The sequence below is a fragment of the Chiloscyllium punctatum genome, chromosome 21 (genome assembly GCF_047496795.1).
Source record: "Chiloscyllium punctatum isolate Juve2018m chromosome 21, sChiPun1.3, whole genome shotgun sequence".
NCBI classification, from domain to species: Eukaryota; Metazoa; Chordata; class Chondrichthyes; order Orectolobiformes; family Hemiscylliidae; genus Chiloscyllium; species Chiloscyllium punctatum.
In genome coordinates, this window is record NC_092759.1 from 7,387,690 (window position 1) to 7,459,778 (window position 72,089).

The following is a 72,089-nucleotide window of genomic DNA, read 5'->3' on the forward strand; positions in this document are numbered from 1 at the left end:
TTTAGTCAAAGGACTGGTGATTGGACGGTAGATAAACCAAACTTTTCCTTGGATGAGGTCATCCCCTGCTCGAAGCATTGGAACAAATCCTGATCGGAGCCACAAGAGGAAAAGGAAACAAGTCATCAGAACCTGCGCCAGATTTCAAGCAAGAGTATTCCATGTGCCTTACACAAGCACAGCATAACAGAGGGCATGCAAAGTCTCAGTGGCAACGTGTGAATGTTAGGCCTGCTGTGATATTTGCACTGTAAAGTGTACATGAGAAATGTCACGATGTGCAGTAATCAGGAGGACAAGCTGTCAAGGTTTGAATTGCCTGACCAGAGAAGGTGAGAAGAAGAGAATTTGTGGAAGGGTTGTGAGTTAGATGAAGCTTTACAAGTCAAAACAGGGCTCATATTCTTCAAATCCTTTACTGAATAAAAAATAAACTATCTCATTTAAACTCACCAACTGATCCAGTAACCACTGCCATTCATATAACAGAGTTCCAAGACTCGAAATGCTTCCAAACAGCTCTCCTGAATGCCCTGGCACTAATTCTCAGGCTATGCTCCCACATTCTAGAATCTCCAACCAATGGAAATGGTTTGATTTTTCCTGTTAATATCTTGTAGGACTTCACTCAGATCATCCCTTAACCTTCAAAAATTCTCAGACAAATAGGCTTCATTTGGATATCAAACAGAGAAATAGCTCAGCAGAACTGGCAGCATCTGTGGGAGAGAAAGCAGGGCTAATATATCAGCCCAGTAACCCTTCTTCAGAACTAACTAGCCTGATCTCTCCTCATACCCTCACACTGTATGAAACCAGAACAGATGACAGAACACTGAGGTCAGATAATGCTGCAGCAGCAGTAAAGTTGGGAGTCTCTATCCCTGGAAAATTGTACCGAGAACGCTGCTCAGTGAATTGCTGTCACGGTTCAGGTATCTGGATAAGGCTGACCAGTCAGTGAGCTGGAGACATTATTATTTAAAAGTTAAACCAGAGAGCAGGTTAAACATGTTCATTTGATGTAATGCCATACCAGGAATGCCAATAACAGCAAGGATGGTGTAGAACACCTTCTCCACGTGTTGAATTGGTCGATGCATTTTTCTGTGCGAGATGATCTGTCCCTTCAGGCAGCTGACGAGCTCCTTGTTTGAAACTCTGAGCTGATGCATTCCCAGAGACGCTGCCTTATACTGTGTGGAAGCTCCTTGGGGGGATTGAGGTTACAGCATTACTCAGCTTTGTTGCTGGTTTTCAAATTTCTGCCAATGAGCAAACTTACTACAATAACAAGTTTAATCCTGATTACGAAGGAGTGTTGCTGCTCAGTATGTCATAACGAAATAACAAAAAAAGAATCTGGAATCTTTCAGCAATAACACTGAGAACCCTACCCTGAGATCACAAAATATTTCAACTGATGCTGCATTGAGACAGACTGCACTCTAGGGTAGGAGCTGCCCTCTTTAAACCAGAACATTTCATTCACTGATTGAAATGGGAATCTTCTCACACACTGAATGTGTGCATTGCTGCCGAGGTCAGAATTTCTCTCCTGTTCCCTATTGCCCAGGATCCAGAGTTACATGAAGGACCAAGTGAGGAGAACATACTGCTTTTGCTGAGGGAAGGGGACTCCCTCACCAAAATGGAGACATCACTGACCTCACTCTTATTGTTAGTCTCCAACCTTCTCAAGGGGCAACTAGGGACGGGCATTAAATCCTGATCTAGATTAAAGTGGTGCTGGAAAAGCACAGCAGGTCAGGCAGCATCCAAGGAACAGGAAAATTAACATTTCAGGCAAAAGCCCTTCATCAGGAATGGAGGCAGAGAGCCTCCAGGGTGAAAGAATAAATGGGAGGGGGTGGGGGTGGGGAGACGGTAGCAAAGAGTACAGTAGGTGGAGGGGAAGGTTGGGGATGAAGGTCAGAGAGGAGAGTGGAGCGGATTGGTGGGAAGGAAGAATGGCAGGTGGGACAGGTCCTGAGGCTAGTGCTGAGCTGGAAGTTTGGAACGGGTGTAAGGTGGGAGGAAGGGAAATGGGGAAACCGGTGAAGTCCACATTGATGCCCTGGGGTTGAAGTGTTCCGAAGGGGAAGATGAGGCGTCCTTCCTCCAGGTGGTGAGGGCGTGGTGATGGATGAGGCCCAGGACCTGCATGTCCTCGGCAGAGTGGGAGGGGGAGTTGGAATGTTGGGCTGCAGGGCGGTGATGTTGATTGGTACGGGTGCCCCGGAGATGACCCCTAAGGCGCTCTGCGAGAAGGCGTCTCCCCAATGTAGAGGAGACCGCATCGAGAGCAACAGGTACAATAAAAGACACTTCTGTTGGGATCACATTCTTCTGTTGGGATATTTACTTTTCCAACCTTGAAAACCATAACCATCAGTAACCCGAGATTTATCAAGGTGAGTGCAGTTAGAACCACAGCTTGATGTGAGAGGAGCTGAATTCAGGGATGACGCACTATGGGCATGTGATGGTATGGTCTGTTTGTACACATTTTCTTAAGGGTGGTCCCTGTCAATGTCCCCTGTCTCTCCACAGCATGTGGGAGAGTGTCATGGTAACCCAACCACATACCTTTTTTATATAATTCCAATAAAAAACAAAGAAGAAAGAACAAAGAAAATTTACAGCCCAGGAACAGCCTGAGCCGATCCAAATCTGCTGTCTAAACCTGTCACCCAATTCCTAAGCATCTGTATCCCTCTGCTCCCCACCTCCTCATGCATCTGCCCCGACCCACCTTAAATGAATCTACCGTGCCTGCCTCTACTGCCTCTGCTGGCAACACGTTCCAGGCACCTACCACCCTCTGTGTAAAGAACTTTCTGTGTGTATCCCCCTTAAACATTTCACCCCTCACCTTGAGCGTATGACCTCTCTCTATTGAATCCCTCACCCTGGGAAAAAGCTTATCTCTATCCATCCTGTCTATACCCTTCATGATTTTGTAGACCTCAATAGGTTCCACCCTCAATCTCCCTTTTCCAAATGAAAACTATCCTAACCTACTCAACCTCCCTTCATTGCAATACTTTCGACTTCAAAGATCCTCATCCTAACTTTGTCCCTTGGGATAAATGGAATCCCTGGCACCAAGCCCAGTGCCTCACTGAGAGGGTTCATTTAGCTGGCATTAAGTCAGACCTTGGTGAGCTGCTGTCACTGACAGTGAGGGAGATGTTCATGTGGGTCTTCTCCTGGAACAAATGGTCACGCTGTTTGTTCCTAATCTGGGACAGGCCTTTCCCTTGGCCAGCCTGCCTGAGGCCCACCCTCAGCTGTTCCATCAGTCCACCCCCCCCACACCCTCCCCTCCCGTCACCGAAGAGACTGCACAGGGCTAACCGCCATCCCTGATTGGGCCCTGGATGCTCTGGTTAATCGTCTTGGAGTGACTCTCCAGTGTGGTCACTAGCTGGTGGCCAGCCTGATTCTCCACTGGCTGCCCCATGGTCTCCTGCTGACTGTCTGTATTCAGTCCTTCTCAGGCTCTTTAGAGTTGTTGGGTCAAGATCCTGAGTATATTCTCCAAATTAGCCAAACCAACAGTATTAACCTGTGACACTCCCGCCCTGTACGCTGTGGCTAGATCATTAAGGAGTCCTCTTCTCTGTTATCTAATAAGTGCTGGGTTGGGGTTTCCCTCATCTTTCACTATCCATCGTCCCATTATTCTGTGGGTGAGGTTGGAATATTATCATTTTAATGGGGAAGGACTACATTCCGGTAACTGTCCCTCACACATCTGTTATGATTGGTATTAGTTTGTGGTGAATGTTCTTGAACAGGGTTTTCTCTGGGAGTTTAATGACTAGTCCATTGTGAGGGCCCGGTGTGTGTGGGACAATCTGGGGGAGATGCCTTCACTCCTGGCCTCAGCCCTTTTTTAATTTTGTTCCTGAGGAATTCTCCCTGGTGGGGCTTCCTGGGACATCGCTGTCTGAACTCTGACCCTTGGCCTGGGCTGTGTGCTAGCCATCCCACTGCCATGTAGCCATTCTCAGAGAAACCCTACCAATTGCCTGTGATCCCTGTGCTCCTGTTACACAATGTGGGAATCCCATGATGTTTTCTGCACACCACAAGCTGATGGTTACACCTGAATCCCACTGATTCCGCAGGGGGGACTCAGAGAGTCCCATCTACACACACTGCAGTGCCTGGTGGGTCATACCACCAGGATCTTGGGTACATCCTTCTCCCGTGGGCCTGTGCTACAGTTTATACACAAAACACAATACACTCTCCAGAAAGGTCACATGGAGTGTGTTTCCTGAAAAGAGAACAAAAGTAATTTCTTTAAATATCTTGTGCGAATTTCTGACACTGTATTAGAACATAGAACAGTACAGCACAGAACAGGCCCTTCAGCCCACAATGTTGTGCCAACCACTGATCCTCATGTATGCACCCTATAGAACATAGAACAGTACAACAGTGTTCTACTTGACATCATAAAATTCTATGCTATCCAATTTTTGCAAACTTCTGTTCCCCCAGCCCTGGAATAAATGTGCCCCACGTGCAGGGTGTGGGCAGGAGGGACGGCTGGTGCCCAATGGCTGCAGCTGCTCCTGATTGGCTGCCAAGTGAAAGCTTGTGGACTCATGGGGCTAGGGAGCCTTCAATTTATTACCATTACAGGGTTGCCCCTGTCATCCTCAATGTATAAAGCGCAGCCTGTTTACACTCCAACTGCTGCCACAAGGATGGTACTCTGGGTGTGGGCATCCTGTTCCAGACATCCCATTGCCAGGTGGGAATCTGAGCAGCCCAGGAGCCCCGAATAAAAGTGCAGGTTTGGTCACAGCTGGAGCACAAATTGCGTTTGGTGATTAGTTAGGGGAGTTCCCTTCTTCTGGGGGCAGGGAGACTTAGCTGGTGGGGGTCTTTGCCTGGGTTCTTTGCTGTATTCCTGCCCCTCCTTTTTCATCTCCAGGTTGTGGAGGGGGGGATCTATAAGAAGTCTGGACTGTGCTTATGTGGACTGTTTTCAGGATGACTCACTTTGCCAAACAGCGATTAAATTGCAAAGGATCTAAGTCTCATTATAAATGGTGTCTGTGGGGTTGAAATCCAGAAACATGTCTCTCCCTCTTTTTAAGGCATGGGAGACAAGTGATCAGACCAAACCTCTCATCGCAAAGAGAGGTGAGTCCCTGAAAACCTGAATGAATTGGACCCAGAGCTTCTGGGCAAAGTTGATTGGTGTGTTCACTTTGTTGTTGACTGCAGTTATGTAGCAGCTCAATGGGGTCAGCTGTATCTCGCCCGATGGGCTTTGTCTCATCAAAGGTCCCCCACCCTGGCTGAATGGCCTGCTGGACTAAGGTACAAGGTGTTTAATTCAGTTTGTTCCTCAGTGTCCAATCTGGGAATGACAGACTGTCGGACATTTCCATCCAAAAAAGGTATCTGGGTCTGAGGGGGAAATGAAAAAGAATCCTCTTTCTGGTGCTTTCCACCAGCTGGGTGACTGCACTGGGTGTTCTGTACGTCATGTGACCATCAGCTGTTTGACACTGGGTAACCGCAGGAATCATGGGATCTGATTTGGGCTGTGGGTCAGGGATGGAGGCAAAAGGTGCAGTTACCTGGGAGAAAGGGACTGAGTCCCCATCTGTGGGTGGGTGTGGATGTGTCAATGTGGGGCTTCTTGCTATCTCCCTGGGGAGGTAGGACCCCCAAAGACCCACATGATGCCATTCTGGGCAGACCTAGTTCCCTATGGATTGTATTTGGTGCTGACCCTTCCTATGAGGCCCTGTTGTACTTTGCTCAGTGTTGCAGGCAGACAGGGAGGGCACGTGCAGCTGCTTGGAGCTCCCTATACTCTCCTTCCAGCTTGTCACTGTATCCTGAGGCTGTTTCTCAGTCCCCAATGGCCTTCCTCTGACTGGAATGGGCTCTTTCCAATTGGAACTTGAGCTGTCCCATGTGAGGGAGGTCTTCCTGCAACGTTCTGTCCTGTTCCTTGTGGAAGAGCTCTCGCTCCATCATAGTCTATAGATTTTCCTGGATTGACCAGATCCCAGCAACCTTATCCTGATCAGAGGCCCTCCAGGCTGCAGGCAGCTGCAGCAATTGCTAGGCAAGCTTTCCAGCTTTCATGCCCCATTCTTTCTGGGCTTCTCACCATAGTTCCTGTGCTAGGGATCCTTCACCTCAAGGCCAGGCTGGCTTCCTGCACAAGGCCCCAGGACTGTTTTCCTTTTGTGCTGGCTTGTGCTCAAAACAATTTGCCAGTTTCTGTATTTTGGGACATAGAGTCGTAGAGTCATAGAGACGTACAGCAAGGAAACAGACCCTTCAGTCCAACCCATCCATGCTGACCAGATATTCCAACCCAATCTAGTCCCACCTGCCAGCACACGGCCCATATCCCTCCAAACCCTCCCTATTCATATACCCATCCAGATGCCTTTTAAATGTGGCAATTGTACCAGCCTCCACCACATCCTCTAGAAGCTCTTCCACACATGTACCACCCACTGCGTGAAAAAGTTGCCCCTCAGGTCTCTTTTATATCTTTCCCCTCTCACCCTAAACCTATTATCTCTAGTTCTGGACTCCCCCACCCCGGGAAAATACTTTGTCTATTTATCCTATCCATGTCCGTCATAATTTTGTAAACCTCAGCCTCTGACGCTCCAGGGAAAACAGCCCCAGCCTCTTCAGCCTCTCCCTATCGCTCAAATCCTCCAACCCTCACAACATCCTTTTCTGAACCCTTTCAAGTTTCACAACTATTCAGAGAGTCATAGATTCCTGCAGCATGGAATGATGTTTTTTGGCCCAAGCTGGTCCACACCGACCAATATGTTCATCCATAATAGCCCCATTTCCCTGCACTTGGCCAATATTCTTTCCTATCCATGTATTTGTCCAAATGCCTTTTCAATGTTGTCATCCTCAACCACATCCTCTGGCACCTCATTCCATATGCATTCCTCCCTTTGTGTACAAGCGTTGCCACTCAGATTCCCTTTTATTTTTTCCCCTCGAACTTTAAACTAATGGACTCAATTTCCAACCCTGGGAAAAAGACTGAGTGCATTCACCCTATCCATGCCTCTCATGATCTTATACATTTATATAAGAACCCCCTCAGTTTCCTAGGCTCTGAAGAAAGAATGGGCCTCACTTGACCAACCTCTCCTTCTAATCTAGACCATTGAGTCCAGGCAGCATCCTTCTAAATTTCTTCTGCACTCTTTCAAGTCTAATAACATCCTTCCTGTAGCACGATGATCAAACCTGAACACAATACACCATATGCGGCCTTGCCAACGTCCTGTATAACTGCAACATAACTTCCCAACTTCTATACTCAGTGCCCTGACTGATGAAGGCCAGTGGGCCAAAAGCCTCCTTCCTTGCCCTGTCTACCTGGGACTCCACTTCCAGAGAACTGTGAGCCTGAACTCCAAGATCCCTCTGTCCCCCTACACTCCTTAAGGCCCTACCATTCACCATGAAACTCCTACCTTGATTTGTTTTGCCATTTCTTGGCCTATTTCCTCAAGGTCCTGCTGCAAATTTGGATAAACTTCCTCACTGTCCATGATTCCGCTGATTTTCGTGTCATCAGCAAATTTACTCACCTTGTACATTCTCATTCAAATCATTGTTATAGATTACAAACAGCAATGGGCCCAGCACTGATCGCTGAGGCACTCCCCTAGTCACAGGACTCCAGTCTGACATGCATCTTTCCATTATTACCCTCTGCGTCCTACCATCAAGCCAATTGCGTATCCATTTTGCCAGCTCTCCCTGGATTCCATGCAATCTAACCATCCAGAGCAGCTTACCATGTGGAACCTTATCAGAGGCCTTACTGAAATCCATACAGCCTACATCTACTGCCCTGACCTCGTCAACCTTCCTGGTCCTTTCATCAAAGAACTCCAACATATTTGTGAGGCATGATCACCTACATACAAAGCCAGGTGACTACTCCTAATCAAACCCTGTCTTTCCAAATGCTTGTATATCTTATCTCAGAATCTTCTCAAGTAACTTCTCAACCACAGATGTTGCGCTATTAGGCCTATAATTCCCAGGTTTTTCTATGCTGCCCTTCTTGAATAACAGCACAACATTATCTACTCTCCAGTCTCCTGGCACCTCACCCATGGCTAATGATGACACAAAATGGCAGCCAGGGCCCCACATTTTCTCCTCCAGCCCCTTGTAGAGATCTTGGATATATCTGGTCAGGACCAGGTGATTTATCCACCTACGTATATTCCAAAAAATGCAACACCTCCTCTACTGTGATATGGTTTGTCACTAACATATCATTGCTAACTTCCCCAAGTTCCCAAGTCTTCATGTCTTTCTCCACAGTAAACACCAAGGAGAAATATTCATTGAGGACCTCACCCATCTCCTGCTGCTCTACACATACATGTCCACTTTGGCCCTTGAGGGAACCTATTCTATCTCTCATTATTAATTTTCCTTTAATATACTTAAAGAACCTCTTTTGATTTACCATAGTCTTCAAGCCAAAGCTATCTCGTCCCCCCTTTCCATCCTCCTGATTCCCTCATCTACCTCCAGGGATTCCCTTGATCCCAGCTACCTGTACCTGACCCATACTATCTTCTCCTTTCTGGTCAAAGCCTCAATATCTCTTGACATCCAGGGTTACCTATTCCCGCGAAGCTTGCCCTTCACCCTTACTGGAGCAGATAGACCTTGAACTCTAGCTATCTCACTTTTAAAGGCCTCCCACATGCCAGAGGTCTCCTTGCCTGCAAACAAACTTCTCCAATCAATCCCTGCATGATCCTGTCTAATTCCATCAGAATTCACCCTGCCCCAATTTAGAACTTGAACCTATGAACAGCTTTATCCCTCTCCATAATTACTTTAAAATTAATAGAACTATGGTCACTGGTCCCAAAGTGCTCCCCCACCGTCACCTCATTCATAACTTTTTGGTTGGAATTGTTTAACTTGTTTTAAGAAGGAACTAGACAACACCATCAGCGTCTCAATGCTCAGTTGTGAGACTTTGTCTCTTCCGCATGAAGGAATGGGACCCAGAAATCTCTATTTACTCTGTCTCCCTTCAAAACCATTAGGAACAGTATTGCATATGTTGTCAGTGTCCCCAGCTAATTACACCAAGGAACATAAGTGAGCCTTCACCTAAACTGTCCTCATCTAAATATCAAAGAGCAGTTTGAGACTGGTGTGGCAGATAGAACAAAGGTTCCTCGAAGTGTCCACTCCCAGGACAACACGGGGTGATCTCTCAATAACGGCTCAGGAAAATATGCAAAGGAAAACCATAAATACTAACATGGCCATCTCTCTGCACTGATATGAGAGCGATCAATCAAGAGGGGGCTGATTACAGTGTTGAGTAGGGATCAGACAGGGAGGGGGTGACTGCAGTGTTGGGTAGGGATCAGTCAGGGAGGGGGTGACTGCAGTGTTGGGTAGGGATCAGTCAGGGAGGGGGTGACTGCAGTGTTGGGTAGGGATCAGTCGATGGGGGCATTGCAGTATTAGGTAGGGATAAGTCGGGGAAGGTGTGATTGTAGTGTTATGTCAGGGTCCCTCAGGGAGGGGAGAATTGCAGAGCTGGGTCATGTTCAGTTAGGGAGGGGGAGAATGTAGTGTTGGGTCTCGGTCCCTCAGGGAGGGGGAGATTGCAGTGTTCTGTAGGGGTATCTTAGGGAGGGGGATTTACAATGTTAGCGTGTTGAGTTTTTGATACATACAGATACATACATATTGTGCCCTTCAACTCTATCGTGTCATGAAGTCAAAGTCACTTTAAGATAGAAATTGTTTTTTGAATTAAAAGTACAGTAGCAGCTGCCAGCTCAGAGATGGGCTGTTCCAAAACAGATCCATGTCAGAATTGGTCGTAAAGTGGATACCTGAGTTTTGCTTCTGCTTTGGCAACAATTCAAATTGAACCATTTAGCTTAAATTATGCCCTAGGATACTAAAACCCAATTGACTTTGAATTTGATGCATTGACAACATTGAACCAATGAGCAGGACCGTTATTGTGGGGATAACAAATGTGATCTTTTTGAGAACTGGTCAGAGCAACTGGCATCGAACCGGAGAGCTAACTGCCTCTCAAACATGAAAGGCTCTCAAAGAAATCCCAGAAGGCACTAGCTGTCAAAAGGTACCTTTTCCTGTTAAAGCAGGGAAAAGTAAGAAGATGACCCCCAGTAGAATCAGAAGCCCAGAAGGAAGACGGCACAAAGAGTCTATATAGACTTTGAGAAATTAAGTTAATATAATGTTTAATAATCGTGTTATTGGAATAGAATATTAATAGAATTATGTTCATCTAAGGGATAATGATTAAATAGGGGAAAGAATGTTTGGTTTGTTAATAGTTTTGCTTAGTTCGGGTTCACTGTTAGGGTTAATAAATTGTTGTTTATGCAGTGGAAGCTAGGGTTCTTTTTTCATTCATACAACTTTTAACAGCTTATGAGGCAATGTGAGATGAGCTTTCCTGGGTGTTTGGTTTTAATGAACAGAGGGATACATCCTCCACAGTGTAACAGTTTATCTCTTTATCCAGGATTTGGACAGATTTGGATGGATTCAGTCGAGGATTTGTACGGATTTCGATAGATCCAATTGGCGATGTGGACAGATTTGGATAGATCCAATCGGGGATGTGGACAGATTTGGATAGTTTCCAGTCAGGGATTCGGACAGATTTGGACAGATCCAATTGAGGATTTGGACAGATTTGGATAGATCCAGTCGGGAATGTGGACAGATTTGGATAGTTTCCAGTCAGGGATTCGGACAGATTTGGACAGATCCAATTGAGGATTTGGACAGATTTGGATAGTTTCCAGTCAGGGATTTGGACAGATTTGGATGGATCCAGTCAGGGATTTGGACACATTCGGATAGATCCAGTTGGGGATTTGGACAGGTTTGGATAGATCCAGTTGGGGATTTGGACAGATTTGGATTGATCCAATCAGGGATTTGGACAGATTTGGATAGATCCAGTCAGGAATTTGGACAGATTTGGATAGATCCAGTCAGGGAATTGGACAGATTTGGGTGAATCTAATTTGGGATTTGGACAGGGTTGGATAGATTTGAACAGATTTGTGGTATGAAAGGACCAGGCAGGTTTAAACAGACTTGGTTTTGTATCCTAGATCTTTAAATCAAACTTCGGTGAGAAAAGTCTGTTTAATGTTGGTGACTTGTACTGGGAGAAATTGCACTTTCAGTTATTAAATATTTTCGGAGGTGGAAGAGATGACTATAGAAGTGTTACAAAGAGTGAGAGCGGAAAAGCTGTTACAAGCTGTAGGTGCAGTTGCCTGTGTCACAGAAAAAAAGATGAGGTTCTGACTGAAATAGCTCAACATTTAAATGTCCTGGAAAGGCCATGAGAATCTTTGGAATATTTGCAGATGAAGCAGCTGGAGTTCGACGATAAAGAAAGGGAGAGATCATTCTTAGCTACACAAGAAGAAAAAGAGAGGGAAAGAGAGAGGGAGATGGATAGAGAGACAGAGAGAGCAGATAGTTTAAACTTCGAAAGTTGCACTTGAACAGGAAAGTCAGTTTAAAAGGATGAAGTTAGAAGATAGGCTCACGGGGAAGAGGATGATGGTGAGCAAACCCATCGCAGCCAAAGACATGGTGGGGACATATATAAATATGTTCAAACACTGCCACATTTCGATGAGAAAGTTGTTGAAGCTTTCTTTATTTCATTTGAAAAATTGGCTGGGCAGATGGACTAGTTGTGGATGTTGCTAGTTCAGACTAAGCTGGTAGGCAGAGCTAGTGAGGTATTTGCAGCGCTGTCAGATGAGGGGTCAAGAGATGATACAGATTCAAACAGGTTATTTTAAATACTTATGAGTTGGTTCCAGAAGCGTATAGACAGCGGTTCCGAAACTCAAAGAAGAAACCAGGCCAGACTTACATCAAGTATGAAAGAATGAAACATAGCAATTTTGATAGATGGGTGTGGACCTTAAAAAATAGGCAAGACCAATAAGTCTCAATGAGAGATTATTCTGCTGGAGGAGTTTAAAATCTCACTTCCAGAAATGATGAGAACTTATGTAGATGAACAGGAAGTTCAAGAAGTAAGAAATGCAGCAGAGATGGCAGGTGAATTTAGCTACAGGTGGGCATTTGGATTTTGGATAGATTTGGACAGATCCAGTCTGGGATTTGGACAGGGTTGGGCAGATCTAGTGTGGGATTTAGACAGGGTTGAACAGATTTGAACAGATTTGAACAGATTTGGGGTACGAAAAGTTCCAGCAGATTTAAACAGACTTGATTGACAGATGTCAGTTCCAGGAATACAATTTGTTCTTTGGAAAGATTTAGCAGTATCCAAGGTGGGAGTGACACCCCTTGTTATGGAGAAGCCAAAGGGAAACCAGGGAACTGAGGAGTTCAAAGAAAAATGCCCTGGAAAGTTTGCAGACTATGTAGTAACAAGATCTTCCTGTCATGAGTTACAGCAGGAAGGGAAAACTACAGACAAAGACAGAAGAGTGGAGTTTCAGTTAGCTGACACGCTGTTTGCTGTTTTGGTCGAGGTAAGACCCAAAGAGGTAGATAGTCAGGCAGAGATGTTTAGTCCTTAACGCTAATGGACTTACAACAGGGAGATGAGATGATAAAAGACCTATATCATGATACATACTCAGAAAAGGAGTCAGAATGTATTCACGGGGATTATCTTAAGGATAGAATCCTAAGGCGAAAATGGAGACCTTGGCAGATTAGTGCAAAGGAGGAATGGGTGGAAGTGCATCAGATTGTGTTGCTGGTAGCATTCAGGCAAGAAGTGTTATGGCTACCACATGAATTGCCTGTAGGAGGTCAGCTATGAGTGAGGAAGACTCAGGCTAAGGTAGAAAAACATTTCTATGGGCCTGGACTGCATAAGGATGTGCCAAAAGGTAGGTTAGCCACAGGCAGTAATAAAAACAACACCTTTTTGCCATTTCTCACATTTGAAGAACCTTCCATGTGGGTTACAATTGATTGTTTATATCCCCTCCTGAAAACTAAAAGTGGGAACCAATACTTGCTAACCATAATGGATGTGTCTACCAGATTTCCAGAGACAATTCCATTACTGAGTATCAAGGCAAAAAGGGCGGAGGAGAAGTTGGTAGCTTTCTTCACACAGGATAGGCTACCCAGAGAGATTCGGTCAGTCCAAGGGTCAAATTTTACTGTGAAACTATTGAAGCAAGGCATGGGTAGTTTAGGCATACAGTACTTTAAATCAAGTGCGTGCTGTCCTGAATCCCAGGGAGCCTTGGAAAGGTGACATCAGATCTTGAAGACCATGTTAACAGCACACTCTCAGGATTACCTGAGTAATTGGGATAAAGGTATCCCATTCATATTGTTTGCCATTAGGAATGCCCCAAATGAATCTCCTCAGTTCACTCCCTTTGAGTTAATATTCAGACGTGAAGTAAGAGGCCCTTCAAAACTAGTGAAGAAAGTCACAGATCTCCATTTGTATTCTGTATCTGAGGTAAGGGAGAGATTAAACCGGGTCGGTGAATTGGCTAAACAGCACTTGAAGAGGGTACAGCACAGAATGAAGCAGGAGGCAGATAAAAACTCTAACATTTCTACATTGTTCTGATTTGTTGATGTAGCTGTGAGTAACTTGTCAGGTCTCTCTGAATGGGAAAAACTTAGGTCTACAGATGCTGGAGATCAGAGTTGAGAGTGTGTCACTAGAAAAGCACAGCAGGTCAGGCAGCATCTGAGGAGCAGGAGAATCAACATTTCAGGCCAAAGCCCTTCATCAGGAAATTCCTGATATAGGGCTCCGACCAGAAACATCGATTCTCCTGCTCCTGAGATGCTGCCTGACCTACTGTGCTTTCACAGGTATCTCTGAATGTTTGATGCTGCTGTAAAGTGACAGGGCAAGCTGTCTAATTGTTTTAATTGGCCATCTAATCTCAGGCTTCATTAATTTATGTATAATGTTTCGGAGCAAGGATGTTATTTATCAACCTGTGTAAGATACAGATTTGGCCTCAGCTGGAATACTGCACCCAGTCCTGGGCATCATATCTTAGAAAAATTGTGCACACCTTCAGGCAAATGCAGAAGAGGTTTTAGGGAACAATTCCATTTTTGAGAAATTACTGTTATGCAGAAAGATTGTTGGGGAGGTGCCGGCGTTGGACTGGGTTGGACAAAGTTAAAAATCACACAACACCAAGTTATCATCCAACTGGATACAGAATTCGCTGGCCGAAAGAAGACAGCGAGTGGTAGTGGATGGAAAGTATTCCACCTGGAGATCGGTGACCAGTGACATCCCACAGGGATCTGTTCTTGGGCCTCTGCTCTTTATAGTTTTTATAAATGACTTGGATGAGGAAGTGGAAGGATGGGTTAGTAAGTTTGCCAATGACAGAAAGGTTGGTGGTGTTATATATAGTGTGGAGGACTGTTACAGGCTACAACAAGACATTGGCAGGAGTTCAACCTGGATATGTGCGAAAATATGAATATTTTGGGGGTTCAAATTTGAATGCTAAATACAGAGTTACAGACAGGATTCTTGGCAGTGTGGAGGAACAGCAGGATCTTGGGGTCCATGTACATAGATCCTTCAAAGTTGCCAGCCAAGTTGATAGGGATGTTAAGAAAGTATGGAATTGTGGGAAACAGTTAAGATTGCCTGATAGGAAAATTGGCCAACTCACGGTTATAACACAATAAGTTAAAAGATTATGGCTAAAGGTTCGAAACAGTGCTGAACTGAGCAAACATGACAGAGGCTGAATTTACTAACCTTGACAAGCCTTGTCAGAATTTGATTAAATGGTTCCTCGCATGTTTTGAAATACTACTGTTAGTCTAAACAAAACATTTCTATGCAAAAACAAAGTTATAGAATGACGTGTGTAACTCAACGTTTTGGAAAGCCAATAGGGTAACACAGATCAATGCTAATAATTAACCTTACTAATAATGAACATCTAATGATAAAATATATCAATAGCTGATAGAACTTAAGTATAAAAATCTTGTCTTTCTGTAAAGCACAATACTTGGAAAAAAAATTGAGAACAATTGATATCTCCCTCTTACATAGAACATATAGAACATAGAACATTACAATGCAGTACAGGCCCTTCGGCCCTCGATGTTGCGCCGACCTGTCATACCAATCTGAAGCCCATCTAACCTACAATATTCCATGTACGAAAACATGCTTGTCCAATGACAACTTAGAGGAGAGGAGAGCAGATGGACCCCATGATGTTTCTAGGAGAAACTGAGGACTACAGATGCTGGAGTACCAGAGTTGAAAAATGTGGTGCTGGAAAAACACAGCAGGTCAGGCAGCATCCGAGGAGCAGGAGAATTGATGTTTTGGGGATAAGCCCTTCTTCAGGAATGAGGCTGGTGTGCCAGGCGGGCTGAGATAAAAGGTAGGGGGGGAGGGGATTTGGGGGATGGGCGCTGGGAATACGATTGGTGGAAGGAAGTGAAGGTGAGGGTGATAGGCCGGAGAGGGGGTGGGGGCGGAGACGTCTGGAAGAAGATTGCAGGTCAAGAGGGCAGTGCTGAATCCGGGGGTTGGGCCTGAGATAAGGCGGGGGGAGTGGAAATGAGGAAGCTGGAGAAATCTGCATTTCATCCCTTGTGGTTGGAGGGTTCCTAAGCGGAAGATGAGGCGCTCTTCCTCCAACCGTCGTGTTGCTATGGTCTGGCGATGGAGGAGGCCAAGGACCTGCATGTCCTTGCCGGAGTGGGAGGGGGAGTAAAAGTGTTCAGTCACGGGGCGTTTGGGTTGGTTGGTGCAGGTGTCCCAAAGGTGTTCTCTGAAACGTTCCACAAGTCGGCGGCCTGTCTCCCCAGTGTCGAGGAGACCACATCGGGTGCAGCGGATACAATATCATTCCTGAAGAAGAGCTTATGCCCAAAACGTCGATTCTCCTGCTCCTCCCATGATGCATCTGTAAGTGACTGAGAGGAGGCCAGACTGACCCCATGATGCATCTGTCAGTGACTGAGAGGAGAGCAGACTGACTCCATGATGTATCTGTCAGTGACTGAGAGGAGAGCAGACTGACCCCATGATGTGCCTGTCCTTAATTGAGAGGAGAGCGGACCGACACCATGATTTATCTGTCAGTGACTGAGAGGATAAGCTGATGAGATCTGATTCAGAGAATCAAAATTATGAGCAACCTGGACATCATAAATAACGATAAATATTTATTTGTCGTATAAGGAGCAAGGATGAGACACTCAAGGGGGAATTGCTAAGAATTTTTTTATTATTATGTTAGAAATGGCATGAAAAGATCTCGGAAAAAGCAAGAGCTTGGTTTACCAATGCCCATTCTGCAATTTGTAAACATTTTGTTTCTCTCATTGCTGCTAAACTGATGCATACGTGCATTTTTGTCTGAACTTGACAGGTTAAAACTTTCAACATCATACAAATATCTTCGCTAAAAGCGTCATATAGATGTTCCAATTATAATTAATAATTGTCTGTGGGAACTAAGTCTTTCCTTCCATGATAACTTCTGTTTTGAAGTTTTGCAAAGAGATTTTCCCACAGAATCCGTCGATGCACAGTGATGATGACTTGTTCAGGTCTATTGTTTCATTAATGTGCACCATATAATTGTTTGTTTGCATTGGTTATGTCATTGTGTTATTCTATACTCACTTTAATTTCAAAAGAATACTGGTTCACAAACTTGTTTTTCAAATGATTTTCAGTAACAACTGAAAGAAGGTTCCTTGCAGAAATTTTAATCATAGGGCAATGCTAAACTCAAAATGCATTAATGTCATTAGTTTTTAATGCATTTTCCATTCAGCGTAATTAGGAATGTTATACCGTGCTTCAGCTCTGCTCGGAATTTCTTTTGTGTTATTCCATAAATGCATGTGTTTGTTGATGAACTGAGTAATTGCAGCATAACTCCAACCTGCTGAACAATGTAAACGCGTCCATCAAAATATTTGCTTTGATATTGACAATTTACCAGTTGCCACGTCATTGAGTGCACAACAGTTGTCATCCATAACAGTATGAAGTTGGCTGATAGAGCGAACAACAAAATCATGGAATTTCGCCGATTCTCCATCTCTGGATCATTATGATTCTTGCTTGTACTTCGCAGTGCCTTGCGCACTTTACTTGTTGCAATAATATGCTTAATGGTTAACACATTAAAGACTAATATCATACATATCGGTAATAAAGGGTTAACAATACTTTCGATGCATTCATATGCCTTCCAGAAAAATGAAGTCGCGTAATCTGGTTTTCCAGTACAGAACCAGGGAATATTCTTGATCACAATCACTGGCTGGTATAAAAAGAATATAGGAATGCTACGCAAACAACTTCCCATGAAAATGACTGATAGAATCACAGTTACTGTTCTCTTTCGACAGTATTTCTGCTTAAAATTTGAATAGCAAATAGCTGCACATCGATCGAATGTAAACGCAACAGTAAACCACACTGAACAGTCAATTGACACATTATACAGAGCATGTCTGAGTGAGCAAACAGGGGTCAGCAGCAAGAAAGAAACTGGAAAATACATGTGATTTAAACGATGCATAAGCACATCAGTCACCGTCACAGCGAGATCAGCTGCTGCCATGGCTAAGAGATAGTAAGTGATGCATTCAGAGAGACCACACTTCCCCCGGGCTAGAATCACGATTGCCACAATGTTAACTGTTAAAACAGGATTCCGATATATGTTAATATCACCATAATGGTTTTCGATATGAACATATCAATGATGTGTCTGATTTCAATTCCATAAGAATTCGATGCTTATGTGTACTTTCACTTGCGTATGAATAGTACTCATCTAAACAGATTTCATCCATTGTGATGACATAATCAATCCCAATAAAGTTGCGGATGCTATACTGAATAAATTACATTAAAACGCAAGAAGGATAATCCTACTGGAGAATTAGAGGAAGGAAATAAGATAGTTCATGCATTTTCTTAATGAATTCACAAACTTTACAAAGAACTGCAAATTAAAATATACATTGAATTGTCCTAATCCTGTGAACCAGCCTAACTGACTGAATAAATAAAATGGCACACATTTCCTGGACCGTTAAAGCAGAGAAATGATTGAAACCTGGAATTAATTAACGATAATGAAACTTCAATTTATACATAAAAAGACTCATTGAAATGGGACCATGTAAAATAGTGAATGCACAAAATGTTAAACAATTGGCAGAATTTGGAGAATAATATTTTGGAAAGAAGTGGCAGAGTCAGTTTTGGATGAGTATTATTTACAATTTGCTGGAACCTGGTAATTGTAAAATAGTTATGATTTAATAACAAATATTTACGTGGTACAAGCTGTCAGGTGCTCCCATGACCAGACAATGGAAGAAGGTCTCAAAGTCACCTGCACTCTGTCCACCTATACTCAGGAAAGCAAGTAAGGTCTTCTTCAGCAGAATTGCAGCTTGATCTGTTGATTTCAGTTGGCTTTTTTTTGGTATTTCAAATCCCTTTATCTCTGTTCCTGTGTAGCTCCATCTGTTGCTCTCTCTCTGTCCACATTCTGCAGTGAACCTACGCATTATTTTTGGAGAGTTACTAATTCTAACTTATATGAAGAAAATTGTCAAAATAAAAGCATGGTGGTTTAGTAGGATATTAACAAGCTTGCCCATCATTGCTCAGACCATTGAGTACATGAGTTGGGACATCACACTGAGTTTGTACAAGATGTTGCTGAGGAAACTTTTAGTGTGCTCTGTACATCCATGTTCACCCTGCCACAGAAAAGCAATGACTAAATTGGACACCTTTCAGAAAAAGATATTACCAGGGTGTTGCCGGATCAGAATGCAATTAAGGGACTGAATAAGCATCTCTTTTATTCACTGGTTCCGAGAAGGTTGAGGGCTGACCTGGTAGAGGTTTATGTAATCACGAGGGGTGTCGAATAGGAACATTCTTACTCCTAGGGTGAGGGTGTCAATAGTAGGAGGCGCAATTTCTTTGAGAGGAGATAGCCTGGAAAGGGACCTAAAGGGACCTTTTATCACACATGGCACTCCGTGTGTGGAAAGAACTACCAGAAGCAGTGTTAAGATGCAGTCTCAGTGCAACACAGTGCAAGACATTTGGACTGGTACCTCAATAGGAAATGTTTAGAAGGAAAGTGGACAAAGAGAGGTAAATAGGATTAATTTAGTTTTGGAAAATTTGGTTGACATGGCCGAGTTGGGTCAAAGCATCGGTTATCATGCTCAATAACTCTATCACTCTGTGACTTTAGACTGGATCAGGAATATTATCTGCAAAATGCAAAAGTGTTTTAAAAAAATCAAATGGGCTCCAGTTTGCCAAGGATACATTTGCACAGACTTGGACAATATTATCCCCAAAACTTCGAAGTTCAGAAATATACCTATTCAGTAGATTTTCAACTGAGTTCCAAATCTGATTCAAGCTACTTTCAGGCAGTCTTGTTCGACTGAACACAAAGTTAATTCCCTTAACTTTCATTGACCTAAAGCTATGGAAACACGTCCAAAAAAATAAAGACATATTGTGAACTTAATACATGAGGCATCGTAGTGGGGACTTTAGGCCATATTGAAAACCAGTGTTAGAAACAAGTGACTAATTTTCAAGTACTTCAGTCAAAGGGTATTCATTTGTTGTATCATGTTTGTGTATAATTGGAATCCAAAACAAAAACAACAATCAGAATTCAATGAAAATGCATTACTGTGAAGTGACAAAATCAAATGCTTTTTGCACTAGATTGCGCAACACACAGAGAGGGCACGGAGGCGAACCAAGTCTAAAATGAAGAGACCAAAATATGTGTATCTTGATTAGCAGACGTCATTGTGAAACAGAATAAATAAACACTTACACTGTCTATATTCGATGGCAATGAGTAAACAACTGAACAAAATGAGCAACTTCCAAAAACATTGCGACCATATGTGGCAGGTTCAAAAAAAATAAACAAAGTTTAGTACATTGAACAGCTTGGTTTAATACGCTACCTGGTATGGCAATGATTGCAAGGACTAGGAAGTAAATGCGTTCCACTTCATAAATTACTGGATATTCCATTCCACATGAGATGAAAATAACATGTCACACTCGGAACGAGGTAAACATGAAATGAGTGACATATCAGCAGAGGCCTTAATAGTAGTGAAACGGAGCAGCTGGGGAATTAATTAACAATTGCACATCACAATAGTCGATGATTCCAGATGGAAAGCAATAACAGATTGGGTTAACCATTTTAGTCAGTTTGAGAACAATTCAACCAAATAGGGAATGGAATGCATGTTGGTTTCGCATTTGACAGAATGTAATAAACACCAAATAGGTTAAAATATATATTGGGTTGAATAGGTTTCTATGTATTTCTACATACCATAAATTTATAAACATCACAACAAGACCACAATAACTCGAAATAAGATCATTGTGGTGCATCACCAAGAATTAAAGATTGTTCGAGTAACACTTGCTTAAAATATTCACTTTTGACTTATTGCGTTTTGACTGATGTCTTCATCGACCTGTGGCAGTCTGACGACCAAAGCAGATTTGGAAAATGTGATCAACACTCGAAGTGGCAGCTCATATTTAACTCACTGAAGGTTACGAGAATCCACGATCTAACATTTCATTTTAAAACCATTGGTTACAATCTCAGAAGTGTAATCAAACTTGTCTTGAAATGTACAGGTAAATCTCTGTTGGTTGGGGAAGGGTCCTTTGGGACCTAGGACAGGCGTGAGGGCAGAGGTGTTGGCCCAGGTTTTGCACTTCCTGCAGTGGCAGGGGATGGTGCCGGGTGTGGAGGGTTGGTTGATGGGGGGCATGTACCTAACAAGGGAGGCAAGATGCAATGATCTCTGTGGAAGCTAGAGAGGAGTCGGGAGGGAAATATATCACTGGTGGTGGGATCTGTTTGTGGGTGGGCAGAAATGGCAGGGATATGATGTATCCAGAATTGGGTACATTTTTGGGGGGGTGGAAGTTGAAGACCAGAGGGGTGCTTGTTGCGATTAGAGTGGTGGGGTTCAATGGTGGAGTTGTGGGAAGTGGAGGAGATGCCCTGGAGGACATCGTCATCCACGTGGGAGAGGAATTTGTGCTCTTTGAAGAAGGAAGCCATCCAAGATATTCTATGGTGGAATTGGTCCTCCTCAGAGCAGCTGTAATGGAGGCCATATTGCAAATGACACAAAAGTAGGTGGAGGGACAGGTAGATTTCATGAAGCAGGAATGCTGTAGAAGGATTTGGACAGGTTCAGAGAGTGGACATAGAAGCGGAAGATAGAATACAATGTGGGAAGGTGTGAGGTTATGCACTTTGGTAGGAAGACTAGACACCCAAACCATTTCCTAGGGCTTCAGAAATTTAACCTGCAAAGGAACTTGTCAGTCTTAGTTCAGGAATTCTCTGAAGGTTAACATGTATGTTCAGTAGGCAGTTTAGAATGCAAATGCCATTTTAAACATTTATTGCAAGGGGCAGAGATGTGCTGCTGAGGCTGTATCAGCTCAAGTCAGACTGCAATTGGAATACTGTGAGTGGATTGCAGCCCTGTATTTCACAAAGGATGTTCTGCTGTTGAAGGCAGTCAACAAGAATGATCCTAGGCTGATGTGCTTTTCATACAAACAGCAGTTAAGGGCTCTTGGTCTGTAATCGATGGCATTTAGAGTCATAAAGGGGATATAGGAAGGATAGAAAAGGAGACAAAAGATGTGCTGGAGAAATAGTATTTTTAGTTAAGGTAAACATTACTGCTGTATCTAGAGAAAACATTTCTTCAAAAAAATCAACAGTGAAAATATATGGTTTCAGTTTCGAAATGAGAAAGGAATGATCACCTTTGATGGGATTGTACTTTAGGCCCCCTCAATAGTCAGAGAGAAACTGATGAACAAGTATATCGCGATATCTCAGCCATACGTGAGAGAAATAAGGTGATTTTAATTTTAATTCTAATTAATTTCAATTTTCCCAAACATTGATGAGGACTATCATTGTTTAAAGGTTTGAATGGTGAAGAATTTGTTAAATACATTCCAGAAAATACATCATAATCAACATGTAAATGTTACTACTAGAGAAGGAGCAAAACTTGACCTTCTCTTGGTAATAAGGCAAAACAACTACTGAAGTGATAGTAGGGGAACTCTCTGAGTGTAGTGATCATAATTCTATCAGTTTTAAAACAGAATGGAAAAGGATAAGCTTTCCATTAAAGTTACAGTTTTAATTCGACGAAGGGAAGTTTTAACGGTGTGAGACAAGAACTTTTAAAAGTTGATTGGAGTAGACTATTCACGGGTCAACAAATCTCTGATAAACGGGAGGCTTTCAAAAGTGTAATAAAAAGAGTTCAAAGCCAATATATTACGTTGCGTTCCTGTTCGAGTGAAAAGTAAGCCTGGTGTGTTTAGAGAACAATGGGGCACTGAAGGTATTGAGGTTTTAGTCAAGGAAGAAAAATAATCATATTTTTCTTTTAACTGGAAAATTAAGCTGACACGTTCCTTTGCACATTACATTTCTGAAGCCTTAGAAATTGTCTAGCTGTCTAGTCTTCCTATCAAAGTGCATAACTTCAACCTTTCCCAGACTGTAGTCCACTGCCACTTGTCTGAACATTTTCCTAAACCATTTCTTGAATAGTATAAAGAGTGCTTTCTTAAGACAGAGATGAGGTGGGCAAAGAGGGGATATGGGATAACTTTATCTGCCAAGGTTAGGGATGATCCAAGGAGATTCTACAACTATGTACAGAGTAAACCAAAACTAGAGAGAGTGTTAGGCACACTAAGCATCAAGGAGTTTGTCCTTGTGTTCAAACTCAGGTGATGGAAGAAATATTAAATGAATAGTTTTCTGTCAGTTTTTACTGTGGACAAAGCTAGCCTGTGTTCAGTCTCCATGTATGAAGCTGGACAGTTCCTGAGACAAACTATTTGACCAAGGTCCAAAGAAATGGAGGGATGTTACTTGCACCTGGATTGACTTTCTACCCTGTGAGGTTTCCTGCTACACTGAGAGTCTCCATGTTACCAGGACTGCAGGGTTTGAGTTATGAGGAGACAGTGGGATTTCTCTCACTGGAGGGTGGGGGGTGACTTTACAAAGGTCTATAAAATCATAGAGGATATAGATAAGACAAACAGCAAAGTCTTTTCCTTTGGATAGGAGAGTCCAAAACTAGAGGGTACGTTTTTCAGGTGAGAGGAGAAAGATTTAAAAGGGAACCAAGGAGCAATCTTATAACCGCAGAGGGTGATTTAAATGTGGATTGAAATGCCAGTGCAAGTGGCCGTGCAGGTAGACATGCAATATTTAAAAGCCATTTTGAGCAGTTACATGAAGAGGAAAGGTTTAGCGTGACATGGACTAAATCGAATCAAGTGGAACTAGTACAGTTTGGGAAATCGGGCATCATGGATGGGTGGGACTGAAGGAAGCTAGACAACTCAGGGAAATAAATATTGATGTTTTTAAAACAGTTCACATTACAGGAAAGATGTTTTTATATCATCTATAAATATGAGCAAGATGCCTGATTACTGGAGAATGGCTAATCTTATACCTTTGTTTAAGAAGGGATGTAGGGAGAACTATAGATCTGTGAGACTGACTTTGGTGGTGGGTCAGCTTCTTTTTAATTCATTCATGGGATGAGGGCAACACTTGTTGCCCACTCCTAATTGCCCTGAGGGCAGTTAAGAATCATCTACATGACTGCGGGTCTGGAGGCACATGTAGGCCAGACCAGGTAAGGTTGGCAGTTTCCTTCCCTCAAGTACATTTGTGAATCAGATGGGCTTTATCCAACAATTTTCAATGGATTCATGGTCATCGCTGGGCTCATAATTCCAGATATCTACTGTGTTTAAATTACACCATCTGTCGTGGTAGGATTCAAAGCTGTATCCTAAGAGCATTACTTGAGTCTCTGAATTAAGTCTCTAGTAATAATGCCACTAGGCCATTGCCTTCCCATAACTTGTTGGAGGGGATTTTGAAAGATAGCATTTGAAGAGGCAAGGAATGATTAGGGACAGTCAGCCTGTTTTATGTAAGTGAAATTGTGTTTCAGAAGTTTGGTTCAATTCTTTTTGTTGAAGTAACCAAAAACATTGATAAGGTAAGAACAGTAGACATTGTTTACTTGGACTTCAGTAAAGCCTTCGACAAGGTTCCATATGGTAGACTAATTAGTAAAATTAGATCACATCAGATTCAGGGTGAGCTTGCTAATTGATACAACATCACTTAAAGACAGCTCACCGTGTGATTGTGGAGGTTCATTTTTCGGTCTGGAGGCCTGTGAACAGATATGCTCCACAAGGATTGGTGCTTTTTGACATTTACATGAATGATTGAAATAAAAAATTAACTACATTACAAAAAGATATTGATGAATAGGGTTTGCGGGGAAAGGAGTGGAAATGGAGTTTCATTTTGAAAACTGTGAGATACATTTTGATAAAAGTAAACAAAGTAGGCAGGACTTTTACAATTAAAAATAGGGCCTTGAGTAGTGCAGTAGAGTAAAGACACTCTTGAGTTCAGTTACATAGTTCTTTGACATTTGCATCATATGTCAATACATTGTGTGCAAGAGTTGGGACGTCATGTTGAGGTTGTGTTGGCGAGGCGTCTTGTGGAGCACTGTTTCTGGTTCTGCCCACCCTGTTGTAGGAACGATATTATTAAGCTAGACAGGGTTCAGAAAAGATTTAGCAGGATGTTGGTGGGAATGGAGGGATTGAGTAAGAAGGAGAGGCTGGATAGCGAGGGACTTCTTTCACTGGAGCCAAGGATGGTGTTGACTTTATAAAGGTATATAAAATCCTGAGAAGGTGAATGGCAAGTGTCTGTTCCACCGGGTGGGGGACTTAAATACTGGGGGAGATATTTTTAATGTTAGAGGAGAAAGATTGAAAGACTTTTGTTTCATTGGAAGATCAAAAAAAAGGCATGAGGGGCAACATTTTTTTATGTAATGAACATCCAGAGGAAGTGGGGGTTGCAGTAACAGTTACAACATTTAAAAGACATTTGATTAAGTACATGAATAAGAAATGTTTGGCAAAATGTGGACTAAGTGCAGACAAGTGGAACTAGTTGAGTTTAAAAACATGGTCAGCATGGATTGGTTGAGTTGAGGAGTCTATTTCCATGCTATCTGATTCCATGTGATTGAAACTTATACAATACTGGGAGACTTGAATAGTTGAACATGGAGAAAATATTTCAACTGGTATAAGAGACTACAACCCAACAGCACAGAGTGAAGGAATGACTCTTAAGAGCAAGTGAGGCTGTGTAAAGCCCTGAGAGGAAGAATGAAGAACTCAGTGATAGAACTCTTCATTGAGATGGAAAGTAACAGAATTGATTCTGAGACTAGGGGCTGAAATCTAAATAGATGACATTATGATGGTTTGAGGTACGAGCAGGCTGCAATAAATCAGGGAACATAACTTCAAGGGGTGACAAACATTTAAAGAGCCCTTGCAGGAACTGCAACTATTGTTCGTTCCTGTCCAGCACAAAATAAAATGGGAAAGGGAACTCCTCCATGGAGGATATTAGGAAAATGACTGGATCTAAGGAAGGAATGTACAAACTGGCTAATAAGAGCAGAAGATCTTAAGAGGGAAAACATAGAGTATGCAGGTGAGTATGCAATGAACAGACAAAGAATCATCAAAGTTCCTAAAGGTATAATACAGAGAAAAAAGGTCAATGAAAACAAATCCTTCACAATCCAAAACAAAGAAAGTTATAATGTGCAATAAAGAGACTGCAGAGCAAACATATATTTTGTTTCAGTCATCACAAAGGATGGCATAAATAATATTCCAAAAAATCTGAGGGAAACGTGAGTGGAAGGAACTGAAGGAAATCAGTATTAGCAGGGAAATTGTGTTGGGGAAATTGATGGGATTTAAATCCAACAAATTCCAGTAGCTGGTAATCCCAGCCAAGAGAACCTAACAAAGTGGCCGAAGCGGTTGTGGGCACATTCTGAATCTTGGGGTCTTAAAGCTAAACAGAAGAAATGATCATCATTTTGCAAGATTCTACAAACTCTGAAGCAAATTCCTTGTATTGGAGGGTAGCTAATGTAACTCCACTATTTAGAAAACAGGTCGAGAGAAAACCTGAATTATAGACTGGTTAGCCTAACACTGGAAAACAGTGACAGGATTGAAGAGAGTCTGTCAGCATGGGAAAGGGAAATCATCTTATACAGATCTGCTGGAATACCTCAAGAATGCAATGTCTAAAGTTGATAAGGAGGCAGTGAATCTGGTTGACTGGAGCTTTAAGGTCCCCACATTCAAAGGGCCCCACAGACAGATTAGCATGTAAGATTAAAGCACATGGGATTGGGGTAATGTATAGATGCGGATACAGAACTGGCTGGCAGACAGGAACAAAATGCAGGAGTAAACAGATCATTTTTGCAGGGCAACCAGTGCTCAGTGGGGCACCGCAGGGGTTGATACTTGGACCCCAACTATTAACAGTGTCTATTGATGATTTAGATGAGGAAACTTAAACGTCATATCTCCAAGATTGTGGATGACATGAAGCTGAGTGGGACAGTGAACCATGAGGAGGATGTGGATATGCTTCGGTGTGATTTGGAGAAGTTGAGGGAGTGGACAAAAATGCAAGGTAGATGAAGGCAAAGTGGATAACTGAGAGGTTACCCAGTTTGCCAAAACAGAAAGACTGATGAATATAAGTTTGGAAAAGGGGACGATGCAATGAGATCTGTTTGTCCTTGTACACAAAGGACAAAGTGAAGAAGGCAAATGGTACGTTGGCCTTCAGAGAGACGGGATTTGACATTTTGCTGAAATTATACAGGATCTTGGTGAGACCACACCCGAAGTATTGTGCGCAGGTCTGGAACACCTCCCTGAGGCAGAATGCTCTTGCTCTGGAGGCTATAAAACAAAGGTTTCCCAGACGGATTCCTGGGATGGCAGGACAGAATGGGATCAGATAGGAGGAAATTAACTGAAGTTAAAAAGAATGCAGGAGGATTCTACAAAAACCAATAAAAGTCCAACAGGTCTAACAAGGTAACTGCAGAAAGGATGGCTTTAGTGACGCGTGAGACTTGACTTAAAGGGTCACAGTTTAACAATATGGGATGGGCTGTTTAGGACTGAGATGAGGAGAAATTTCTTTACTCAGAGACTGATAAACCTGTGGAATTCACTGCCACAGAGAAGCAGTTAAGGCCAAAACATTGAATGTTTCGAAGAAGAAGATGGATATAGTTCGGATGGCTAAAGGGATCAAAAGGCAGGGTTGAAAGTGAGATCATGGTGCTGGGTAGGATGATCAGACTCAATAGTGGAGCAGGATCCTGTTCCTATTTTCTATTATTCTATTCAGTAAAAGGTGGGATATAAAAACAAACTGATTGTAACTGACACAGATATCAGCACGACCTTAACACCATTGGATGAAAATCCTGTAACTCTTTCCCAAACAGCTATCTGGGAGTAGCCTCCCAACATGGACTGCAGCTCTTCGAGTAAGTCAAGGAGCTGCAGAGTGATTTTGAAAGCTTTTGGATTACCTACACTGTCTCTCGCTTTCTATCCAGTTCTCAAATTGTTGAATGTTCTGAGTTAAGCCACATGGTTATGTAGGAAATAAGAAAATATCTTTGGATGCTTGCTGATACAGGGGGAAAGGGGGATTGGGATGTTGGGATGGGGAGGGGAGGTGGTATGGTTGTGGAAGGGAAACAGTGAGAGAAACAATGAGCCACGATTTGTGATGGGTGACGGGCAAAGAACATCCGCAATTCCCACCCTGCTCAGCTCTCTCCCTTCGCTCCCTGCTCCCTTCTCTCAGCCTGTTTGACATTGGCAGCTAGTTCAGTGACAAAGGTGTGCATGGAGACAGTTTTCCAGTCAATAGCATGTGCACAAGCATCACCCAACAGCCTGTTGCATCCACTCTTCAGTGAACACTGCATGATGCAACCAATTACAAATATTTTCAGCCCAATTCCCCCCAAAGACAGATAAACAAAACCAACAGTAAATGATGAAAACAAAAACAAAACAAACTTTATTACTGAAGCATTGTTTCACAGGTACCCAGGATTGGCTTCAACATTGATATCACTCATTTCCAAATAGAACATAGAAACCTTTATGATTGCTGGGAAACCTTTATGAATCATTGTTCGATTCTCATCACTTAAAAAAAAAACAGGGTGGCACGGTGGCACAGTGGTTAGCACTGCTGCCTCACAGCACCAGAGACCCGGGTTCAATTCCCACCTCGGGCAACTGTCTGTGTTGAGTTTGCACATTCTCCCCATTTCTGTGTGGGTTTCCTCCGGGGTGCTCTGGTTTCCTTCCACAGTCCAAACGATGTGCAGGTTAGATGAATTGGCCATGTTAAATTGCCTGTAGTGTTAGGTGAAGAGATAAATGGGTCTGGGTGGGTTGCTCTTCGGAGTGTTGGTGTGGACTTGTTGGGCCGAAGGGCCTGTTTCCACACTGTAAGTAATCTAATCTAATGCAGGGAAAATAGAATATAGAACAGTTCAGCACAGGCCCTTCACCCTTGATATTCTGGCAACCTTTGACCCTATTTTAAGATCAAAGTAAACTACTTACCATTCAATTTACTGTCACCCTATCATGTGCATTTTCAAGAGATGCTTAAATGTTACGAATGTATCTGACTCAACTTCCACCACTGGCAGTGCATAACACGCACCCGTCACTGCTGTGAGCACACTGCTGGGAGTGTTTTATAGGCCTTCACAAAGTTCCAGGGAGGTGGAGGAGAAGGATTGGCAAAATGGGTAGGAGTGAAAGGAACAGGTTGGTCATTAGGGGGAACTTTAACTTCCCCAACATTTACTGGAAATGCTATAACTCTAGTACGTCAAATGGATCAATGTTTGTCCAATGTGTACAGGAGGGTTTCCTGACACAGTATGTCAAAGGGCAGACAAGAGGGGAGGCCACACTGGGTCTGGTGCTTGGTAATGAACCAGGCCAGGTGTTTGATTTAGTTGTAGGTGAGCACTTTGGAGAGAGTGACCATAATTCAGTTAAGTTTACTTTAGCGATCGAAAGGGATAGATGGGGGGGAAGAGCAAATATAATGCAATTAGGCAGGACTTAGGAGACATAGAATGGGGCAGCAAAACGCAGGGGATGGGGACAATCAAAATGTGGAGCTGGTTTAAGGAACAGAGATATTGCATGGCCTTGATAAGTACATCCCTGTCAGGCAGGGAAGAAAGTGATAAGGTAATGGAACAGAGGTTCACTAAAGAAATTGCATTTCTTGTTAAGCAGAAGAGGGACACTTGTGTGACGTTGAGACGGGCTGGATTCACATAAAGCAATGGAGAGTTACAGATTAGCTAGGAAGGATTAAGAAGAGCAAGGAGAGGACATGAGCAATCTTTAGCAGGTAGAATAAAGGAGAATCTTAAAGCTTTCTATAGGTCATAGAGTCATAGAGATGTACGTGAGGAATAAAAGGATGACGAGTGTAGGAATAGGGCCTGTCAAAGACAGAAGTGGGAATTTGTGTGTAGAGCCTGTGGAGATCGGAGAGGTGCGAAACGAATATTTCTCATCTGTTTTCACTCAGGAAAAGGAGAATATTGTAGAGGCGAAGAATGAGATACAAGATATCAGACTAAATAGGATTGAGGTTAGTAAGGAGGAGGTGTTATCAAGTCTAGAAGGTGTGAAAGTAGCTAAATCCCCTGGGCCAGATGGGATTTATCCAAGGATTCTCTGGGAAGCTAGAGAGGAGGTGTTGGAGCCTTTGGCTTTGATCTTTGAGTCATCATTGTCTACAGGTTTAGTATCAGATGACTGGAGGATTACAAATGTTGTGCCCTTGTTCAAAAAGGGCAGTAGAGATAATCCAGGTAAATATAACCCAGTGAGCCATATGTCTGTTGAAACGTTTTGGAAAGTATGATAAGAGGTAGGATTTATAATCATCTAGCAAGCAACGATATTGATTGGAGATGGTCAACATGGTTTCATCAAGGACAGGTCGTATCTCACAAACCTCATTGAGTTTTTTGAGAAGGTGACCAAGCATGTGGATGAGGGTAGGGCAGTTGATGTGGTATACATGGACTTCAGTAAAGCCTTTGATAAGATTGCACATGGTAGGCTTTTGGAGAAAATGCAGAGGCATGGGACGGGGGGTGATTTAGCAGTTTGGATTAGAAACCGGCTTTCTGAAAGAAGGCAGTGAGTGGTGGTTGATGGAAAATATTCAGTTTGGAGTCCAGTTACTAGTGGTATGCCACAAGGATCTGATTTGGGACCACTGCTGTTTGTCAGTTTTATAAATGACTTGGATGCAGGCAAAGGTGGATGGGTTAGTAAGTTTGCAGATGACACTAAAGTCGGTGCAGTAGAGGACAGTTTGGAAGAATGTTACAGGTTGTAGGGGGACTTGGATAATCTGCAGAATTAGGCTAAGAGGTGGCAAATGGATTTCAATGCAGCTAAATGTGAGGTGATACACTTTGGGAAGAATAACAGGAAGGCAGAGTACTGGGTCAATGAAAGATTCTTGGTAGTGTGGATGTGAAGAGGGATCTTGGTGTCCATGTACATAGATCCTTGAAAGTTGCCATCCTTTTTGAGAGGGTTGTTAAGAAGGTATACAGTGTGTTAGGTTTCATTGGTAGAGGGACTGAGTTCTGAGGCCGTGATGTCATGCTGCAACTGTACAAAACACAAGTGTGGCCGCACTTGGAATATTGTGTACAGTTCTGGTCGCCCCATTACAGGAAGGATGTGGAAGTATTGGAAAAGGTGCAGAAGAGATTTGCCAGGATGTTTCCTGGTCTGGAGGGAAGGTCTTATGAGGAAAGGCTGAGGGACTTGGGTCTGCTCTCATTGGAGAGAAGAAGACTAAGAGGGAATTTGATAGAGACATACAAAATGAACAGAGGATTAAATAGGGTAGAAATCATCTCCTAGGATGATGATGTCGGCGTGTAAGAGGGGGCATAGCTGCAAATGGAGGGATGATAGATTTAAGACAATGTCAGAGGCAAGTTCTTTACTCAGAGAGCATGGAATGCCCTGCCTGCCAAAGTAGTTAACTCAGCCACATTAGGGGCATTTAAACAATCCTTGCATAAGCACATGGATGATGATGGAATAGTGTTGGGAATGGGCTTAGATTAGTTCACAGGTCACTGCAACATCAAGGATGGAAGGGCCCGTTCTGCGCTGTATTGTTCTATGTTCTTTGTTCTATGTTCTATGTTGTATCACTCTGCGTAAAAAAACAACTGCTGATATATCCCCTGAACTTTGCTCCAATCATCTTAAATTTATGCCCCCTTTTGATAGCCATTTCTGTCTGGGAAAATGTCTCTGACAATTTACTCTATCTCTGTCTCTCATCATTTTGTACTCCTCTATCAGGTCACCTCTCACCTTATTCATTCCAGTGAGAAAAGCCGTTGGTCCTTCAACCTTTCTTCAGAAGACCTGCCCTCCAGTCCAGGCAGCAACCTGGTAAATCTCCTCTGCACTCTCTCTAAAGCTTCCACATCATTCCAAAATTGAGACCACCAGAACTGAACACAATATTCCAAGTATGGTCTAACTAGGGCTCTACAGAGCTGCAGCATACCCTTGCGGCTCCTAAACTCGATCCCCCACTAATGTTATCCAACACAACGTATGCCTTCTTAACAACACTATCAACTTGGGTGGCAACTTTGAGGGATCTATGGACATGGACCTCAAGATCCCTTGTTCCACAAAACAGACAATACTCCTGTATTTAATCCTGTATTCTGCATTCAAATTTGACCTTTCAAAATGAAATACTTCACACTTTTCCAGGTTGAATTCCATCTGTCACTTCTTAGCCCAGTTCTGCATCCAATCAATGTCCCATTGCAATCTATAACAGCCCTCCACACTGTCCACAACTCCACCAACCTTCATGTCATCAGCAAACTTACTAGTCCAGCCTTCCACTTCCTCATCCAAGTCATTTATAAAAATCACAAAGAGTAAAGGTTCCAGAATACATCCCTGCAGAACACCACTGTTCACCGAGCTCCAGGACGAATACTGTCCATTCTCTGTCTACCATGAGCCAACCAATTCTGTGTTGAGATAGCCAAATGTCCCTGTATCCCCATTCCTCCTTACTTTCTGAATGAGCCTACCATGGGGAACCTTATCAAACACCTTGCTAAAATCCATGTACAACACATGCACTGCTTGACCTTTATCAATATGTTTTGTCACCTCCTCAAAGAATACAATAGGTATGGCCTACTCCTCACAAAGCCATGCTGACTATCTCTAATAAAACTTTGGTTTTCCAAGAAATCTTAAATTCTGACTCAGAATGCTCTCCAAGAATTTGCCCATTACAGGTGTAAGATTGATGGATCTGTAATTCTCACGAACAAGGGAATACCATCTGACAAAAAAAATCTTCCCTCCACACCACCTTATTAGATTAGATTCCCTGCAGTGTGGAAACAGGCCCTTCTGCTCAACCAATCTACACCGACCATCCAGGGAATAACCCACCTAAAGCCATTCCCCTCTGACTAATGCACCTAGCACTAGGGCAATTTAGCATGGCTAATTCACCCTAACCTACACATCTTTGGACTGCGGAAGGAAGCCGGAGCACCTGGAGGAAACCCACGCAGACGCAGGGAGAATGCGCAAACTCCACACAGACAGTCACCCAAGGCTGGAATCGAACCTGGGACCCTAGTGCTGAGAGGCAGCGGTGCTAACCACTGATCCACCATGCCACTGACCTGCCCTATTTGTCCATCTTCTTTCCCACATATCTGTTTCACACCAACACATCATATTCATCCCCCACCTGCATCTGCCGATCGCCTTCCCACCGACCTAACCTCCAACCCCGTCCCCACCCTCCTATTTAGCTCTCAGTCCCCTTCCCCCTCCACATTCCTGATGAATGGCTTATGTCTGAAACATCGACTTTCCAGCTCCTCAGATGCTGTCTGTCCTGCTGTACTTTTCCAGTGCCACACTTTTCGACATTCCCAGGTAGTAGGCCTGTCAAACCTTCATGCTATAGCATCAACAGCCTTTTCTCTGAAAATCCCAGTTTAAAAACTCCAGCCCTTCCTCCAGTTCGATCATGCTCCACCCCAGACTTGCTGCCAGCACTTACCCAGATACTGACCTCATTAGTGCCCAAAAGAGTCGACAGAATTTTTGATCAGAACCAACCTGCATTGAGCTTCCATGCCTGGCTTCAGAAACAAACAACAACTTGTTTCGCCTTTTTACCACAAGCCGCTACTCACAGTACAATGGTCAGCTCTCAGATTCAAACCTAAAATATTTTTTTTAAACTCAGAGGGGTCCAAACACAGTCCAGGAAGCTTTAACTTAGAGTAAGATCAAAAAGAAACTGACTGTTCATGTTTGAGAGAAACTATATGGATTTTCTGTCCATTGGATCAGAATTTAGTTGAATATTCAGCCAGGAGAGGCAGAGATTCTGACACTATGGAGATGTTGTGGATATATCAGGACAATAACAGGGATGCAGTTGGCCACCCAATGGTACAGTCACACCAGGGTGAAACTGTTCCCTTGCTCCATGTGCAGGAAGCATTCGTTCAGACATCCAGTTGCGGATACACCTGTACGTTTGCAGGGAATTCCAGTGGGATTGCTACTTACTATCGGGACCAGTTTCATCTCCCCTTCATATTGCACTTTTCCAGCAATAAAACCTCCCATGGGGAGTAACTAACCCAATCAGCAGAGCCCCAGATGGAGACATTGGGACAGATTGGGGACAGAGGGAGGAAAAGTGGTGGAAAGGAAGAGAGGGGAGGGGGGAAACCCACGGTGGAGGGTGGGAGGGGGGAAACTTATGGACATTCTCAGTGGGATAGTGTGGGGCTGTTAATACCAGAGTGAGGGACACTATCAATGGGATAGTGTGGGGCTAATAAACCCGGAGTGAGGGACACTCTCAGCAGGATAGTTTGGGGCTGATAAACCCGGAGTGGGGGACACTCTCAGTGGGATAGTGTGGGGCTGATAAACACGGAGTGAAGGACACTCTCAGCCTCACAGTGCCAGAGACCCAGGTTCAATTCCAGCCTCAGGCAACTGTCAGTGTGGAGTTTGCACATTCTCCCTGTGTCTGCGTGGGTTTCTTCCGGGTGCTTTGGTTTTCTGTCACTGTCCAAAAGGACAAAAGCCCTCCCGATCCTCACCTTACACCCACCAACCTTAGCATAAACTGCATCTCCCGCCAACATGTCCACCATCTCCAAATGGACCCCACTACCAGGGAAATATTTCCCACCCCACCCCTTTCCACCTTCCACAAAGACCGTTCCCTCTGTGACTACCTGGTCAGGTCCACGCCCCCCTACAACCCACCCTCCCATCCTGGCACCTTCCATTACCACCGCAGGAATTGCAAAACCTGCGCCCACACCTCCTCCCTCAGCTCCATCCAAGGCCCTAAAGGAGCCTTCCACATCCATCAAAGTTTTACCTGCACATCCACTAATATCATTTATTGTATCTGTTGCTCCCGATGCGGTCTCCTCTACATTGGGGAGACAGGACGCCTCCTAGCAGAGCGCTTTAGGGAACATCTCTGGGACACCTGCACCAATCAAGCACATCGCCCCGTGGCCCAACATTTCATCGCCCCTCCCACTCTGCTGAGGACATGCAGGTCCTGGGCCTCCTTCACTACCGCTCCCTCACCACACCTGGAGGAAGAAGGCCTCATCTTCTGCCTCGGAACACTTCAACCCCAGGGCATCAATGTGGACTTCAACAGTTTCCTCATTTCCCCTTCCCCCACCTCACCCTAGTTCCAAACTTCCAGCACAACACCGTCCCCGTGACCTGTCCTACCTGCCTATCTTCCTTTCCACCTATCCACTCCACCCTCCTCTCTGACCTATTACCTCCATCCCCAACCCCACTCACCTATTGTACCATATGCTACTTTTCCCCATCCCCACCCCTCTCTCATTTATCTCTCCACCCTGCAGACACTCTGCCTCTATTCCTGATGAAGGGCTTTTGCCTGAAACGTCGATTTTCTTGCTCCTCAGATGCTGCCTGACTTGCTGTGCTTTTCCTGCACCACTCTAATCCAGACTCTGGTTTCCAGCATCTGCAGTCCTCATTTTTACCCTGTCTACATAATGAATAAGGAAACCCTCCTGAACACACCTGACAAAATGGATCCATCCAAACTATTTGCACTAAGGAGGTTCCAGTCAATATTGGGAAAGTTGAAGTCACCCATAACAACAACAACGCTGCTATATCTGCATTTTTTCAAAAATGCCAGCCTATGAGTTCTTCAATCTCCCTGCTGCTATTAGGGGTCTGGAGAAAACCCCCAGTGAGGTGGCTATTCCCTTGCTGTTCCTAACTACCACCCATACTGACTCAGTTTACAAACCTTCCTCAACAACTTTCATTTCTGTAGCAGTGATGTACTCTCTGATGAGCAATGCTACACCCCCTCCTCTTTTACCATCCTCCCTGTTCTTTTTAAATGTTCTAAACCCAGGAACATCTAGCAACCATTCCTGCCCCAGTGAAACCCACATCTCTGTTATGGCCACAACAGTAGTCCCAAGTATTGATCCATGCTGTAAGTTCATCACTTTTCTTTCTGACATTACTTGCATTAAAACATACACACTTTAATCCCTTTGTTTCATCACATGAAAAGCTTCCCTGATAGATTCACTACATCCTGTCACGACCCCATTTAGAATTACCCCTTACAGATGTGTAGCTCTGGTCCCACCCCCCGCCAAACCACACAAACAAATCTCCCACCCAGGACATTTGTGCCCCTCCAGTTCAGGGTTCAACCCATCCTTCATGTACAGGTCCCATCTTCCCCAGAAGGTATCCCAATGGTCGAGGTATCTGAAGCCCTCCCTCCTGCACCAGCCTCATAGCCATGTGTTAAGCTGCACTCGCTGACTATTCCTCACCTCACTGCCTTGTGACACTGGTAGCAAACCTGAGATCACTACTCTACTCGTCCTGCTCTTCAGCTTTCAACCCAGCTCTCTTGTAGTCACTTTTCAGATCCTCAATCCCTTTCCTGGCTATATCAATGGTGCCAATATATACCACGATTTCTGGCTGCTTACTCTCCCTCTTCAGAATCTTGTAAACCCAACTGGCGACATCTCAGACCCTGGCTCCAGGGAGGGAACATACCTTCTGGGAGTCCCGTTCCTCACCACAAAATCTCCTATCAATCCGTCTAACTATTAAGTCCCCTACCACTACCATTATGAACCAACTCATATTCACATGTCATTTCTGCTGCTAATATTGCAGCTGGAATTCTCTGCTCTTCACAACTTCAGGTAATGAATTTTTGAACTCTTTCAAAATAATCGTCTCTCTGAGAGGGTCATATGTTTGATCTATTTTCAATCCACTTCGAATAATTAATTTGTTAGATCCTTTCAAACTCTATTCAAACTCTACATTCAACCTGATTACCTACTTAGATTCCTGAAACATTGTCTGTCAGCCTTAAGAGGACATGTTTCACCTCATGATACTCCCTAGATACTTCCTGTTATCGTGATGCAAATACATCACTAGCTTGACCTCCCAACTTTGTTTCAATCAACAATATCTAAATGGTCACTCATCAAGTTCATTCCCCTCATCATTTTATACACCTTAATCACGTCCCCACTCAGTCTCCACGACTCTGAAGAAGTCAGCACAAGCCTACCTAGTCTCTCCTTCTGGCTTATTTCTCCAACCCATGCACCATCTTGGTAAACCACCTCTGTACTGTCTCAAGTGCTATGATATGCTTCCTGTAGTTGGTGACCAAAACAGCACACAGTACTGCAGCTGTGGCCTGACCAAAGCTCTGTACAGTTCCAACATTACCTCCTTGCTCTTACACTCTATGGCATTACTGATGAAAGCAAGTATCCCACATTCTTTCTTAACAATCCTATTCAGGTGTGTCTGCCTTGCACCAGGGATCTGTGAATTATTTCCCCAAGATCCCTCTGTTCCTTTGAGCTACGTTGTATACTAGCATTCATTCAATACTCCCTCTTTTTGTTTCTTCTTCCAAGTGCATCACTGCACACTTATCAGGATTTAATTTGATAGATGAATCTGGATGTAAAATGATAAGCAGAGGGACTGACTGTGCAGGTCCACAGATCACTGAAGGTAAGTATGGTAGCAAAAAAGGCCGATGGTATGTTTACCTTCGAAGCATAAAGAAAATTACAGCACAGGAGCAGATTCTTCAGCCCTCCAGCCCCCCAGACCTGAGCCAATCCAGATCCTCTATCTAACCTTGCTGCCTATTTTCTAAGAATCTGTATCCCTCTGTTCCCTGCCCATTTGTGCATGTGTCCAGATATGTCTTAAATGACTCTATCATTCCCAAAACTACCACCTCCGCTGGCAACATGTTCCAAGCACCCACCACTCTCTGCGAGAAGAACCTTCCACATCTCTCCCCCCCTAAAATTTCCCGTCTCGCTTTGAACTCATGACCCCTAGAAATTGAGTCCTCCACTTTGAGAAAAAGTTTCTTTCTATCCACCCTGTCTACACCTCTCACGATTTTGTCAGCCTCAATCAGATTCCCCCTTAAACTTCTCCTTTCCAATGAAAATAATCCTAATCTACTCAACTTCAACTCATAGCGAGCACCCTCCATCCTCTGTAGTTGAATAGTAGAAATAGAATGCAGAGAGTCTGTCTACACAGTTGACAGAGCAAAGGGATGAGTCTGTAACTGGACCCGTGCTGTCCCTGTCCTAGGAGTGTTCTATGGGACAGTGGAGTGGGAGATTTACTCTGTATCTAACCCCGTGCTGTCACTGTCCTGGGAGTGTTTGATGTTACAGTGTAGAGGGACCTTAACTCTGTATCAATCCCTGTTAAAGTGTGCCTGTTTCAATGCCAGTAGTGTCAAGAAACTAATAAACTTAGAGCGTGGATCAGTACTTGGAACTATGATGTTGTGACCATAGCAGAGACATGGATTTTACAGGGGCAGGAATTGTTGCTGGATGTTCCATGGTTTAGATACTTTAAAAGGATCTAAACCCTGGAAGGGGGTAAAAGAGGAAGGGGAATAGCATTGTTAAATAGAGAGTGCGTCACAGATGCAGAAAAGGAGGTTGTTGAGGAGAGTTTGTCTACTGAGTCAGTATGGGTGGAAGTCAGTAACAGGAAAGGAGCAGTCACTTTATTGGGTGTTTTCTATAGACCCCCTAATAGCAGCAGAGAGATGGAAGAACAGATTAGACAGCAGATCTTGGAAAGGTTCAGACGTAACAAAGTTGGTGTTATGGGTGACTTCAACTTCCCCAATATTGGGAATCCCCTTAGTGCAGATGGTCTGGGTGGAACTGATTTTGTCAGGTGTTTCCAGGAAGGATTCCTGACTCAATATGTAGATAGACCGACTGGGTGGGTTGAGGTGGTGGTGTGGGGTGTTTTGGGGCTGGTAGTTGTGGAAGAAGCTATATTGGATCTGGTGCTAAGCAACAAGCCTGGCCAGGTGTCAGATCTTGTGGTGAGAGAGCATTTTGGTTACACTGACCACAACTGCCTCACCTTTACCATAGCCATGGAGAGGGATAGGGACAGGCGATATGGGAAGGTATTTAATTATGGGAGGTGTGTGGGAATTATACTGCTATTGGACAGGAGCTATCGAGTATAAATTAGGAACAATTGTTCCACGGGAAATGCACAACAGCAATGTGGAGACAGTTTAAGGAGCACTTGTTGCGACTGTTGGATAACTTTGTCCCACTGAGACAGGCACGAAATGGTAAAGTGAAGGAGCCTTGGATGACAAGAGCAGAGGAGTTTCTCATCAAGAGGTAGAAGGCTACAGGGATGGTGCAGGAGGGAGGGATTCTGGTTTCTGGATAACTGGGTTCTTTCTGGGGAAGGTGGGACCTCTATAAACAGGATGGTCTACACCTGAACCTGAGGGGCACCAGTATCCTTGGGGGAGGTTTGCTAGTGCTCTTGTGGGGTGGGGGGGTTTAAACTAACTCTGCGGGGCATGGGAATCTAGACTGTAGCTTTAGGGTGCAGGACCTGGAGTGTAGGGAGGTTAGGAACATGGCATCAATCTCAAAGGAGGGTGCCTGTAAACAGGAAAGTGGCTTGAAGTGTGTATACTTCAATGCAAGAAGTATACAAAATAAGGTAAGTGAAGGGCGGCACGGTGGCACAGTGGTTAGCACTGCTGCCTTACAGCGCCAGAGACCTGGGTTCAATTCCTGCCTCAGGCGACTGACTGTGTGGAGTTTGCACATTCTCCCCGTGACTGCGTGGGTTTCCTCCGGGTGCTCCGGTTTCCTCCCACAGTCCAAAGATGTGCAGGTCAGGTGAATTGGACATGCTAAATTGTCCGTAGTGTTAGGTAAGGGGTAGATGTAAGGGTATGGGTGGGTTGCGTTTCGGCGGGGCGGTGTGGACTTGTTGGGCCGAAGGGCCTGTTTCCACACTGTAAGTAATCTAATCTAAAAAAAACTTGCAGCGTGGGTTGGTACCTGAGATTTCGATGTTGTGGCTATTACGGAGACATGGGTAGAACAGGGACAGGATTGGCTGTTGCAGGTTCCAGGGTTTAAATGCTTTAGTAGGGTCAGAGGTGGGGGTAAAAGAGGGGGAGGTGTGGCATTGCTTGTCAAAGATAGTATTACAGCGGTGGAAAGGATGATGGATGAAGACTCGCCATCTGAGGTAGTTTGGGCTGAGGTTAGGAATAGGAAAGGTGAGGTCACCCTGTTAGGAGTCTTTTACAGGCCTCCGAATAGACCTAGAATTGTAGAAGAAAGGATTGCGAGGATGATTCAGGAGAAGAGTGAAAGTAATAGGGTGGTTGTTATGGGGGACTTTAACTTTCCTGATATTGACTGGGAAAGCTACAGCTCGAGTTCGTTAGATGGGTCTGTGTTTGTCCAATGTGTGCAGGAGGGTTTTTGGACACAATATGTAGACAGGCCAACAAGAGGTGAGGCTATACTGGATTTGGTTCTGGGTAACAAACCAGGCCAGGCGTTAGAATTGGAGGTAGGTGAGCACTTTGGGGACAGTGACCACAATTCGATGACTTTTACTCTAGTGATGGAGAGGGATGTGTGCATTGCAGGGCAAGAGTTATAGCTGGGGGCAGGGAAGTAATGATGCGGTGAGGCACGACTTAGGATGCGTGCCTTGGAAAGGTAGGTTTCAAGGCAAGGGAGCCATTGATATGTGGAGATTGTTCAAGGAGCAACTATTGAGTGTCCTTGATAAGTATGTACCTATTAAGCAGGGAGGAAAGGGTCGTGTGAGGGAGCCGTGGTTTAATAAGGAATTGGAATCCCTTGTTAAAGGGAAGAGGGCGGCCTATGTAAAGCTGAGGCATGAAGGTTCAATTGGGGCGATTGAGAGTTATAAGGTAGCCCGGAAGGACCTGAAGAGAGAGCTAAGAGCAGCAAGGAGGGGACATGAAAAGTCCTTAGTTGGTAGGATTAGGGAAAACCCAAAGGCTTTCTATAGGTATGTCAGGAATAAAAGAATGACTAGGGTAGGAATAGGTCCAGTCAAGGATAGTGGTGGGAAGTTGCATGTGGAGGCTGAAGAGATTGGGGAGACACTGAATGAATACTTTTCGTCAGTATTTACTCAGGAACAGGACATTGTTGCCGATGTGAATACTGAGTCACAATTAATTAGAATGGACGGAAAGGGTGAAAATAGATAAGTCCCCTGGGCCTGATGACATTTATCCTAGGATTCTTTGGGAAGCTAGTGAGGAGATTGCAGAGCCATTGGCCTTGATTTTTATGTCCTCGTTGTCTACAGGAATAGTGCCAGAAGACTGGACGATAGCAAATGTGGTTCCCTTGTTCAAGATGGGGAGTAGGGATAACCCTAGTAACTATAGGCCGGTGAGTCTCACTTCTGTTGTGGGCAAAGTTTTAGAGAGAATTGTAAGGGATAGGATTTATGAACATCTGGATAGGAATAATGTGATCAAGGATAGTCAGCATGGTTTTGTGAAGGGCAGGTTGTGCCTCACAAACCTTATTGAATTCTTTGAGAAGGTGAATAAGGAGGTGGATTAGGGTAAAGCGGTAGATGTGGTGTATATGGATTTTAGTAAGGCGTTTGATAAGGTTCCACATGGTAGGCTACTGCAAAAAATACGGAGGTATGGCATTGAGGGTGAGTTGGAGGTTTGGATTGAGAATTGGCTGGCTGGAAGAAGACAGAGGGTAGTAGTTGATGGTAAAGGTTCATCTTGGAGTACCGTTACTAGCAGTGTTCCACAAGGATCTGTTTTGGGACCATTGCTGTTTGTCATTTTTATAAATGGAGGAGGGGCTTGAAGGCTGGGTGAGCAAGTTTGCGGATGATACAAAAGTCGGTGGAGTTGTTGAGAGTGAGGAAGGATGTGTCAGGTTACAGCGGGATATAGGTAAGCTGCAGAGCTGGGCAGAAAGGTAGCAAATGGAGTTCAATGTAGGTAAGTGTGAGGTGATGCACTTTGGTATGAGTAACAAAAAGATGGGGTACTGGGCTAATGGTCGGAAACTTGGTAGTGTGGATGAGCAGAGGGATCTTGGTGTCCATGTACACAGATCTCTGAAAGTTGCCACCCAGGTAAATAGTGCGGTGAAGAAGGCATCTGGCGTACTGGCTTTTATTGGTAGAGGAATTGAGTTCCGGAGTCCTGAGGTCATGTTGCAGTTGTATAAGACTCTGGTGCAGCCGCATCTGGAGTATTGTGTGCAGTTTTGGTCGCCATACTATAGGAAGGATGTGGAGGCACTGGAACGAGTGCAGAGGAGGTTTACCAGGATGTTGCCTGGTATGGTAGGAAGATCGTATCAGGAATGGCTGAGGCACTTGGGGCTGTTTTCATTGGAGAAAAGAAGGTTTAGGGGCGATTTGATAAAGGTGTACAAGATGATTAGGGGTTTAGATAGGGTTGACAGTGAGAACCTTTTCCGCGTATGGAGTCAGCTGTTACTAGGGTACACAGCTTTAAATTAAGGGGTGGTAGGTATAGGACAGATGTTAGGGGTAGATTCTTCACTCAGCGGGTCGTGAGTTCATGGAATGCCCTGCCAGTAGCTGTGGTGGACTCTCCCTCTTTATGGGCATTCAAACGGGCATTGGATAGGCATATGGAGGATAGTGGGCTAGTGTAGGTTAGGTGGGCTTGGATCGGCGCAACATCGAGGGCCGAAGGGCCTGTACTGCGCTGTATTGTTCTATGTTCTATGTTCTATGTTCTATGTTCTATGTTTTATGTTCTATGTAAGGAAGCTTACTTAAGGTTGAGAAAGCAAGGATCTGGCACAGCTTTAGAGGATTACAGGATAACTAGGAAAGAACTCAGAAATGGACTGAGGAGAGGTGGGAGGGGGCACGCAAAGGCCTTAGCAGGAAGGATTAGGGAAACCCAAAGGCGTTCTCCACGGATGTGAGGAATAAGAGAGTGATCAGAGAGAAGATAGGGCCGATCAGTGATAGTGGAGGGAACTTGTGCCTGGAGTGTGAAGAGGTAGGGGAGGCCTTAAGGGAGTTTTTTACTTCAGTATTCAGTGGAGAGAGGGACCTTGTTGATAGTGAGAACACAATGGACCAGGTTAATAGGCTTGAGGATATTGAGGAAGTTGATGAGCTGGAAATTCTGGGAAGCATCAAGATAAAATCCCAGGGCCAGCCCAGATATATCCGAGGTTACTACGGGAAGTGAGGAATGAGATTGCTGTGCCTCTGGCGATGATCTTTGCATTCTCACTCTCCACGGGAGTAGAACCGGCTGATTGGAGGGAGGCGAATGTTGTTCCTCTGTTCAAAAAAGGGGATAGGGAAATCCCTGGGAATTACAGGCCAGTATTTCTTATGTCTGTGACAGGCAAGGTACTGGAAAGGATTCTGATAGATAGGATTTACGACTATTTGGAAAAACATAGTTTAATTAATGATAGTCAGAATGGCTTTATGAGGGACAAGTCATACCTCACAAGTCTCATTGAGTTCTTTGAGGATGTGACAAGACATGTTGTCGAAGGGCGAGCAGTGGATGTGGTGTATATGGACTTCAGTAAGGCATTTGATAAGGTTCCTCACAGTAGGCTCATTCAGAAAGTTAGGAAGTATGGGATACAGGGAAATTTAACCGTCTGGACACAGAATTGGCTGGCCGAGAAAAGACAGTGCATGGTAGTGGATGGAAATGATTCTGCCTGAAGGTCGGTGACAAAGGATGTCCTGCAGGGATCTGTTATTGGGCTTCTGCTTTTTGTAGCTTTTACAAATAACTTGGATGAAGAAATGGAAGGGTGAGTTGCTGATGACATGAAGGTCAGTGGTGTTGTAGATAGTGTCAAAGGCTGTTGCAGGCGGCAACATGACATTGACAGGATCCAGACCTGGGCTGAGAAGTGGCAGATACAGTTCAACCTGGACGGATATGAAGTAATTCATTTTGGAAGGTCAAATTGGAATGATGAATACAAGGTTAAAGATGGGATTCTTGGCAATGTGTAGAAACGTTGGGATCTCAGGGTCCACATATATATAGATCCCTTAAATTTGCCACCCAAGTTGATAGGATTTCAAGAAGGCATATGGTGTTTTGGCTTTCATTAACAGATGGATTGAGTTTAAGAGCCGCGAGATATTGTGGCATCTCTATCAAGCCCTGGTTAGACCACACTTGGAATATTGTGCCCGGTTCTGGTCACCTCATTATCGGAAGGGTGTAGATGGTTTAGAGCGGGTGCAGTGGAGATTTACCAGGATGCTGACTAGACTGGAGGGCATGTCTTATGTAGAGAGGTTGAGTGAGCTTGGGCGTTTCACTCTGGAGAGAAGAAGGAAGAGAGGTGACTTGATACAGGTGTACAAGGTAATGAGAGGCATAGATAAGGTAGATAGGCAGAGACTTTTCCCCAGGGCAGGAATGGCTGTCATGAGAGGTCATAATTTTAAGGTGATTGGAGGAAGGTTTAGGGGAGATGTTGGAGGTCGGTTCTTTACGTAGAGAGTGGTGGGTGGAATGCACTGCCACCAGTGGTGTAGAGTCAGAGACATTAGGGACATTTAAGTGACTGCTGGACAAGCACATGGACAGCAGTAAATTGAAGGGTGTGCAGGTTCGGTTGATCCTTAGATTAAGATAAATGCTCAGCACAAGATCGTGGGCTGAAGGGCCTGTACTGTGCTGGACTATGTGCTATGTGCACACTTGTTCAAATTTTCAACATCTAACAAATTTGTTATGCTTGAACCCCCTCTAATAAAATCATGCAGACTATCCCTAACTGACTGAAGCCTTTCTAAGTGGGCATTGATTCATTCCTTCAGAATTTTCTCCAATAGTTTCCCTATCACTGATGTGAGACTCACCAGTCTGTAATTTCTTGGTTCATCTCTATCTCCCTTCTTAAAATGTGGAACCACATTAGTCATTCTCCAGTCCTCTGCCACTTACCCTGTGACCAGAGAGGAATTAAAACTTTGTGTCAGAGATCCTGCAATTTCCTGCCTCGCCTCCCACAGCAGTTTGGGATGCAATTCACCCACACCAGGGCATTTGCTTATTTCAAAACTGACACAGCCTCCACTACCTTCCCATTTCCTGCAGCAAACTGGGTATGTTCCTCACAGTCCCTTTCCCTGAATTCCAAACCGACATTCTTCTTTTCTAAAATGTAGTCAGAAGAGAAATATTCTTTTAACACCCTTCCAATATTCTGCGGCTTCACACATAAGTCGCCCCGTTGGTCCCTACTGGACTCTACACTTTCACTGGTTAAATTCTCCTTTATGAATTTATAAAATATCTTCTAATTCTCCCTAATCCTGTTCACGAGTCCATTTTCGTGCTCCCTTTTTTTCTTTTATAATTGCTTCCTGAAGTTACCTCTTGTATTTTCTACATTTGGAAAGTTTGACGCTGGAACGATCAGGCAACATTCGAGGAGCAGGAGAGTCGACATTTCGAGCATAAACCCTTCATCACATTATGTCGATTTTCCTGGTCCTCGGATGCTGCCTGACCTGTTATGCTTTTCCATTGCCATATTTTCGACTCTGATCTCCAACATCTGCAGTCCTCACCAGGCCCCACCATTGTTTTGTACAGCAGCAACATTACCTCATGGCTCCGAAACTCAGTCTCTCTACCAATAAAAGCTAACATACCATATGCCTTCTTAACAATCCTATCAACCTGGGTGACAACTTTCAGGGATCTACGTACATGGTCACCAATATTTCTCTGTTAATCTACACTACCAAGAATCTTACCATTAGCCCAGTACTCTGCATTCGTGTTGCTCCTTCCAAAGTGAATCACCTCACAGTTTTTTGCGTTAAACTCCATTTGCCACCTCTTTGCCCAACTCTGCAGCTTATCTATATCGCTCTATAACCTTCAACATCCTTCAGCACTATCCACAACTCCATGACCTTAATGTCATCCATAATTTTACTAACCCATCCTTCTACACCCACATCCAGGTCACTTAAAAAAAAACACATATAGCAGTGGGCCCAAAACAGATCATTGCAGTCCACCTCGTGCAACTGAACTCCAAGATGAACGTTTCCCATCAACCAGCAACCTTTGTCTTCTTTCTGATGATCAATTTCTGATCCAAACCATTCAATCACCCTCAATCCCACGCCTCTGTATGTTGTGCAATACTGGGGAATCTTATCAAGCGCCTTACTAAAATCCATATGCACCACATCAACCGCTTTACCCTCATCTACCTGTTTGGTCACCAACTCAAAGAACACAATAAGATTTGTGAGTTATGACCTACCCTTCACAAAACTGTGTTGACTATCCCTAATCAACTTATTCCTCTCTGGATGGTTATAAAGCCTATCATTTCCAACACTACCCACAACTGAAGTAAGGCTCACAGCGCTATATTTACCAGGGTTGTCTCTACTCCCTTTCATGAACAAGGGGACAATATTTGCTTATCCTCTAGTCTTCTAGCTCTATTACTGTAGACAATGATGACCATAAAGATCAAAGCCAAAAACTCTGCGATCTCTTCCTTGGCTTCCCAGAGAATCCAAGGATAAATCCCTTCCAGCTCATGGGACTTTCATACTTTCCAGAATTGCTAAGATCCCCTTCTTGTGAACCTCAATCCTGTCTAGCCTTAGTAGCCTGCATCTCAGTATTCTCCTCGACAACATTGTCTTTTTGCAGTGTGGATACTGACATAAAATATTCATTTAGCTCCTCCCCATCTCCTTGGACTCCACACACAACTTCCCACTATTGTCCTTAATTAGCCCGAATCTTACTCTAGTCATTCTTTTATTCCTGATATACCTATAGAAAGATTTAGAGTTTTCCTTGATCCTATTTACCAACGAGTTTTCATGTCCCTTCCTGGCTCTTCTGAGCTCTCTCTTTAGGTCTTTCCTAGCTAATTTGTAACTCTCAAACACCCTAACTGAGCCTTCACATCTCATCCAAACATAAGCCTCCTACTCCCTCTTTAATGTACCACAATTCCCTCACTCAACAACTTCCTCCCTGCCTGATAGGTCCATACTTACCAAGGACATGCAGTTGTTGTTCCTTGAATAAGATCCACATTTCAATTGTGCCCATCCCCTGCAATTTCCTTATCCATCCTATGCATCCTAAATCTTGCCTAATCGCATTATCATTGCCTTTCCCCCATCTATAACATTTGCCCTGCTGTATCTACCTATCCCTTTCCATCACTAAAGTCAACATAACTGAATTGTGGTCATTGTCACCAAAGTGCCCACCTACCTCCAAATCTAACACCTCCAAATCTACTGGGTTCATTGCCCAGTACCAAACCCAATGTGGCCTCGCCCCCTTGTTGACCTGTCTACATACTGTGTCAGGAAACCCTCCTGCACACATTGGACGAAAACTGACCCATCTAAAGTACTCAAAGTATAGAATTTATTGTCCATATTTGGAAAGCTAAAGTCCCCCATAACAACTAACATATCACTCTCACTTTTACCCAGAATTATCTTTGCTATCTTATCCTCTATGTCTCTGGAACTATTCGGAGGCCTCAAGAAAACTCCCAACAGGCTGGCCTCTGCTTTCCTGTTTTTAACCTCAGCCCATACTAACTCAGTCGAAGAGTCATCAAATGTCCTTCTGCCACCTAATACTGTCCTTGACTAAAAATGCCACACCTCCCCCTCTTTTACCATCTTCTCTGTTCTTACTGAAGCATCTAAATCCCAGAATCTGAAACAACCATTGCTCTCCCTGCTCTATCCATCTCTTTGAAATGGCTACAATGTCGACTTCCTGGTACCTAAACATGCTGCACGTTCACCCACCTTATTCTGGATGCTCCTGACGTTAAAATGGACATACTTCAAACCACCTTCCTGCTCGCTGGTGCACTCTTGTGACAATAGACAACAGACAATAGGTGCAGGATTAGGCCATTCAGCCCCTTCGAGCCAGCACCACTAATCATTATGATCATGGCTGATCATCCACAGTCAGTATCCTGTTCCTGCCTTATCCCCATAACCCTTGATTCCACTATCTTTTAGCACTCTATCCATCTCTTTCTTGAAAGTATCCAGAGACTTGGCCTCCACTGCCTTCTGGGGCAGAGCATTCCATACACCCACCACTCTCTGGGTGAAGAAATTTCTCCTTAACTCTGTTCTAAATGGCCTACCCCTTATTTTTAAACTGGCCTTGAAACCTCATTTTTGATCTCACTACTCTCAACCTGGAACTACACATTTTGAGATTTGTAGCTCAGGTTGAGGTTCTGGATGTAGGCTTGCTCACTGAGCTGGAAGGTTCATTTTCAGATGGTTCATCACCATACTAGGTAGCATCTTCAGTGAGCCTCTAGATGATGCACTGCTGGTGTTTCCTGTTTTCTATTCATATGTTTGGGTTGCCTTTGGCTGGTGATGTCATTTCCTGTGGTGATATCATTTCCTATGGTGATGTCATTTCCTGTTATTTTTCTCAGGGGTGGTAAATGGGGTCCAAGTCAATGTGCTTGTTGACAGAGTTTGTTGACAGGAAATGATGTCACCACAAGAAGTGATATCACCAACCCAAGGAAACCCAAACATATAAATAGAAAGCAGGAAACACTAACAGTACTTCGTCTGGAGGCTCACTGATAATGTTACCTAGTATGGTGATGAAACGTCTGAAAATGAATCTTCCAGCTCAGCAAGCAAAACTATATCCAGAACTGGAAGTACAATTTAGGTTCCTATCCCCCTGCTGAATTAGTTTAAACCGTCCTGAAGAGCAGTAGCAAACTTTGTTCCCCCGACATCCTCCCAGGATGTTGGCACCCCTCTGACTCAGTTGTAGACCATCCCACCTACCCCAGAAGAGCCCAATTATCCAGGTATCTGAAACCCTCCTTCCTGCACCATCCCTGTAGCCATGTATTCAAATCCTCTCTCTCCCTATTCCTCGCATCACTAACACGTGGCACAGGTAACAAATCAGAGATAACAACTCTGTTTGTTCGAGCTCTAAGCCTCCACCCTAGCTCCCTGAATTTCTGCCTCAAATCCCGATCCTTTTCCCTACCTATATCGCTAATGCTCATGTTGACCACAACTTAGGGCTGCTCCCCCTCCTCCTCACTGATCCCAAAAGCATAATCAGAGACATCACAGACCCTGACACCTGGGAGGTCTCTCTCATTCCCACAGAATCTCCTATCTGTCCCCTTAAAAATGGTGTCCCCAATGACTAATGCTCTGCTCCTCTCCACCATCTGCAACAGGGACAGATGCTGTGCCAGAGACCTGTACCCCATGGCTTACTCCTGGTAAGTCCACCCAACCCCCCAATAGTATCTAAAACAGTACACTTGTTATTGAGAGGAACAGCCGCAATGGTTTCCTGCACTGCCTGTCGGTTCCCTTTCCATCCCCTGTCTGCCACCAACCTGCCTTTTTCTTGTACCTGAGGTGCAACTACCTCCCTGTAGCTCCTCTCAATAACTCCCTCTGCCTCCTGAATGATCCTAAGTTCATCCAGTTCCAGCTGCTGTTTCCTAACGCAGTTTTCGAGGAGCTGGAGTTGGTGCACTTCCTACAGATGCAGTCAGCAGGGACACTAGTGGTGACCCTTGCCTCCTATATTCTGCAGGAGGAACATTCAACTGCCCTATCCTCCATTCCCACTGTTCTAAATTCCTGCCCAAGTATATTATTTCACTTATTCAGCAGTGCCCATGTCCACTCCTGCCAAGTGTGCACTCCATCTATTCATGAGGTAAGTCTTTTAAAGCAGAGCCCTGCTTTAAACTTTCGCTGCAGCCTCCTGGTCGTTGCTCCCACTCTTCCTTCTGCTAAATAGAGCTAAAAACTATTTGCAAGGAGCTGTTCCCAGTCATCGGAGGTGTGTTACAGACCTGACTAAAGCCCTCAAAATATATGAAGCCTGGACTCTGATTTCTTATTATTTTAAAGGTATGTGTGAGACATTGCATTGCAGATGCAATTTAATGGTTCAAACTATTTGACTTTAAGCAAAACACGCTGTATGTTTACATTACAGTTAAAATACAGACAAAATAAAAAGAAAGGAAAAGAATTGGCTTCACTGACACTCTATCGAAATGCTTAAAAAACTCATATATAAAGTGACCAATAATTGAACTGTTCCAATATGGTGACATCCCATAGGCACACCATTAGCAAAGGCAATTTCAGTGAATTACATTGTATCACACACAACTCATGTAACAGGAAGAGAAGCCCAGCTTTTAGCTGTAACAAAGAGAGGAATAAGAGCTTTCACATCCAGCTTTAAGACACCAGAAATGGCTGAAAGCCAAAAGCAAATCTTGGTTCTGTGGGATTTTGACCCCACCCATCCAGGCTGCGTCTATTTTTCCAACTTAAAAAAAACCCAAGGCCTCACAAGTTGTTTAATTTATTGTCTCAAACTTACTTTATAAAAAAGCCCAGACAAAATATACCTCTTAAAGCCATAGTATTATCACCCTTATCTCCTTTAAGAAAAAAATCATCAATATCCAAAGTAGGCCTCAATTTTGAAAGGTGTTAAGACTTATTCCATTTGACTACTACAATACATATACATTACATTGACTTTAAGCATGCAAACAGTTACTAGTACAGACCAAGACAGTCAGATCTTTCATGATACTGAATTTCTCCTTCTTCCTTCATCAAATTAGCAACAACACATTGGCAATTTTATTTTCTCATCCTGCCACAAGCATAATTTTTAAATTGAATGGCTGCAGTAATAACTATCATCTAAACAGTCTGGAATTTATATCCTCAAATTTTTCCAAAAACTTTAATAGCTTTTAAACAGGATATACAATTATCTCAGACACAGGTCAAATGGGAATATTTCTGTTGGTGATCATTCAATTTTCTAGAAAAATATCCAGCAGGTTTTAACTTCTCATCATCTTCTTGTAAGAGTACAGCAGCAACACACACATCACTTGCATCAATACCAACCTTGAATGGCTTGCTGTAATTAGGTGTGTCTAACACACTGGGACAGCTATCAGGTTGTTAAATGCCTTCTGACATTCCCCCAAACACTGAAATTTTCTGGACGTTTTGAAGAAGTATGTTAGTGGAGCAATGACACTGCTAAACATCACTATGAACTTCCCATAAAGCCCACTCAATCCCAGGAATCGCTTTACTGCCCTCTTCGGCGACTATATGGGAAATTCCCGAATAACTTTTGTTTTCAAATCCCATGGGGCTATCTGCCCACGTCCAATAACATGACCCAGAAAACTGCCTTTTGCGAACTCACTGTTAGCCCACTTTATGATCAGGCTTGCCTCCCAAAGTTGATTGATCAGTTCTGATGGATGCTGCACATGTTCCTTCCAATTGTCTCTAAAAATCACGAGACTGTCGATGTACACTACATTTGAGTAATCCACAAATGACTATTTTGATTAATCTTAAAATGTGGCTAGCGCATGTTTCATACTGACCAGCATGACATTAAACTGCTACAGTCCATTCGGTGTCATGAAAGCCAAAGCTTTTTGTCACTCTTTTGGTTAAGGGTACCTGCCAGTATCCTCTGAGTAGGTCCTACTTAGGAAGGCAAGTTCCGTCTCCCACTTTCTCAATACAGTACCCCAAATGTGGAATAGGATATGAATAAGATTTTGTAACTGCTTTGACTTTGTGATAGTCTCCATATAATTGCTAGGTACCATCTGGTTTTGGCACCATTACTTTGTTTGAGCTCCAGTCACTGTGACTCACTTCGACTATGTTGTCCTTGAGCAAGCCTAAATCTCTTTTGAACCTGTGCCAACTATAAATGGTGATGTCTACGAGGCTGTTCCTTAACTGAAGCAGCATTTCCTATATCCACTTCACGCATAATCAGGTTAGTACTTTCCAATAATTCTCACAAATCTCCTGATGTGATTTTGATTATTTTTTCAAGTCATTTCAATTTTCCTCCGGAAGTAACTCAATAATTTGTGCCAGTTTTTGAGAAATTCCCCACTGTCCGATTTAAACTGAGGAATACCCAATTCAAAATCCTCTCAAACTGTTTCTTTCTCTGTGTTGTTACCACTTACACATTCTCTTTTTGCTTTCCTTCCCTGTCCAAATAACTTTTGAACATATTCACATGACATACTCTGTGAGATTTCTTTCTATCTGGCCTTCTTATCAAATAATTCACCTCACACAATTTCCTTTTGATTTGATTCAGTTCTCTAAACCTTGATAATAAAAGTTCTCCGATCATTGGAAGTAACACTGTCACTATATTTTCACGAGTAAAATTGTAAGTTTTTGATTTCTTGTCTGCCTTCTGTTTCATCACATGCTCTGTTACTTTTCAATGCTGTCTAGCCAATTATTTAATCTTTGCTTAAAACTTGACACATAATCCTAATGCCTGTTCTCTGATCTCTGACTCACCAATTTCTCCTGAATTAATTTCAGTGGTCCTCCCACTTTATGCCCAAAAATGCATTCAAATAGACTGAATTTGGTACATTTATTTGGTGCATCCCTAGTTGCAAAAAGTATAATGGAATTCCTTTATCCTAATCCCCTGGATAGTCTTGACCATAAGCCCTCAACAAGGTGTTTAAAGTTGGACGCTAATGTTCTAATGCTCCCTGCGATTCTTGATTTGAATTGTATTGTTCCTAAGTCATCCATAACCTCTTTGAATAGTTTTGATGTAAATTTGATGCTTGATCTGATTGTATCTCTGTGGGTAGTCCATATCTAGGGTAAAAGATTGAGTAACTCCTCTACAAACCTTTTAGCCATGATGCCACACAATGGAATGGCCTCTGGAGAAGGCCCGTTCATTTTGGACAACAAATATTGTGTTCCACATTTTGTTTTAAGTAGGGATTCTATGCAATCAATTAAGAGTCTTATAAAAGGTTCTTCAAATGCAGGAGTGGATATTACAGTTGCTGGATTTATCACTACCTGAAGTTTTCCAGTTGCCTGACACATAATGCAACCACGTATTTATACACTGCAGGCTAATAAGAAATGCTGTTGGACTTTGGCATGAGTTTTGTATACACAACAAAATGTAATTCATGAGTTATCAGCAATATTTCCTTTGTGTAATGCACTCGTAATGCAATTTGATCCTCCCCCCACTACAACGTAGAACATTACAGCACAGAACAGGCCCTTCGGCCCACAATGTTGTGCCGACCATTTGTCTTAGCTTAAGCACCCATCCATTTACCTATCCAATTGCCCCTTAAAAGTCGCCAATGATTCTGACTCTGCCACTCCCACAGGCAGCGCATTCCATGCCCCCACCACTCTCTGGGTAAAGAACCTACCCCTGTCATCCCCCCTATACCTTCCACCCTTCACCTTAAATTTATGTCCTCTAGGAACACTCTGTTGTACCCAGGGAAAAAGTTTCTGACTGTCTACTCTATCTATTCCCCTGATCATCTTATAAAACTCTATCAAGTCACCTCTCATCCTTCGCCGTTCCAATGAGAAAAGGCCTAGCACTCTCAACCTATCCTTGTACGACCTATTCTCCATTCCAGGCAACATCCTGGTAAATCTCCTCAGAACCCTCTCCAAAGTTTCCACATCTTTCCTAAAGTGAGGCGACCAGAACTGCACACAGTACTCCAAATGTGGCCTTACCAACGTCCTGTACAGCTGCAACATCACCTCACGACTCTTGAATTCAAGCCCTCTGCTAATGAACGCTAATACTCCATAGGCCTTCTTACAAGCTCTATCCACCCGAGTGGCAACTTTCAAAGATCTATGAACATAGACCCCAAAATCCCTCTGCTCCTCCACCTTGCTAAGAACCCTACCGTTAACCCTGTATTCCGCATTCTTATTTGTCCTTCCAAAATGGACAACCTCACACTTGACAGGGTTGAACTCCATCTGCCACTCCTCAGCCCAGCTCTGCATCATATCTAAGTCCCTTTGCAGCCGACAGCAGCCCTCCTCACTATCCACAACTCCACCAATCTTCGTATCGACTGCAAATTTACTGACCCATCCTTCGACTCCCTCTTCCAAGTTATTAATAAAAATTACAAACAGCAGAGGACCCAGACATGATCCCTGCGGAACTCCACATGTAACTGGGCTCCAGGCTGAATATTTACCATCTACCACCACTCTCTGACTTCGACTGGTTAGCCAGTTCTCTATCCAACTGGCCAAATTTCCCACTATCCCATGCCTCCTGACTTTCCGCATAAGCCTACCATGGGGAACCTTATCAAATGGCTTACTAAAATCCATGTACACTACATCCACTGCTCTACCCTCATCCACATGCTTGGTCACCTCCTCAAAGAATTCAATAAGACTTGTAAGGCAAGACCTACCCTTCACAAATTCGTGCTGGCTGTCTCTTTCATTGGATCCGTGAGAGCAGTTTGATTCTTTGAATGAACGAATGCAGTTTGATTCAAGAATTAATTAATGCAGTTTGAGTCTTTGAATGAATGAGTAAACCTTGAGAAATTGAAATAATGAATGCAGCTCAACTCATTAAGTTAACATTTGCAGTTTGTTTCAATGAATTGCTGAGTGCAGTTTGATTCATTGAATGATGCAGTTTAATTCCTTAAATGAATGTGTTACGTATCCTTCATTGAATCAATGAGCAACGTTTCATTCATTGAATGTACGATTAAAGTTTCATTTCTTGAATGAATGAATACTTCTATTTTGTTTGAATGAATGCGTATAGATGTAGAAATTGAATAAATGACAGAAGCGATACTCATTCAAATATAATATGCGGTTTGTTTCAGTGAATGTAGCAATGCATTTTGATTAATTAAATGAATGAATGAATGCATTTGTTTTAGTAAGTAAATGAGTGCACTTTGATTTCTTTAATGGGTGATTTCGTTTGTTTCACTGAGTCCAATAAATTACTTTTGATTTATGGAACGCAATATTGAAGTTTCATTTCTTTAATGAATGCAGTTTGTTTGTTTGAATGAAAGCATTAAGCTCGAGACATTGCATTAAGGAGAGAAGCTCTACGACTTGCATTAGCACTCGCAGTTTGCTTGATTGGATCCGTGAGAGCAGTTTGATTCTTTGAATGAATGAATGCAGTTGGTTTCTTTGAATGAATGCCTTAAGATAGAGAGATTGAATTAATGAGATAAGTTCACCTCATTGAAATAACATTTGCAGTTTGTTTTTGTGAATGTATGATTGCAGTTTGATAAACAGAATCAATGAATGAATGAATGCAGTTTGTTTTGGTAAGTAGATGAGTGCACTTTGATTTCATTAATGATTGATTTCGTTTGTTTCATTGAATCCATAAATTACATTTGGTTTATGGAATTCAAGGTTGACGTTTCATTCATTGAATGAACGAATGCAGTTTGATTCAAGAATGAATTAATGCAGTTTCAGTCTTTGAATGAATGAGTTAGCCTTGAGATATTGAAATAATGAATGGAGCTCAACTCATTAAGTTAACATTTGCAGTTTGTTTCAATGAATTGCTGAGTGCAGTTTGATTCATTGAATGATGCAGTTTAATTCCTTAAATAAATGTGTTACGTATCCTTCATTGAATCAATGAGCAACGTTTCATTCATTGAATGTACGATTGAAGTTTCGCTTGTTGAATGAATGAATGCAGTTTGTTTGTTTGAAAGTAAGCATTAAGTTCGAAACATTGATTTAACGAGAGAAGGTCAACGACTTGAATAAGCTGTCTCAGTTTGTTTGATTGGTTCAGTGAGTGCAGTTTGATTCTTTGAATGAATGAATGCAGTAGGTTTCTTTGAACGAATGCCTTAAGATTGAGATATTGAATGAATGAGATAAGTTCACCTCATTGAAATAACATTTGCAATTTGTTTCAGTGAATGTAGGAATGAATTTTGATAAACTGAATGAATGAATGAATGAATGCACTTGTTTTAGTAAGGTAATGCGTGCACTTTGATTTCTTTAATGATTGATTTCGTTTGTTTCATTGAATCCATGAATTACTTTTGATTTTTGGAACGCAAGATTGAAGTTTCATTTCTGTAATGAATGCAGTTTGTTTGCTTGAATGAAAGAATGAAGCTCGAGACATTGCATGAACGAGAGATGCTCTACGACTTGTATTAGCACTCGCAGTTTGCTTGATTGGATCCGTGAGAGCAGTTTGAGTCTATGAATGAATGAATGCAGTTGGTTTCTTTGAATGAATGCCTTAAGATGGAGAGATTGAATTAATGAGATAAGTTCACCTCATTGAAATAACATGTGCAGTTTGTTTCAGTGAATGTAGGAATGAATTTTGATAAACTGAATGAATGAATGAATGAATGCATTTGTTTTAGTAAGGTAATGAGTGCACTTTGATTTCTTGTATGATTGATTTCGTTTGTTTCATTGAATCCATGAATTACATTTGATTTATGGAACGCAAGATTGAAGTTTCATTTCTTTAATTGTTTGATTGTTTGAATGAACGAATTAAGCTCGAGACATTGAATTAAAGAGATAAGCTCTACATCTTGAATTAGCACTCGCAGTTTCTTTCATTGGATCCGTGAGAGCAGTTTGATTCTTTGAATGAATGAATGCAGTTTGATTCAAGAATGAATTAATGCAGTTTCAGTCTTTGAATGAATGAGTTAACCTTGAGAAATTGAAATAATGAATGTAGCTCAACTCATTAAGTTAACATTTGCAGTTTGTTTCAATGAATTGCTGAGTGCAGTTTGATTCATTGAATGATGCAGTTTAATTCCTTAAATGAATGTGTTACGTATCCTTCATTGAATCAATGAGCAACGTTTCATTCATTGAATGTACGATTCACGTTTCGCTTGTTGAATGAATGAATGCAGTTGTTTGTTTGAATATAAGCATTAAGTTCGAAACATTGAATTAACGAGAGAAGGTCAACGACTTGAATAAGCAATCTCAGTTTGTTTCATTGGATCAGCGAGTGCAGTTTGATTCTTTGAATGAATGAATGCAGTTGGTTTCTTTGTACGAATGCCTTCAGATGGAGATATTGAATTAATGAGATAAGATCACCTCATTGAAATAACATGTGCAATTTGTTTCAGTGAATGTAGGAATGAAGTTTGATAAACTGAATGAATGAATGAATGAATGCATTTGTTTTAGTCAGTTAATGAGTGCACTTTGATTTCTTTAATGATTGATTTCGTTTGTTTCATTGAATCCATGAATTACTTTTGATTATGGAACGTAAGATTGAAGTTTTATTTCTTTAATGAATGCAGTTTGATTGTTTGAATGAAAGAATTAAGCTCGAGACATTGAATTAACGAGAGAAGCTCTACGACTTGCATGAGCACTCGCAGTTTGCTTGATTGGATCCGTGAGAGCAGTTTGATTCTTTGAATGAATGAATGCAGTTTGATTCAAGAATGAATTAATGCAGTTTCAGTCTTTGTATGAATGAGTTTGCCTTGAGAAATTGAAATAATGAATGGAGTTCAACTCATTAAGTTAACATTTGCAGTTTGTTTCAATGAATTGCTGAGTGCAGTTTGATTCATTGAATGATGCAGTTTAATTCCTTAAATAAATGTGTTACGTATCCTTCGTTGAATCATGAGCAACGTTTCTTTCATTGAATGTACGATTGAAGCTTCGCTTGTTGAATGAATGAATGCAGTTTGTTGGAATGTAAGCATTAAGTTCGTAACATTGAATTAACGAGAGAAGGTCAACGACTTGAAATAGGATTCGCAGTTTGCTTGATTGGATCAGTGAGTGCAGTTTGATTCTTTGAATGAATGAATGCAGTTGGTTTGTTGGAATTGAATGCCTTAAGATGGAGATATTGAATTAATGAGATCAGTTCAACTAATTGAAATAACATGTGAAGTTTGTTTCAGTGTAAGTAGAAATGCATTTTGATTAACTAAATGAATGAATGAATGAATGCATGTGTTTTAGTAAGTAAATGATTGCACTTTGATTTCTTTAATGATTGATTTCGTTTGTTTCATTGAATCCATAAATTACTTTTGATTTTTGGAACGCAAGATTGAAGTTTCATTTCTGTAATGAATGCAGTTTGGTTGTTTGAATGAAAGAATGAAGCTCGAGACATTGCATTAACGAGAGAAGCTCTACGACTTACATTAGCACTCACAGTTTGCTTGATTGGATCCGTGAGAGCAGTTTGATTCTTTGAATGAATGAATGCAGTTGGTTTCTTTGAATGAATGCCTTCAGATGGAGATATTGAATTAATGAGATAAGTTCACCTCATTGAAATAACATGTGCAATTTGTTTCAGTGAATGTAGGAATGAAGTTTAATAAACTGAATGAATGAATGAATGAATGAATGCATTTGTTTTAGTAAGTTAATGAGTGCACTTTGATTTCTTTAATGATTGATTTCGTTTGTTTCATTGAGTCCAATAAATTACTTTTGTTTTATGGAACGCTATATTGAAGTTTCATTTCTTTAATGAATGCAGTTTGTTTGTTGGAATTGAATGCCTTAAGATGGAGATATTGAATTAATGAGATCAGTTCCAATAATAGAAATAGCATGTGAGGTTTGTTTCAGTATAAGGACGAATGTATTTTGATTAACTAAATGAATGAATGCAGTTGGTTTCTTTGAATGAATGCAATCTCAGTTTGTTTGATTACACCAGTTTGATTCTTTGAATGAATGAATGCAGTTGGTTTCTTTGAATGAATGCCTTAAGATAGAGGGATGGAATTAATGAGATAAGTTCACCTCATTGAAATAACATTTGCAGTTTGTTTTTGTGAATGTATGATTGCAGTTTGATAAACAGAATCAATGAATGAATGAATGCAGTTTGTTTTGGTAAGTAGATGAGTGCACTTTGATTTCTTTAATGATTGATTTCGTTTGTTTCATTGAATCCATAAATTACATTTGGTTCATGGAATGCAAGGTTGACGTTTCATTCATTGAATGAACAAATGCAGTTTGATTCAAGAATGAATTGATGCAGTTTCAGTCTTTGAATGAATGAGTTTGCCTTGAGATATTGAAATAATGAATGGAGCTCAACTCATTAAGTTAACATTTACAATTTGTTTCAATGAATTGCTGAGTGCAGTTTGATTCATTGAATGATGCAGTTTAATTCCTTAAATAAATGTGTTACGTATCCTTCATTGAATCAATGAGCAACGTTTCATTCATTGAATGTACGATTGAAGTTTCGCTTGTTGAATGAATGAATGCAGTTTGTTTGTTTGAAAGTAAGCATTAAGTTCGAAACATTGATTTAACGAGAGAAGGTCAACGACTTGAATAAGCTGTCTCAGTTTGTTTGATTGGTTCAGTGAGTGCAGTTTGATTCTTTGAATGAATGAATGCAGTAGGTTTCTTTGAACGAATGCCTTAAGATTGAGATATTGAATTAATGAGATAAGTTCACCTCATTGAAATAACATGTGCAATTTGTTTCAGTGAATGTAGGAATGAATTTTGATAAACTGAATGAATGAATGAATGAATGCACTTGTTTTAGTAAGGTAATGCGTGCACTTTGATTTCTTTAATGATTGATTTCGTTTGTTTCATTGAATCCATGAATTACTTTTGATTTTTGGAACGCAAGATTGAAGTTTCATTTCTGTAATGAATGCAGTTTGTTTGCTTGAATGAAAGAATGAAGCTCGAGACATTGCATGAACGAGAGATGCTCTACGACTTGTATTAGCACTCGCAGTTTGCTTGATTGGATCCGTGAGAGCAGTTTGAGTCTATGAATGGATGAATGCAGTTGGTTTCTTTGAATGAATGCCTTAAGATGGAGAGATTGAATTAATGAGATAAGTTCACCTCATTGAAATAACATGTGCAGTTTGTTTCAGTGAATGTAGGAATGAATTTTGATAAACTGAATGAATGAATGAATGAATGCATTTGTTTTAGTAAGGTAATGAGTGCACTTTGATTTCTTTTATGATTGATTTCGTTTGTTTCATTGAATCCATGAATTACTTTTGATTTGTGGAACGCAAGATTGAAGTTTCATTTCTTTAATTGTTTGATTGTTTGAATGAACGAATTAAGCTCGAGACATTGAATTAACGAGATAAGCTCTACATTGAATCCATAAATTACATTTGGTTCATGGAATGCAAGGTTGACGTTTCATTCATTGAATGAACGAATGCAGTTTAATTCAAGAATGAATTGATGCAGTTTCAGTCTTTGTATGAATGAGGTAGGCTTGAGTTATTGAAAGAATGAGAGTAGCTCAACTCATTTAGTTAATATTTGCAGTTTGTTTCAATGAATTGCTGAGTGCAGTTTGATTCATTGAATGATGCAGTTTAATTCCTTAAATGAATGTGTTACGTATCCTTCATTGAATCAATGAGCAACGTTTCATTCATTGAATGTACGATTCACGTTTCGCTTGTTGAATGAATGAATGCAGTTGTTTGTTTGAATAGAAGCATTAAGTTCGAAACATTGAATTAACGAGAGAAGGTCAACGACTTGAATAAGCAATCTCATTTTGTTTGATTACATCACTGAGTGCAGTTTGATTCTTTGAATGAATGAATGCAGTTGGTTTCTTTGAACGAATGCCTTAAGATGGAGATATTGAATTAATAAAATAAGTTCACCTCATTGAAATAACGTGCAATTTATTTCAGTGAATGTAGGAATGAAGTTTGATAAACTGAATGAATGAATGAATGAATGCATTTGTTTTAGTCAGTTAATGAGTGCACTATGATTTCTTTAAGGATTGATTTCGTTTGTTTCATTGAATCAATTAATTACTTTTCATTTATGGAACGCAAGATTGAAGTTTTATTTCTTTACTGAATGCAGTTTGAAAGTTTGAATGAAAGAATTAAGCTCGAGACATTGAATTAACGAGATAAGCTCTACATCTTGAATTAGCACTCGCAATTTGTTTCATTGGATCCGTGAGAGCAGTTTGATTCTTTGAATGAATGAATGCAGTTTGATTCAAGAATGAATTGATGCAGTTTCAGTCTTTGAATGAATGATTTAGGCTTGAGATATTGAAATAATGAGAGTAGCTCCAGTCATTAAGTTAATATTTGCAGTTTGTTTCAATGAATTGCTGAGTGCAGTTTGATTCATTGAATGATGCAGTTTAATTCCTTAAATGAATGTGTTACGTATCCTTCATTGAATCAATGAGCAACGTTTCATTCATTGAATGTACGATTCACGTTTCGCTTGTTGAATGAAGTTCGAAACATTGAATTAACGAGAGAAGGTCAACGACTTGAATAAGCAATCTCAGTTTCTTTGATTACACCAGTGAGTGCAGTTTGATTCTTTGAATGAATGAATGCAGTTGGTTTCTTTGAACGAATGCCTTACAATGGAGATATTGAATTAATGAGATAAGTTCACCTCATTGAAATAAAATGTGCAATTTGTTTCAGTGAATGCAGGAATGAAGTTTGATAAACTGAATGAATGAATGAATGAATGCATTTCTTTTAGTAAGTTAATGAGTGCACTTTGATTTCTTTAATGATTGATTTCGTTTGTTTAATTGAATCCATGAATTACTTTTGATTATGGAACGTAAGATTGAAGTTTTATTTCTTTAATGAATGCAGTTTGATTGTTTGAATGAAAGAATTAAGCTCGAGACATTGAATTAACGAGAGAAGCTCTACGACTTGCATTAGCACTCGCAGTTTGTTTCATTGGATCCGTGAGAGCAGTTTGATTCTTTGAACGAATGAATGCAGTTTGATTCAAGAATGAATTAATTCAGTTTCAGTCTTTGTATGAATGAGTTTGCCTTGAGATATTGAAATAATGAATGGAGCTCAACTCATTAAGTTAACATTTGCAGTTTGTTTCAATGAATTGCTGAGTGCAGTTTGATTCATTGAATGATGCAGTTTAATTCCTTAAATGAATGTGTTACGTTTCCTTCATTGAAACAATGAACAACGTTTCATTCATTAAATGTACGATTAAAGTTTCATTTCTTGAATGAATGAATGCTTCTATTTTGTTTGAATGAATGCGTATAGATGTAGAAATTGAATAAATGACAGAAGCGATACTCATTCAAATAAAATATGCGGTTTGTTTCAGTGAATGTAGGAATGCATTTTGATGAACTAAATGAATGAATGAATGAATGCATTTGTTTTAGTAAGTAAATGAGTGCACTTTGAGTTCTTTAATGATTGATTTCGTTTGTTTCATTGAGTCCAATAAATTACTTTTGTTTTATGGAACGCTATATTGAAGTTTCATTTCTTTAATGAATGCAGTTTGTTTGTTGGAATTGAATGCCTTAAGATGGAGATATTGAATTAATGAGATCAGTTCAACTAATTGAAATAACATGTGAAGTTTGTTTCAGTGTTAGTAGGAATGCATTTTGATTAGCTAAATGAATGAATGAATGAATGCATGTGTTTTAGAAAGTAAATGATTGCACTTTGATTTCTTTAATGATTGATTTCGTTTGTTTCATTGAATCCATAAATTACTTTTGATTTTTGGAACGCAAGATTGAAGTTTCATTTCTGTAATGAATGCAGTTTGTTTGTTTGAATGAAAGAATGAAGCTCGAGACATTGCATTAGCGAGAGAAGCTCTACGACTTGCATTAGCACTCGCAGTTTGCTTGATTGGATCCGTGAGAGCAGTTTGATTCTTTGAATGAATGAATGCAGTTTGATTCAAGAATGAATTAATGCAGTTTCAGTCTTTGTATGAATGAGTTTGCCTTGAGTTATTGAAATAATGAATGGAGCTCAACTCATTAAGTTTAACATTTGCAGTTTGTTTCAATGAATTGCTGAGTGCAGTTTGATTCATTGAATGATGCAGTTTAATTACTTAAATGAACGTGTTACGTATTTTTCGTTGAATCATGAGCAATGTTTCTTTCATTGAATATACGATTCAAGTTTCGCTTGTTGAATGAATGAATGCAGTTTGTTTGAATGTAAGCATTAAGTTCGAAACATTGAATTAACGAGAGAAGGTCAACGACTTGAATAAGCAATCTCAGTTTGTTTGATTACACCAGTGAGTGCAGTTTGATTCTTTGAATGAATGAATGCAGTTGGTTTCTTTGAACGAATGCCTTAAGATGGAGATATTGAGTGAATGACATAAGTTCACCTCATTGAAATAACATGTGTAATTTGTTTCAGTGAATGCAGGAATGAAGTTTGATAAACTGAATGAATGAATGAATGAATACATTTCTTTTAGTAAGTTAATGAGTGCACTTTGATTTCTTTAATGATTGATTTCGTTTGTTTAATTGAATCAATGAATTACTTTTGATTATGGAACGTAAGATTAAAGTTTTATTTCTTTAATGAATGCAGTTTGATTGTTTGAATGAAAGAATGAAGCTCGAGACATTGCATTAACGAGAGAAGCTCTACGACTTGCATTAGCACTCGCAGTTTGCTTGATTGGATCCGTGAGAGCAGTTTGATTCTTTGAATGAATGAATGCAGTTGGTTTCTTTGAATGAATGCCTTAAGATGGAGAGATTGAATTAATGAGATAAGTTCACCTCATTGAAATAACATTTGCAGTTTGTTTTTGTGAATGTATGATTGCAGTATGATAAACAGAATCAATGAATGAATGCAGTTTGTTTTGCTAAGTAAATGAGTACACTTTGCTTTCTTTAATGATTGATTTCGTTTGTTTCATTGAATCCATAAATTACATTTGGTTCATGGAATGCAAGTTTGACGTTTCATTCATTGAATGAACGAATGCAGTTTGATTCAAGAATTTATTGATGCAGTTTCAGTCTTTGAATGAATGAGTTAGGCTTGAGATATTGAAATAATGAGAGTAGCTCAACTCATTAAGTTAATATTTGCAATTTGTTTCAATGAATTGCTGAGTGCAGTTTGATTCATTGAATGATGCAGTTTAATTCCTTAAATGAATGTGTTACATATCCTTCATTGAATCAATGAGCAACGTTTCATTCATTGAATGTACGATTGAAGTTTCGCTTGTTGAATGAATGAATGCAGTTTGTTTGTTTGAATATAAGCATTAAGTTCGAAATTTTGAATTAACGAGAAAAGGTCAACGACTTGAATAAGCAATCTCAGTTTGTTTCATTGGATCAGCGAGTGCAGTTTGATTCTTTGAATGAATGAATGCAGTTGGTTTCTTTGAACGAATGTCTTAAGATGGAGATATTGAATTAATGAGATAAGTTCACCTCATTGAAATAACATGTACAATTTGTTTCAGTGAATGTAGGAATGAAGTTTGATAAACTGAATGAATGAATGAATGAATGCATTTGTTTTAGTAAGTTAATGAGTGCACTTTGATTTCTTTAATGATTGATTTCGTTTGTTTCATTGAATCCATGAATTACTTTTGATTATGGAACGTAAGATTGAAGTTTTATTTCTTTAATGAATGCAGTTTGATTGTTTGAATGAAAGAATAAAGCTCGAGACATTGAATTAACGAGATAAGCTCTACATCTTGAATGAGCACTCGCAGTTTGTTTCCTTGGATCCGTGAGAGCAGTTTGATTCTTTGAATGAATGAATGCAGTTTAATTCAAGACTGAATTAATGCAGTTTCAGTCTTTGAATGAATGAGTTAGCCTTGAGATATTGAAATAATGAATGGAGCTGAACTCATGAAGTTAACATTTGCAGTTTGTTTCAATGAATTGCTGAGTGCAGTTTGATTCATTGAATGATGCAGTTTAATTCCTTAAATGAATGTGTTACGTATCCTTCGTTGAATCAATGAGCAACGTTTCATTCATTGAATGTACGATTAAAGTTTCATTTCTTGAATGATTGAATGCTTCTGTTTTGTTTGAATTAATGCGTATAGATGTAGAAATTGAATAAATGACAGAAGCGATACTCATTCAAATAAAATATGCGGTTTGTTTCAGTGAATGTAGGAATGCATTTTGATTAACTAAATGAATGAATGAATGAATGCATTTGTTTTAGTAAGTAAATGAGTGCACTTTGAGTTCTTTAATGATTGATTTCGTTTGTTTCATTGAGTCCAATAAATTACTTTGGATTTATGGAACGCTCTATTGAAGTTTCATTTCTTTAATGGATGCTGTTTGTTTGTTTCAATGAAAGCATTAAGCTCGAGACATTGAATTAACGAGAGAAGCTCTACGTCTTCAAATAGCATTCGCAGTTTGTTTGATTGGATCAGTGAGTGCAGTTTGATTCTTTGAATGAATGAATGCAGTTGGTTTGTTGGAATTGAATGCCTTAAGATGGAGATATTGAATTAATGAGATCAGTTCAACTAATTGAAATAACATGTGAAGTTTGTTTCAGTGTTAGTAGGAATGCATTTGGATTAACAAAATGAATGAATGAATGAATGCATGTGTTTTAGTAAGTAAATGATTGCACTTTGATTTCTTTAATGATTGATTTTGTTTGTTTCATTGAATCCATAAATTACTTTTGATTTTTGGAACGCAAGATTGAAGTTTCATTTCTGTAATGAATGCAGTTTGCTTGTTTGAATGAAAGAATGAAGCTCGAGACATGGCATTAACGAGAGAAGCTCTACGACTTGCATTAGCACTCGCAGTTTGCTTGATAGGATCCGTGAGAGCAGTTTGATTCTTTGAATGAATGAATGCAGTTGGTTTCTTTGAATGAATGCCTTAAGATGGAGATATTGAATTAATTAGATAAGTTCACCTCATTGAAATAACATTTGCAGTTTGTTTTTGTGAATGTATGATTGCAGTATGATAAACAGAATCAATGAATGAATGAATGAATGCAGTTTGTTTTGCTAAGTAAATGAGTACACTTTGCTTTCTTTAATGATTGATTTCGTTTGTTTCATTGAATCCATAAATTACATTTGGTTCATGGAATGCAAGTTTGACGTTTCATTCATTGAATGAACGAATGCAGTTTGATTCAAGAATTTATTGATGCAGTTTCAGTCTTTGAATGAATGAGTTAGGCTTGAGATATTGAAATAATGAGAGCAGCTCAACTCATTAAGTTAATATTTGCAGTTTGTTTCAATGAATTGCTGAGTGCAGTTTGATTCATTGAATGATGCAGTTTAATTCCTTAAATGAATGTGTTACGTATCCTTCATTGAATCAATGAGCAACGTTTCATTCATTGAATGTACGATTGAAGTTTCGCTTGTTGAATCAATGAATGCAGTTTGTTTGTTTGAATATAAGCATTAAGTTCGAAACATTGAATTAACGAGAAAAGGTCAACGACTGAATAAGCAATCTCAGTTTGTTTCATTGGATCAGCGAGTGCAGTTTGATTCTTTGAATGAATGAATGCAGTTGGTTTCTTTGAACGAATGCCTTAAGATGGAGATATTGAATTAATGAGATAAGTTCACCTCATTGAACTAACATGTGCAATTTGTTTCAGTGAATGTAGGAATGAAGTTTGATAAACTGAATGAATGAATGAATGAATGCATTTGTTTTAGTAAGTTAATAAGTGCACTTTGATTTCTTTAATGATTGATTTCGATTGTTTCATTAAATCCATGAATTACGTTTGATTTATGGAACGCAAGATCGAAGTTTTATTTCTTTAATGAATGCAGTTTGATTGTTTGAATGAAAGAATTAAGCTCGAGACATTGAATTAACGAGAGAAGCTCTACGACTTGCATTAGCACTCGCAGTTTGTTTCATTGGATCCGTGAGAGCAGTTTGATTCTTTGAATGAATGAATGCAGTTTGATTCAAGAATGAATTAATGCAGTTTCAGTCTTTGTATGAATGAGTTTGCCTTGAGATATTGAAATAATGAATGGAGCTCAACTCATTAAGTTAACATTTGCAGTTTGTTTCAATGAATTGCTGAGTGCAGTTTGATTCATTGAATGATGCAGTTTAATTCCTTAAATGAATGTGTTACGTATCCTTCATTGAATCAATGAGCAACGTTTCATTCATTGAATGTACGATTGAAGTTTCGCTTGTTGAATGAATGAATGCTTTTTGTTTGTTTGAATATAAGCATTAAGTTCGAAATATTGAATTAACGAGAGAAGGTCAACGACTTGAATAAGCAATCTCATTTTGTTTGATTACATCAGTGAGTGCAGTTTGATTCTTTGAATGAATGAATGCAGTTGGTTTATTTGAACGAATGCCTTAAGATGGAGATATTGAATTAATGAGATAAGTTCACCTCATTGAACTAACATGTGCAATTTGTTTCAGTGAATGTAGGAATGAAGTTTGATAAACTGAATGAATGAATGAATGAATGCATTTGTTTTAGTAAGTTAATGAGTGCACTTTGATTTCTTTAATGATTGATTTCGTTTGTTTCATTGAATCCATGAATTACTTTTGATTGATGGAACGCAAGATTGAAGTTTTATTTCTTTAATGAATGCAGTTTGATTGTTTGAATTAAAGAATTAAGCTCGAGACATTGAATTAACGAGAGAAGCTCTACGATTTGCATTAGCAATCGCAGTTTCCTTGATTGGATCCGTGAGAGCAGTATGATTCTTTGAATGAATGAATGCAGTTTGATTCAAGAATGAATTAATGCAGTTTCAGTCTATGTATGAATGAGTTTGCCTAGAGATATTGATATAATGAATGGAGCTCAACTCATTAAGTTAATATTTGCAGTTTGTTTCAATGAAATGCTGATTGCAGTTTGATTCATTGAATGATGCAGTTTAATCAAAAGTAATTTATGGATTCAATGAAACAAACGAAATCAATCATTTAAGAAATCAAAGTGCAATCATTTACTTACTAAAACAAATGCATTCATTCATTCATTCATTTAGTTAATCAAAATGCATTACTACTTACACTGAAACAAACTTCACATGTTATTTCAATTAGTTGAACTGATCTCATTAATTCAATATCTCCATCTTAAGGCATTCAATTCCAACAAACCAACTGCATTCATTCATTCAAAGAATCAAACTGCTCTCACTGATCCAATCAAACAAACTGCGAATGCTATTTGAAGACGTAGAGCTTCTCTCGTTAATTCAATGTCTCGAGCTTAATGCTTTCATAGAAACAAACAAACTGCATCCATTAAAGAAATGAAACTTCAATCTTGCGTTCCAAAAATCAAAAGTAATTTATTGGACTCAATGAAACAAACGAAATCAATCATTAAAGAACTCAAAGTGCACTCATTTACTTACTAAAACAAATGCATTCATTCATTCATTCATTTAGTTCATCAAAATGCATTCCTATATTCACTGAAACAAACCGCATATTTTATTTGAATGAGTATCGCTTCTGTCATTTATTCAATTTCTACATCTATACGCATTCATTCAAACAAAATAGAAGCATTCATTCATTCAAGAAATGAAACTTTAATCGTACATTCAATGAATGAAAAATTGCTCATTGATTCAATGAAGGATACGTAACACATTCATTTAAGGAATTAAACTGCATCATTCAATGAATCAAACTGCACTCAGCAATTCATTGAAACAAACTGCAAATATTAACTTAATGAGTTGAGCTACTCTCATTATTTCAATATCTCAAGCCTAACTCATTCATTCAAAGACTGAAACTGCATCAATTCATTCTTGAATCAAACTGCATTCGTTCATTCAATGAATGAAACGTCAAACTTGCATTCCATGAACCAAATGTAATTTATGGATTCAATGAAACAAACGAAATCAATCATTAAAGAAAGCAAAGTGTACTCATTTACTTAGCAAAACAAACTGCATTCATTCATTCATTCATTGATTCTGTTTATCATACTGCAATCATACATTCACAAAAACAAACTGCAAATGTTATTTCAATGTGGTGAACATTATCTCATTAATTCAATATCTCCATCTTAAGGCATTCGTTCAAAGAAACCAACTGCATTCATTCATTCAAAGAATCAAACTGCACTCGCTGATCCAATGAAACAAACTGACATTGCTCATTCAAGTCGTTGACCTTCTCTCGTTAATTCAATGTTTCGAACTTAATGCTTATATTCAAATAAACAAACTGCATTCATTCATTCAAAGAATCAAACTGCACTCACTGGTGTAATCAAACAAACTGCGAGTGCTAATTCAAGATGTAGAGCTTCTCTCGTTAATTCAATGTCTCGAGCTTTATTCTTTCATTCAAACAATCAAACTGCATTCATTAAAGAAATAAAACTTCAATCTTGCGTTCCATAAATCACAAGTAATTCATGGATTCAATGAAACAAACCAAATCAATCATTAAAAAATCAAAGTGCACTCATTAACTTACTAAAACAGATGAATTCATTCATTCATTCATTCATTCAGTTTATCAAAATTCATTCCTACATTCACTGAAACAAACTGCACATGTTATTTCAATAAGGTGAACTTATCTCATTAACTCAATAACTCCATCTTAAGGCATTCGTTCAAAGAAACCAACTGCATTCATACATTCAAAGAATCAAACTGCACTCACTGGTGTAATCAAACAAACTGAGATTGCTTATTCAAGTTGTTGACCTTCTCTCGTTAATTCAATGTTTCGAACTTAATGCTTACATTCAAACAAACTGCATTCATTCATTCAACAAGCGAAACTTCAATCGTACATTCAATGAAAGAAACGTTGCTCATGATTCAACGAAGGATACGTAACACATTCATTTAAAGAAATAAACTGCATCATTCAATGAATCAAACCGCACTCAGCAATTCATTGAAACAAACTGCAAATGTTAACTTAATGAGTTGAGCTCCATTCATTATTTCAATATCTCAAGGCAAACTCATTCATACAAAGACTGAAACTGCATTAATACATTCTTGAATCAAACTGCATTCAATCATTCAAAGAATCAAACTGCACTCACTGGTGTAATCAAACAAACTGAGATTGCTTATTCAAGTTGTTGACCTTCTCTCGTTAATTCAATGTTTCGAACTTAATGCTTACATTCAAGCAAAAACATTCATTCATTCAACAAGCGAAACTTCAATCGTACATTCATTGAAAGAAACGTTGCTCATGATTCAACGAAGGATACGTAACACATTCATTTAAGGAATTAAACTGCATCATTCAATGAATCAAACTGCACTCAGCAATTCATTGAAACAAACTGCAAATGTTAACTTCATGAGTTGAGCTCCATTCATTATTTCAATATCTCAAGGCAAACTCATTCATACAAAGACTGAAACTGCATTAATACATTCTTGAATCAAACTGCATTCAATCATTCAAAGAATCAAACTGCACTCACTGGTGTAATCAAACAAACTGAGATTGCTTATTCAAGTTGTTGACCTTCTCTCGTTAATTCAATGTTTCGAACTTAATGCTTACATTCAAGCAAAAACATTCATTCATTCAACAAGCGAAACTTCAATCGTACATTCAATGAAAGAAACGTTGCTCATGATTCAACGAAGGATACGTAACACATTCATTTAAGGAATTAAACTGCATCATTCAATGAATCAAACTGCACTCAGCAATTCATTCAAACAAACTGCAAATGTTAACTTCATGAGTTGAGCTCCATTCATTATTTCAATATCTCAAGGCAAACTCATTCATACAAAGACTGAAACTGCATTAATACATTCTTGAATCAAACTGCATTCAATCATTCAAAGAATCAAACTGCTCTCACGGATCCAATCAAGCAAACTGCGAGTGTTCATGCAAGTCGTAGAGCTTCTCTCGTTAATTCAATGTCTCGAGCTTAATTCTTTCATTCAAACAATCACACTGCATTCATTAAAGAAATAAAACTTCAATCTTACGTTGCATAATCAAAAGTAATTCATGGATTCAATGAAACAAACGAAATCAATCATTAAAGAAATCAAAGTGCACTCATTAACTTACTAAAACAGATGAATTTATTCATTCATTCATTCAGTTTATCAAAATTCATTCCTACATTCACTGAAACAAACTGCACATGTTATTTCAACAAGGTGAACTTATCTCATTAACTCAATAACTCCATCTTAAGGCATTCGTTCAAAGAAACCAACTGTATTCTTTCATTCAAAGAATCAAACTGCACTAACTGGTGTAATCAAACAAACTGAGATTGCTTATTCAAGTCGTTGACCTTCTCTCGTTAATTCAATGTTTCGAACTTAATGCTTACATTCAAACAAACTGCATTCATTCATTCAACAAGCGAAACTTCAATCGTACATTCAATGAAAGAAACGTTGCTCATGATTCAACGTAGGATACGTAACACATTCATTTAAAGAAATAAACTGCATCATTCAATCAACAAGCGAAACTTCAATCGTACATTCAATGAAAGAAACGTTGCTCATGATTCAACGAAGGATACGTAACACATTCATTTAAAGAAATAAACTGCATCATTCAATGAATCAAACTGCACTCAGCAATTCATTGAAACAAACTGCATGTGTTAACTTCATGAGTTGAGCTCCATTCATTATTTCAATATCTCAAGGCAAACTCATTCATACAAAGACTGAAACTGCATTAATACATTCTTGAATCAAACTGCATTCAATCATTCAAAGAATCAAACTGCTCTCACGGATCCAATCAAGCAAACTGCGAGTGCTCATGCAAGTCGTAGAGCTTCTCTCGTTAATTCAATGTCTCGAGCTTAATTCTTTCATTCAAACAATCACACTGCATTCATTAAAGAAATAAAACTTCAATCTTACGTTCGATAATCAAAAGTAATTCATGGATTCAATGAAACAAACGAAATCAATCATTAAAGAAATCAAAGTGCACTCATTAACTTACTAAAACAAATGCATTCATTCATTCATTCATTCAGTTTATCAATCTTCATTCCTACATTCACTGAAACAAATTGCACATGTTATTTCAATGAGGTGAACTTATCTCATTAATTCAATATCTCCATCTTAAGGCATTCGTTCAAAGAAACCAACTGCATTCATTCATTCAACAAGCGAAACTTCAATCGTACATTCAATGAATGAAACGTTGCTCATTGATTCAATGAAGGATACGTAACACATTCATTTAAGGAATTAAACTGCATCATTCAATGAATCAAACTGCACTCAGCAATTCATTGAAACAAACTGCAAATATTAACTTAATGAGTTGAGCTACTCTCATTATTTCAATATCTCAAGCCTAACTCATTCATTCAAAGACTGAAACTGCATCAATAAATTCTTGAATCAAACTGCATTCGTTCATTCAATGAATGAAACGTCAAACTTGCATTCCATGAACCAAATGTAATTTATGGATTCAATGAAACAAACGAAATCAATCATTAAAGAAAGCAAAGTGTACTCATTTACTTAGCAAAACAAACTGCATTCATTCATTCATTCATTGATTCTGTTTATCATACTGCAATCATAC